General features: G+C 39.6%; 1 protein-coding gene and 1 pseudogene across 1 annotated transcript; one reads left to right on the plus strand and one right to left on the minus strand.

Annotated features, from left to right (window-relative positions):
• Positions 1-18117: 18117 nt before the first annotated feature.
• On the plus strand, positions 18118-38121 carry LOC123780189 (olfactory receptor 6N1-like; annotated as a pseudogene).
• Positions 38122-52133: 14012 nt separating this feature from the next.
• LOC123780195 (olfactory receptor 11A1-like) lies at positions 52134-53096 on the minus strand. Its single transcript, XM_045778984.2, has one exon. It carries the CDS (start codon positions 53094-53096, stop codon positions 52134-52136), a length of 963 nt encoding a protein of 320 aa, XP_045634940.2.
• Positions 53097-72089: the final 18993 nt, after the last annotated feature.

Genomic DNA, 72089 nt, shown 5'->3' on the forward strand with positions numbered 1-72089 from the left:
TGTGTAACCTTTTTTTTTCTTAATTTGTCATTTGCCTTTTGATTTGCTTATTTATTTGTGTTTGCCATTTATAAGTGATAATATTTATGTAAATATATTAATCTTTTCCTTTAGAATATCCAGTTTTTGTAGCACACTTAGTTAGAAATGTCTCTTTCATTGCTGGATTATAAAAACAATCACCTTTGCTTTCATCTAGTATCTTATGGTTTTTCCTTTTTTAAATATTTAAGTCAAGTGATCCAGAATTTATTTTGGTGCAAGGGGTCAGGTATAGATCCAGGTATTTTATTTGAATGGCTAGCCAGTTTTGCAATCACTTTGTATTTTTTAATATTCATTTGTCCCTTCCACTAGACTCTGAGCTCTTCCAAGAAAAGAGCCCTACTTTATTAATGGTTGTAACTCAACATCTAACACTGTGCCTGGAACATAATAGCATTTACTGTATACATGTTGAATGAATGCCAGATATGGTTTCAGTTTTCTCTGTTGGTGAACAAAGCCTGCTGGAAGACAATTAGCAGCCTGTATGTGCCATATCTTGTTAACTCTACCACTAACCCAGTGGGATAAGAGTCTCATCAGCTACTGCTTGGTACTTATAAGCTCTTACCCAAGCCAGTTGATTTAAAAGGCCAGATAGATGTGACCTGAGCCTACTTAAATGTTGTAGGCTCATGATAAAAAGAAACATAATAAAACTCCATCTGTCCAAGAAGCCCCCTACTCCATAATTGCTACTGCCTGAAATTCTATCTTTAGGACTTGATGTCCTTTATTAAAATGCAAATATCTCCTTGAGCTGGGTTTCTTCATTCATTCACACCACAGCGTGAATTTTTGTTGCCTAATTCAATGCAGAAAAGAAAAGTTTATGACAACAAGTTTTGAGGGGATGGCTGGAAAGAAGTAAAGGGCAAGAGAGGAATCACTGAGGAATGCTGAAGCAAGAGAGTGCATGGAGGAAAGCACTTAATTCTAACACTCTAACAAGGCATTTTGATGTACCAAGCCACTTAATCACGAAATACATCATCCTACACACCCTTCCCCAAACGTCAGCAATCTAGACTCTCAAGACTCATTGGACATATTTGTAGGGAACTATTTAAATCAGAGAAGATTACATCAGTCTGTTAGAGGCTAATTTCTTTGGAGTGTTTTTGAGAATTTTATCTTGAAAGAACATATGGGTATTATATTTTCACTTAAAGAATCTAATAGTTGATTCCAGTGCCCAAAGTGCCTTCTCATCCTCTGTTGACTCCAAAGGTGACATCTACCTGATTAAAAGTACTTTGGGGAAGGAAATGGCAAAAAGCAGAAGGTCAAGATGTACCACTGCATTCTTCAGATTTGGCGTTTTTAAATGCATATTGTCTAACTCTCTTCCCCCATTTTGTCCGACTGAAAAGAAACCCCAATTTTAAGGATCTTAAATTGGTGTGACTTGCAAGCTTGCTCAGCACCTGGGCCTGTGCTTTGGGGGTTGACATCAATGAGCAATGGTGGTTAAGAAAGTCATTTTCTTGGTTTATTAGAATCTCTCTCCTTGGACCCAGGTCATTCCTCACATGCCCTGGTCATGTTGGTCTAAGCTACTTCCATCACAAGCTGCTTTTCATTTCCTAGTTTGTATGAAAAATTGACCATAAAAGTCTGTACATGAGCCACTTGTTTATTGCTAATCCATCCCCAGAGTTTGAAGAGAATGAAATAAGTAATGGACTTTGAAATTAAGCACTTATTGAAAGTGTATATTCAATGGAAAGTGCAGCTTTTGAGTTAATACTCATTTATATCTTACTTAGCATGAATTAGTGTTGGAGTCTTCCCAACAGAAACTCTGAGGACACAGTTTGGGAAAGAGCAAAGAATAGAAAGGGAAACAGGGCATTGGACCCTTGGGAAGAGAGTACCACCAGACCAAAAAAGACCCTGAAACAAGAAGTAGAATAACACCAGAAAGAATCTTCTGTTTTCTCCAAATTCATCTGAAATCTGGTCCCAGAAATGAAAGCTCTGGAAATTCCTCTAATTTATTAACCTTAGGCAATAATAATTAATAATAATAATAATAATAATAATAATAATAATAAATGTTAGGTAATATTCAGTGTGAACCAGAAGACTCCAGAATTGAATTGAATTTAAATAATATTTATTGAGAAAAATATAAATATTTTAAAGGTCCTGTAAAATAAATATATAACATATATATTAAAAATAATCACTATAATGGAGAGGCTGATGATATTAATGGCAAGTTATATTTACTGAGAACTTACTTTGTGCCAACCACTTTTGCATAATAACTCATTTAAGCCTAACAATAATTTTTAGAAAGGTACTATAATACTCTCAGTCTTACAGAAGAGGAAATTGAGGTTCAATGAGATTAGTAATTTGACCAATATCATACAACTAATAATCAGAATTCTCCTCTACTGGCTAAGAACCAAGGCTAAGCCCAGAAGCCTTATTCTGAACCATTGTGCTGCTTAACAGTAGGCTTGTGCTGCTGCTGCTTGTTATCTCCAGGCCCCAGGTTCACATCAATTCCTACTCTGGATATAATTGAGTCAGAGTTGGCCGTTCTTTGTCTTACTTTCTCCAGCCAGGGCCACTCCTGTAGATACTTGGAAGGCCATTTTCATACCCCACTTTGGCACCTCCCTCCTAAGTTGACTGATCCAAATGAAGCGAGGACACATCTCTTGTGTGTCAGGCATTTTCCTAAGTGCTTTCACATTTGCTTTTTAAATTTAATATATCAATCTTTGAGGTACAGGTTATCGTCCCCATTGGACAAATGGGTAAACTGTGTCCAAAATAAGAATATACCTAAGACAAGTGACAATTTGGATATGGATTTGTCTGATTCCAGAATTTGAGAGGACTGGAGAGATATAAATAATTTATACTTCTCCAGAGTTCTTGCATGTTAAAAGGAGACTTCTTAAAGGGTTGAATGACTAACTAATGCTGGGATCTCTGGTAAAAGGGACTGGAAGTTGAGGCATATATTTTGGGACAAGAGCCTTCTATCCTAGGGTCTTCTTTACATCAACCAAAGCAGGAGCTTGCTCCTTAACTCCTCTCTCCCACCACACACACAGCACTGGCTAGGTTGGCCTTGCCCCTGGTCTGTCCTTTCCCTTGCTAGGATTATCCTGCAAATCATGACAGAAATACAAAAGTCACACTCTAGCCTACCTCCCTTTTACCTGGTTCAGTCTGGTTCTTACACAAAGGCAGAGAGTTCAACATACGTTGGAAAAGTTAGGTGGGAGTAATGGGAGCTTTGCCTAGCCCTTTCGGACTGGGGCAAAAGCATCTGGAAAGAATCTTAGAAAATAGTCTTGTTGGCTCAAGTCTATTTGGAACTCAAAGTGTCCCTCTTAATCCAGTCATGGGAACCACAATAAAATGATGCCCCTTCCTCTGTCTCCCCAACACTGATGAGTTATTAAATAAGTTTTTTATTTATAATTTAAATAAATTAGAATAAGGACTTAGACTTTCTAGCATAGGCAATTATATTTACCCAGTCACAATGAAAAATGCATCATTGAAGCCTTGCAGTACTTAAGCACATGGAACACTATAGATTAATTTTAAGTTGTTTTGCCTTTAGGATACCAAGCACTCACCTTCAGTTTTATTAGATAAGAACCCATTAGGTGTGTATGCTAATTTTGTAGTGAATCTAAAATTTTTGGCTGCAAATCACCTCTCCTTATTCTTTAGTGAAGCCACTTTGATACTGCAAAACATTTGTTATCCAACTCCACCAAACTGCCTGACTGGTACCACTTCCAATATGACCTGACTCCATTTAAAGTTCTTGCCATGGGATGCCTGGGTGGCTCAGCTGGTGTCTGCCTTCACCTCAGGTCATGATCCCAGGGTCCTAGGATTGAGTCCTGCATCAGGCTTCCTGCTCAGCGGGAAGCCTGCTTCCCCCTCTCCCTCTGCCTGCCACTCTCCCTGCTTATGCTCTCTCTCTCTCTCTCTGATAAATAATAAATAAATAAATAAATAAATAAATAAATAAATAAATAAATAAATAAAATTTCTTGCCTTAACACACTAAACACACCAGATTCATGTCTTATCTTCAATTGAATATCTCAGATCTATGGAAACAGTTGAATTTTTAAGATGTAGATGTTTACAAATTTGAATTTTAAAACACCCTTTTCTTCATTCATTTTATTTTTTTCCTTGATCAAATGGATATTTTTTATTTTTTTAATTCAATTAGCTAACATATAGTACATCATTAGTTTCAGATGTAGCATTCAATAATTCATCAATTGCGTGTAACACTCAGTGCTCATCACATCACATGCCCTCCTAATAAAAGCTCTAAAATCTGTAAAGAACTCATCAAACTCAACACCCAAAAAACAAATAACCCAGTAGATAAATGGGCAGAAGACATGAATAGACACTTTTCCAAAGAAGACATCCAGATGGCTAACAGACACATGAAAAGATGCTCAGCATCACTCATCATCAGGGAAATACAAATCAAAACCATGATGAGATACCACCTCACACCTGTCAGAATGGCTAAAATTAACAACACAGGAAACAACAGGTGTTGGCAAGGATGTGGAGAAAGGGGAACCTTCTTGGTGGGAATGCAAACTGGAGAACCGTATGGAGGTTCCTTGAACAATTAAAAATAGAACTACCCTATGACACATATATATGTATATATATGTGCGTGTATGTGTATGTATTTTGGAAATACATATATTTAATATATATAATGGAAATATACATTTAATATATATTATAATATACATTATATATGCATATATATAATTGAATATTACCCAGCCATCAAAAAGGATGAAATCTTGCCATTTGCAACATCTTGGATGGAACTAGAGTATATTATGCTAAGTGAAGTAAGTCAGTCAGAGAAAGACAAATACCATATGATGTCACTCATACGTGGAATTTAAGAAACAAGACAGATGAACATAGGGGAATGAGGAAAAAAATAGAGAGGGAAATAAACCATAAGAGAATCTTAAAGATAGAGAAAAAACTGAGGGTTGAAGGAGGGAGGTGGGCAGGGGGATGGGGTAGATGAGTGAAGGGTATTAAGGAGAGCACTTGTTGTGGTGAGCACTGGGTGTTGTATGTAAGTGATGAATTACTGAGTTCTACTCCAGAAACCAATATTGCACTGTACATTAACTAAGTAAAATTTAAATTTAAAAAATCTGAAAAAATATCTGAATAAGCAAAAGTAACTGACTGTTTAACAATTATGCCACAGAAATAGGCAGAAATTATATGCAGGCATTAGAAATGATGATTTATGTGTACTAACCTAGAAAAAAAGAATGATTTATTAGGTATTAAAGCAAGTTAAAAACCTAAATAAATAAATAAATAGAAATTCTAAATGACAGGTCTCTTAAGTCAATGTTCTATGAGCACAATCAACCTATAAAGTTGTCTAAGAATTTGGCAGATTCTGCACTGTATCTGGACTCAACAAATTTAAAAGTGAGTGCAGGTCATTTTCTGTAGCCTATGAGAATTACTCCCTTTGACCTCAGGACATTCCTCACAAATCATCATCTATGGATTGTTCAACTTTGCTCATAATTTCAAAGCTTGCATGAAGCACTTCCTAAAAAATTGTTTCTGTATTGGAGGTGGGATGTAGTTGGAAAGTAACTGAAGGTGGACGGGGCTCACATGTCAGGGTTGCCCTCAAGCCCTAAATCCTCATAAATGGAAGAAAATATATATTTGAAGTTAATATCTCCTCAGCAGAAATTAAAAGTAAGAAGTATAATTTGCCTAACATAAATTTTGAGGAATCCTTTTCAGTGTTAAGGTGGAGAGAATAAGATTAATAGAGAAAACAACCGCCTAAAAATGTACATTGTAGAGGATGGCTGAATAAGGTGGGTATGACTCCAGATGATTTCCAAGCCCAGAGATAAGAGAAACAGGTAGTATATGGAAGCCACAGGAAAATCATTATTTGTTAGAGTACCCCATCTTGAGCAGCTAAGTGGTTTAATCCCTGAATTCTTCTCTGTCCAGCTGTGTCAAGTAATGGGTGGCATAAGTGTCTGTCCCAAGCTAGAATAATTATTATGGATGCTTGGGCTGAAAAAAACAAGACAGGGACCTAAGTGATTGACCACACCCAGGAGAAACGGAAGCATCCATGACCAGAAGATGAGTTACTTACACATTCCACTCAGAAGTATGCCCTGTTCTTTCTTAAACTCTTGTTAAGTGTGCAGGCTGTGAGAAAAAGAAACATCATCTGGAGGCAAACAGGGGTTCTCAAAAACCAAGATGAGCACTAACCAAAAATCCACGAACATTTGGGGGAAAAAAGCATAACAAAAAGTTGCCAAACTCAAGAATCAGAACTCATGCCCCAGGAAACAGAGTAAATAGGAGTTAAAGTATAACAAAGAAAATTGAAGGGAAAGTTGATCTAACAAACAAGAAAAGTAAAAAACTCAAAGTTGAGGAAAGACAAAAAAGTTTCAAATAAAAAGCACACACCAATTACCAGGAGAGGTATCCAATCTGAAGACACATCATAGTGAAATTTCAGAACTCCAAGGAGAGAGAAAACAAAATCTGTAAATGTTTCCAAAGCAGTAAATAGGTGACCTACACAGGAATGAGAATCAAGATAGCATCAGATTGCTCATCAGCAATACTCAATGTTTAAAAATAGTAATGGATTAGCCTCAACTTAATGAGAAAAAAACTATTTGGAATTAAAGATTTTATACTCAGAAAAACAAGTATTTGAGTTGGAGGGTTGGGGTCTGAGTGAAATGAAGATATTTTTCATTGGGCATGCAAAGATCCAGATATTTTCCCACCTGGGATTTATCTTTGAATGAATAGAGTACGTACTCTAGCAAAACAAAAAATGAACATAAGGAAATGGTGTGCAGTAAAGGAAGCAATGACATCCAAAAATCTGTAGAAATTATAATGAAGCCTAAATAACCATTGATTGAAAAAAAAATAACAATATGGAACTAAATCCCAGATGATCACTGCATAGGAAATTAAGGGGTGTAGGAGATAAGAGAAAAAGGAGGTAAACTATAGCTATGGTTGTTGTCTTTTTCAAGATCAGGATATAGATAATTATACTTTCTAGAAATGTATGGAAAATAAATGTTTAAGTACTTTTTAAAAAATTAAGGGTAACAACTGGAATATGTAGTATAATATAAAACTTAAAAAAAACCTACTAGAGAACACAAAATAAAACACAGAAAATGCTATCTTCCAAAAAGTTGCTGGAGAGGAAAAAAAAATAAGTCATGATAATTAGAAAAGGTAAACCAAGAAAGCAATGATAATCATAAATATCAAGAATCATATCAGTCTACAGAGATAAATGTTGTTAAAAGACAGATAATCTCAGGTTGGACAAATAAACAAAATCTAGCCATATCCAGTTTAAAAGAAACACATTTTAATCAAAATGACACATGAAACTGAAAACAAATTTGAGAAAGGCACATGAAGAAAATGCTAACAAAACTGAAGTCAGGTGTAACAATAGTAACCAAGCAAAAGAAAGAAAAGACAAAAATTAAAAGGGACAAGAGGGATATTTCATATTGGTGTAACCCACCAGGAGGATATACAAATTATTGGACTATTGTACCAATTAGTCGATTAATTATACCAATTATTAGATTAGTCATAAAAACGTAACTCTGAAGAAAATGAAATAAATATGGGTAAGAAAACAAGAAGAGACTGGAAATCCACAACATTAATGGAAAACTTTGACACACCTGTCACTCAGAAACCCAGCGATAGATCAAGTAGAAACATGAATACAAAGGAAGAGAATTGGTAGAACCCGTGAGTTTGATACAACAGACATGTACACGCATGTATCCAACAAGGAGAGAATTGGTATTTCTTAAGCATATATGGGACATGCATAAAATTTGTGTAAGGTTACAAAAATCTCAACGAATTAGGAAAAACAGATAACATTAAGGCTATATACTCTGAACATATCAATACAATTGGAAATTAGTAATACTGTTGAATAAAAAGAAGTTTTGAGAATTTCTCCAAAAAATCTTTTAAAGTTTCTTCTCAATGACTCCAGGTTAAAGAAAAACATCAAAATTAAAATTGCCAACTATTTAGAAATAACAAGAATAAAAGCACTATTTAGAGGGGTGCCTGCCTGGCTCAGTAGGAAGAGCATGCTACTCGATCTCGGGGTTAAAAGTTTGAACCCCATGTTAGGTGAGGAGATTACTAAACAAAGTAATAATAAACTTTTAAGAAAGCACTATATAGCAAAACCTATGGAACATGGCCAAAATGGCATTGAAAGGAAACATCATAGTCCAAGTAAGTATATTAGAATACTCGAGATGTTAGAGAAAGAACAAGGTTAACTCAGAGAAACTAAAAGTGAATATAAAGGTAAAAGCATAATTTAAAGAAATTTTGATAAGAACAAAAAAGGAATAAAGTCATTATGTTGTTAAAAATTAATTTAATTAATAAATAATAAAATCTTGGAAAAAGATAACCGAAACAAATAAACAAAAGGGTAATGTGGATCCATAAAACCCAACACAATTTATTTGAAAAGGCTAAAAACTTAGGGGTAGTCTGAGCAAGAAAAACAGATGGGCGGTATAAACAATGTTTGAAACGATAGCTGTAATGAATACATACATAGAGAATAGTTAATATTGTATTAAATGTAGTTATGCATAATTTTCTGACAGTAAAATTTTGAAAATCAATACTTAATGAACTATTTTCTAGGGAAACATGTTTTGCTAAAACAGACCAATAATCTGGAAGATAATCATAAATGTACCCTGTAAAAAAGGAACAGGACCCAAAAGTTAAATAGACAGGTTCTATTAAGTCCTCACTGGACAAGTCACTCTCGTGCACTACAAAATGTTTCGGAGCATAGAGAAAAAAGGAAATATTCTTCATTCATTTTTGCAAGTCTAGCATAACTTCAATGCCAAAAATTGGGCAAAGATTCCAGAAAACAGAAAACTATGGAGCCAAGCTTGCTTCTGAGCCTAGATGCAGAATACTAAACAGAACATGAGCACTTCAAGTCCAGGAACGTGTTCAAAGAAAAGTACAGCATGAGTGATGACCAATAAGACTTTTCCAGTGAAATGAATATGGCTTAATATTATGTAATTTATTAATGCAATTCACTACATTAACAGATTGTTATATAAAAATTATATGACCACCAATAATTTGATGCCCCAAATTATTTCATGAAATGAACTATTCCCAACCTGACACAAACCATTGTAGCAGATCATCTTTTAACACCCACAAAACATTACTGTTTTTTATTCAGTGCACTGAGCTCCCAATTGTAACACATACTTCCAAGGTCTGCTCTTCTATGTTGATTACACCTCATTGACCATTTGATTGTGGTCCTTTGGGTTAATTCGTCTTAAGACTTCACTCTTCATTTCCCTTTCTCCAAGGTTCTGTTTTTGTTGATTTGGAGTTGAGTTTCTATCTTATTATTTATTTGATCTCTCCAATAAAGTTTTATTGGCTTATCTTCCATGGTTCCTCAGAGTTCTTATATATAATTCAACCATGTTCACACTCCAAATTTTTAAAAATTTTTATTAACACCTAACTGCATAAAATAATAAGTAGAGTTGTGTTTTAAAAAGTCCCTATCTGTGTCAACAGAATTACTGAATGATTAGAATAAATGAAATGAAAAAGTTTTGATAAAGTTGCAACGAAACTGCTAGCATATGTATAAATTGGCTTCAAGAGCAATTTGACAGTGTTTAGTAAAACTGAAATATTCAGACCCAGCAATTCCACATCAGAGAAATATACCCTAAGGAAATACTTGCACATGTGTAAAGAGATGTCTAAGGTTGTTCATTGCAGAATCGTAACTGTGATCATTTGTAAACAACCTATATATATTTATCAGTGGGAAAAATAGCTAAGACAATGATAGTATATGCATACTATGGAACAGTTATTAAAAATGAGACAGTTTTATAAGTACTGACATGAAAATATCTCCAAGACATGCTGTTGAATGAAAAAATCAATTTGTAGAACAACAAATACAGTTTGATACTATTTATTTTAAAAGTAACCCCCACAAAACTATATACATCTATATGTCTATAGATACATAATTATTTGGAATATTGCACTACAAATACAATTTATATCTTGGAAGAGATATGAAGTAGAGAGCTGAAGGGAGACTTTGGTATTGTTTAACATTTTACAATGAGAAAAGACCCACATATTACTTGTGAAATTTTAAAAATACATTTAAAAAATAAACACAAAAAAGGTGGAAAGGAGGGCAGTCAGGGGCTTTCCTGCAACACCCACATTTTATAAGTGAAAAAACCAACCTTGAAAGAAACCGAGTTACTGTCTCAAAGTCACACAGTTCGTTAGTGGCAGAACTGGAATTGGAATCCAGACCCCTAGTCTCCCAGGCCAGGGAGCATCACATAGGTAGTCATCCCCATTATTACCTAGAATTCTTCTTGTTCCACCAACAATAGAAGTCATTTTGTGATGTTATCAGGATTGTCATTTGGGGATTATTAGACTAGTACCTTCTTTGTAAATGCTATATAAGCCAAACAGAACCTTTTGGCCCCTGTAGAACGGAACACAACAAAACATCATTTTCTGCTACCACCTATTAACCCTAGGACAAATTACCTTGGTAATCACAATACTGGATTTTTTTTCCTGTGATGAGCAAAGGGAAAATAATTCACAATAGACCTCATCTAATGCTCATGGTGCTGAATGATTATTTTTATTAAATATGTTTCTGTTCAGTCTTTAGTGTTTGATCTATCTGCAAAGTCCTCTGTACAATTCTGAAAATATTTTCATTTATACTTTCTGAAAACTTCTTTAGCTTCTGAAACTGGATCTTTAATAACTGAAGTACAAAGAATACATTCTTTGGATAAATATTTTGGACCCTTCACAAAATGGCTCCACAACCATTACAGGAATTCCCTCTACTACCCTACAATAATTCTTGCCTCTAGTCACACTGGACTGGGATTCTTAGTGTCTGTGGGGCACCCTTTGGCCATTCTTACCCCTAGAACATTGTTCAGACTTGTATCTCCCTCCAGTTTGGAATAGTCAACATCATCCATCTACCAACACCCATGGAAAGGCAGTACAGTATAGTGGTCAAAAGCATACACTCTGGATCAAGACTGAAGTTCATATCCTGTCTCTTACACTTACTGTGTGATCATAAGAAATTTATTTATTTATTTTTTAATAATGATTTTTTATTATATTATGTTAGTCACCATACAGTACATCCCCGGTTTCCAATGTAAGGCTCGATGATTCATTAGTTGTGTATAAGACCCAGTGCACCATGCAATATGTGCCCTCCTTACTACCCATCACCGGCCTATCCCATTCCCCCACCCCCCTCCCCTCTGTAGCCCTCAGTTTGTTTCTCATAGTCCATAGTCTCTCATGTTTCATTCCCCCTTCTGATTACCCCCCCTTTCTTTATCCCTTTCTTCCCCTACTGATCATTCTAGTTCTTATGTTCCATAGATGAGAGAAATCATATGATAGTTGTCTTTCTCTGCTTGACTTATTTCACTTAGCATTATATCCTCCAGTACCGTCCATGTTGTAGCAAATGTTGAGAACTCGTTCTTCCTGAAAGCTGAGTAATATTCCATTGTATATATGGACCACAACTTCTTAATCCAGTCATCTGTTGAAGGGCATCTCGGCTCCTTCCACGATTTAGCTATTGTGGACATTGCTGTTACGAACATTGGGGTGCATATGGCCCTTGCCTTCACTACGTCTGTATCTTTGGGGTAAACACCCAGTAGTGCAATGGCTGGATCATAGGGTAGCTCAATTTTTAACTTTTTAAGGGACCTCCACACTGTTTTCCAGAGTGGCTGTACCAACTTGCATTCCCACCAACAATGTAGGAGGGATCCCCTTTCTCCACATCCTCTCCAACAATTGTTGTTTCTTGCCTTGTCTATTTTTGCCATTCTAACTGGCATAAGGTGGTATCTCAGTGTGGTTTTGATTTGAATTTCCTTGATGGCTAATGATTTTGAACATTTTTTCATGTGTCTGTTAGCCATTTGTATGTCTTCATTGGAAAAGTGTCTGTTCATATCTTCTGCCCATTTTTTGATTTGTTTATTTGTTTCTCGTGTATTGAGTTTGAGAAGTTCTTTGTAGATCTTGGATACCAGTCCTTTATCTGTAGTGTCATTTGCAAATATCTTCTCCCATTCCGTGGGCTGCCTCTTAGTTTTTCTGACTGTTTCCTTGGCTGTGCAGAAACTTTTAATCTTGATGAAGTCCCATAAATTCATTTTATCTTTTGTTTCTCTTGCCTTTGGGGATGTGTCATGAAAAAGGTTGCTTTGGCCGATGTCGTAGAGGTTGCTGCCTATGTTCTCCTCTAGAATTTTGATGGATTCCTGTCTCACATCGAGGTCTTTCATCCATTTGGAGTTTATTTTTGTGTATGGTGTGAGATAGTGGTCAAGTTTCATTCTTTTGCATGTAGCTGTCCAATTTTCCCAGCACCATTTGTTGAAGAGACTGTCTTTTTCCCACCGGATGTTTTTTCCTGCTTTATCAAATATTAGTTGCCCAAAGAGCTGAGGGTCCATTTCTGGGCTCTCTATTCTGTTCCATTGGTCTATGTGTCTGTTTTTGTGCCAGTACCATGCTGTCTTTGTGATCACAGCTTTGTAGTACAGCTCGAAATCCGGCATTGTGATGCCCCCAGCTTTGTTTTTCCTTTTCAACAGTTCCTTGGAGATTCGGGGTCTTTTCTGTTTCCATACAAATTTAAGGACTATTTGTTCCAGTTCTTTGAAAAATGTCCTCGGTATTTTGATCGGGATAGCATTGAAAGTGTAGATTGCTCTGGGTAGCAGGGACATTTTAACTATGTTAATTCTTCCGATCCATGAGCATGGAATATCTTTCCATCTTTTTATGTCTTCCTCAATGTCTTTTAAGAGTGATTTATAGTTTCTAGAATAAAGGTCCTTTACGTCTCTGGTTAAGTTAATTCCAAGGTAACGTATGGTTTTTGGTGCTATTGTAAATGGGATGGATTCCCTAATTTCTCTTTCTTCGGTCTCGTTATTCGTGTACAGAAATGCAACTGATTTCTGAGCATTGATTTTGTATCCCGCCACGTTACTGAATTGCTCTATAACTTCTAATAGTTTGGGAGTGGCTTCTTTTGGGTTTTCCATATAGAGTATCAGATCATAAGAAATTTATAAAGTATTTGATTCTCAGTCTCTTCGTTTCTAAAATGGCAATGACATAGGCACCTGGCTGGCTCACTCTGTAGAGCGTGTGACTCTTGATGTCAGGGTCATGAGATCGAGCCCCACGTTGGGCAGAGAGATTACTTAATAAATGGTAATAATGATCCTACCTTATGTGGATGTTCCGAGGATATATAACTCCCTTAGCACAGGATCTACAGCATAGTAAGTCATTGTTATCATTATCCATCATTTAGCTATACCCCCAAACCCTTTTATCTTCAGATATGTGTAAGACCACATGTGCTTACATGCATATATGAACTGACATATGAGCTTACCTGCACAGAGCTCATGCATAAGAGGCTGATTCTCGCCCTAACAACCAATCAGAATCAGGTCAATTGTCCAACAGCATTGTAATATCTTCCTTATTGTCATGCCTCAAGAAAGACTCAGTGGATGACTGTGAAGACATAAGAAATCCACTGAGCCAAAAGTACTTCTGGAAAGGGGTAGAAATTACAGATGTCACCTCATGCTACCATGCCAGAGTTGGAACTTGATAGGGAAGAGAAAGAGCCACCTCTACTCCAACATATTTCCCCATGAGTCAAATTTACAGGTACCTGAAATTTTCCCATTAGAATTTTAGGTCTGAAAAACCTGGAATTTGGAGCCTTGTGCATGAGTTTCTAAAAAATAAATGGATTGTGGGCATGAAAACTTTCAAACAAAGACTTATTGTCTCCAAATTAACTGACTGGTCTTTATTAAAATGCAAATATGAAAAGTACAGCATTAAGTTGTTTTCATCCATTCATACCACAGGATAAATTTCTATATCAGGTCTGTTCCCGAAAAACAACCAGAGAAAACAAACTTTCAAAGAAGGAGATTAGAGAGGAGAAAAGGTCACTGCTGTACACATGGGCACCCACCCCTAGGGAGAAAGACGGGAAAATGGTTGCATAGAGGACAGCACTTAAAGATCATGTTCTAATGCAGGAACATTTATTTACAAAGCAGGTAAATAAAAAAATGCATTCCACTTACTTCTTTACAAACCTAGGCAATCCATATTCTCTAGACCGATTGGATATGTTTGTACAGGACAATTTCTCTTAGAGGGGATTGCGTTAGTCAGTTGTGGGCTAATTTCCTGGCATATTTCCCAGAATTTCAATGGGAAAGAGCATCTGGGCATTATATTTTTCTGTTTCTTTAAAGACACTGATTGATGATTCATATGATGAACATACCCTCCCCCCCACAAAAAAATAACCATATTTTAAAAATAAAGTATTGACTTCGAGTATTTGCTACTCTTAGGAACCTGGGGAAGAGAGGGGGAGGGGGTAACTGGGAACCAGGTTGTTTCCTACAAAGATAACAAAGAGGCCTTACAACTGGCCTCTCTCCCCACTCTGGTCAAAGTTTCCATTCTACAAATCAGTCTGTAGTTATATCACTGTTCTTGCCATATCACATTGCCATTATCTACCAAAGTCTCTAATCTTCCAGAAAACCACAAGCTATAGAAAAGCAGAGACTATGGATTTATCATCAATGGACCCTCAACTCTTTGCATAGTATCTGGGACCCAAAAGGTACTCAATGGAGTTGAATGAATGAATGTGCAAATGAAGGAACAAAGGACTCAATGGAAATCAAGAAGCCAGAGTGGTGAGAACTCCTGACTCAGGTCATCTAAGGCCTATGGTGGGAACAGGATATTCTTCTGTGGGAGAATGAGAATGAATTACTTGCTGTCACTCTGAGTGAAAACAGATTAGAGGCCTCAAGGTCAGGCATGACTGCAAGGCCCCTGGAGTTGTAACAGTCAAAGAGAATGAGTCTTTGAAGGTCCCCCTCCCACGCTCCAGTGGTCTTCAGGAACCAACAACAACATCTCCTGGGAACAAGTCGCCCTCAAGGCTCCACACTCTCCTCAGGGAGTGGGAGAAGAACCAGATTTGGAACTAGAAGACTGGGATGTAAATCCTGTTTATGTACTTACAAACTCTAATTTCTTGGGAAAGTCACTTGCCATTTTGAGAGTCTCAGTTTCATCATCTGCAGAATGGGAATGATTAATAAAGTCTACTCTGCTGGGCTGCTCTGCAGATACACTGAATCAGCATATATGAAGGCACGTAGTAGGAATTTAGAAAATGTTACACTCTATCACCTATCCTTGCTTTTCAGTGATACTGCTGGCCAAGATCAGGAATCCCTTAAACCCCTGAGATACTGGGCGGCAGACAAACAGACATTTTTGTCAACTCTGACATCTCAGATGTAGGCAAAGGCCTTGGGAGTATGTGTGGGAGGAAGAAGGGAATGGGTAAGAGCAGGGGGTGGAACCATGGAGAAATGAAAGCAACTAGGGTAAGAAAAGAACAGAAGACCTTGTAATATTTACATGAAAGAAGGGAGGAGAATGGCAGGAGAGAGAGGTTGATAGGGCAGAAGTTGTAGTTTAGGAGTGATCAGGGGAAACTAGAGAAGTCTCCAGAGTAAGATGAGCAATGCCCCGTGGGTCTATACTCCCCACCCCTGGTAGCTACCATGAAATAAGACCTTAACCAACTAAAAGGGAACAAGAAGGGAGCTCTCAGCCTGCTTCACAAAAAGAAGTGTCATGTCCTACCACACCTCCCTCAGCACAAGCACTGCCACCCCAAAGATGCTTCTAATACCATTCTGGGCTAGAATGGCTGGTTATGAGTTCAAGGAGGAGAGGGCAGATCTCTGGGAGAAAGGAGGGGTCTGAGCATGATGAATTCACCTGATACACCCACCACGGCCCTAAGCAGGCTTGCAGTACTGTTCAGAAACACTGATTCCCCTCAAGGAAGTTCGAGTGAGAGCAATAACCGTATGAAGGAGTGATTCTCTGGCATCAAGAGACTGGAACAGTAAAATCTTTCCCTAGCACTCACAGAACTCTAGAGGTACCTCCACATCACCTTAATTCCCTAACCACACGCCTAAAAGACAAAAGTCTACTATCTTCTCCCTTTGAAAATCCGTGTTCTTTCTCAAAGCTTCCTCTTCAGAGACCTTCTTTGGGTCTGAGATAGCCAAATGGTTGCCATGGGAACCTGCCCCTCATTTGCCTCTAATCACCTGTTCTGGAGGGATAAAGCTTCAACTCCCATTTCTATTAGAGGAGATCACATCAATCAGTTATAATAATTTCCTATAGTGTTTCTGAGAATTTCAGCTGGAAATAGCTTTTATGTTTTGTTCATCTATGTATTGCATACTGCCATCACCCCTGCCTGTTCCCTGTGAAAATTTCTGTTTTTAATACACTTGAGTCCAGTCAGATGGGGATTATAAAATTTCAGCCCGCTAGAGTGGGTTTAATCCATCAGATGTCAAAGTTGAAACTTTATATTGTCAAACTTCCAGTGGCGTTTTAAAATAGAGCTAGAGAAATAAACATCTTGAATTGGTATCACAGGTGAACTATTACCACACAAAGTTGTCAGAGTCCCACTCATGTGGAACTGGCCTCAGGTCCCTGTGTGTAACAACACAGCATTGTGTCTGATGAAAAGTACATTCTCCAGATTCTTGGATTTGGTCTGGAAGAAAGATGGGAAACCCATAACCTTTCTCCTTTGCCACTGTCTGCTGTGCTTTTCTCCCATTACTGAGAGCTGAAGTTCTTGTGACAGTAGAATTGTGAATAGTTTCGTGCCTAGAGACAGAGTAAGATGGAAATTGCAGCTTCTTCTACCTGAGATGGCTTTCAAATTTCCAGTTCAACTCCCTCTGGTTTCATGATGGAGCCCAGAGTACCTCTCCCTGCTTCTGTCCCCATCCACTCCCTCTGCTCTTCTCACCCCAATCAATGCCTGAATAGTTCAAAGCACTCCAGCTGCTGACCCACAGCGGTTCAGAGGCCACTCTGCTCCCTCCACCTCCACCTTCCTGTACTGTCCCATATGGAGCATTGTGCTTAGCACAAAGCCTTTTGTAGAAGCTTAACACATACAGACAATAAAGCAGGCATTTTGCATTTTCAATTTGGGAAGAAATTGGGTTAAGGGGAACTTCAATGCCTGAATCTTGGATAGGAAGCAGGAATAGAGTAAAGGACAGGGTCTTCAGGGAGATACCAGAACCAGTGGCCCAAGGAGGCTGGACTCAGGAGACCAAGAGAAGCAAACAGGGAAGCCAGGGATAGGAGACGGGGACTGTAAGGAGGTGGTGAAGTTTGCATTAAGCTGGCTCTCATTGTGGCTTATTTGTGATTCAGGTGAAGTCCAATTTCCAGGCACTGAAAGAGCTATGCCCCCTCCCCATCTTCTAAGGACATAAGAAAGATGAATACAGGAGGCAGACCCACAAGAGCTTTGGAACACTTTTTAGGAAAGAAACTTAGAGCTACCCACAGTGCGGTGAATTTTATTAGTGAGCATTATCTCTCTTGCTTTTCAGAAAATAACAAATGGCCTTAATAGCTTAAGGCATCGTTACCAACAAAATATATACTGCAACTTCCTTATAACATTTTTCACTGTAGAACAAAACAATGCAGGTCCATCACGGACCCCATTAAAGGAGCTTTAGTTACTGAAGTACCAAAACCATATTGCCATTAGGTGTTCCCAAGGCAAGAAACCTGAGGAAAGTGTTATTGTGATGCCACGGGTAATAAAAGCATCTAACAAAATGAGGTACTTTCTTCCTTTGCAGCAGTGACTTACCCGTTGCTAACAGCACATACACTAGCTCAGACCCCCTCATGGCCGATAGCAACAAATCTGCAGAACAAAGGTGAGCATAGGCTGAGTCAAAGTCAATATCCCTACCACATTAAATCCAAAGAAGAGCATACAAGGAATTTGATGAGCCCACAAAGAAAATATCATATATTTTTTTGCTTATTTATTCTCCATCTACTTTAAAAAAGAAACTTAAAAAAAACAGTTGGTAAATTCTTTGTACAATTAGACAAAAATCTGTTAACAAAGAATAAAAGCAGTGTAAAGGGAAGAAGATGGAGACAAAGTATATTAAACGCCCCCTCATATTTCTGAAATGTTGAAACAATCGAGCATACAATCTAGAACTGAGTTTCCTGGCAACCAAGGTGAAAATCAAAATACTATGTTAACACTTGGATTATGACAGTACCATTTATGCTAGTCTCCACATGGATTTTTGCAATATGCAACCCATTTGTCTCATGGTCAATTAACAAGGGTAGTAAGAAAGTATAATTGAATTGGTCTAGGGAGGTAGTAGGATTCAGAAAATCAAATATTTCTTATACCCCATCATGGCTGGCTCAGTGTACTTCTATAAAGCTATCAGATCAGCAGATCTTCCTATACTTCCCATGGACAATTAGGCCTTTTCTTTTGTCTCTCTGAGCATTACTAATTTCCAGAGCTTTTTGGTCCTTTAAATCAGTGATACTCAAAAGGAAGACTCGCCTGCAATCTGTTTCCTACATATTCCTGCTTCTTCCTAACTCTAGAGACCAGGCCCAGCTCCTAATTTTCTGCTAGAGAATCCCCAACATGATTCAGCTTAGAATTTGACGGTGCCTTCATTGTTGCCAGGGGACTTCTCTGGATTCCCTGTTAGGTTTGTTTGTTTGTTTGTTTGTTTTTCTTCCAAATTTTTATTTAAATTCTAGTTAGTTAACATATAGTGTAATATTAGTTACAGGAGTAGAATTTAGTGATTCATCACTTACATATAACACTTAGTGTTCATCATAACAACCTGCTAGGTTTTTGGATATGGCTGGTCAGTTCTTTTCACAAGTTGTGACTTACTCTGTTTCTCTAATTTTGAGAGAGCTCTATGAGCTGTCCTTGGCTTCTTCCTCACCTCTCACACTCCTCCTTTCAGCAGACCCAAAGTTTTTCACACAGCTGGAGAGTTTTTGTCAATCCTCTGGCTAGGGTGTGGAGTAGGGGTACTTCCATATGATGGGTTCCATTGCTTTCATGTCTGGCAGAGGAAAACAGACACATTCACTAGGAGAAACAAACTTTTTTTTCCTGGCCCTGAGTTTGGATAAGAATTTGCCATGAGGTTTTACATAAGGAGGAGCATTGAACAATATAATATGTGATATCCTGGAACAGAAACGAAATATGGGAAGGCAGCTGTGAACTCTACAAAAAAACCACAATTCACAACTCTGCATCTGGTGCTCATAAATCAAAACCTCACTGAGATTGTGATGCTATTACTGACACTCCAAGACCATGAAAATTTAGTCTGGGGCCAGGCACACCCTCCACATTCCCATCCCAACCAGTCTTCTCATGGTTTTCAGAATCTGAACACCCCAAATTCCTACTTTCCACTCTCTTCACTAGGCTTTAGTTCAGACCTGCCAGATGTGATTGAAGCTCTTCCTTGTGATAAGCATCAGGCAGAGAACCTTGTGGAAAGGGGTTTTTGAAGGTCTCCACATCCTAGATAGCAATACTCAATGTTAAGGAAAAGAATTTAATTGTTATCAAAGAATAACCCTGTAACTCCTGCTTACTCTGCTTGGCATCCATCCCCAATTCCTCTCCTCCCTCAGACTGCTTGATGGAGGAGGTTTCTCTGTCCTGGGGTGGGATGCTATGAGGGCTTTTCTTACAGAAGCCTCCTTTTCTCCATTCTCTATTACCCTGGACTTCACTTTGTTTTAGCCTCACTTACCAACAAACAGGAGGTGCCCAACTGGCCACAAAGATAGGGAAGAGAAGATTGAATATGGAGATGAAGAGGGAGAATAGAGCTCAAATAGAGAGGGGTTCTAGCTGCCCCCCTTTGCCTCACTCTTTCCTCCAACTTTCTCTGCCAGGAAAGCACCCACATAGCAGAAGAACAATAAGGCAACCATTTTGGAAAAGAGAATGAGAGAAACCTTCACCTCTAAGTCCTACCTTCCATTCTACCTTTCTCTGCAGGGGTAGTATGCAAATAAAGAGACCTTTCCTCAGAGAGCAGGAGTCACCTGCTCTGTCTTTCACTTCAACTTAAAACAATTCAAGTTTACATAACTCTCCTAACTTCGTACATGCTTATGCCTTCTACTCTGTCTCTAATTCTTGAGGTCCCAGTTCATCTACTTGAGATGAAGGACAACCACTTCCCGCTATAAGGATACAATTGTTTGTCATGGATGCTGTGGTCAGTTGATTAATGCCCCCCAAAGATATTCAGCTTCTAATTCCTGTAAACTCTGAATGTTACCTTATATAGAGTAAAGAATATTTTGCAGGTGCTATTAGATTAATAATCTGGAGATGGGGAGATTACCTTGGGTTATTCAGGTGGGCCTAATTGTCTCTTCTCTCGGCCAGTTCTAGGCCCTGGACATCTCTCACACAGAGATTTGAAGATGCTAGGCTGCTGGCTTTGATGAAGGAAGAAGTGGACATGAGCCAAGGAGTACAAAGAATGCATCTCTTGAAGCTGGAAAAGACGTGGAAACAGATTCTCCTCTGGAACCTCTAGGAGGAGCGTAGCCCTACTGACACCTTGATTTTAGCCCAGTGAATAAATTTGTACTGCTTTAAGCCACTAAATTTTATGGTAATTTGTTATAGCAATAGGAAACTAACACAAGTGCCCTCTGTCCTGTTTGTGTCAGGAAAATCAGCCCATCCCACTCTCCTTCCCATGCCACAGAAGAAGCACCATGTCAGGGATCTTCCTGAGAATGTGAGAAAAGTGACCAGAAATTGTAGACAGCCTCAGGAAGGTAGAAAGAGGTTAATGAAGAGGGGGGAAATGAGCTATGAAAGAGAAGGTGATATCTGAAGAAGAGCCACATTTGAAGGAGGGGGGCCTATTCCCAGGGAAAGGCTGTGAAAGATTCATAGGCACATGGATTGAGGAAAGATTTCTCTGCAGCTCTTACTTTCCTTCCAAAAAATGAAGAACCACAAACCAGTGTCATCCAATGAGACTGTGTTTTAGAAACTCAGATAAAGTCTAAGTTGAAATCACAGCTGTGCAATGTTAGGCAAGTCACTTTGCCTCTCTGTTTCCTCATCCCTGCAGTGTATCAGGATAGTGATTCTTACTTCATAGAGTTGTTTGAGAGAATTAAATGAAAGAAGGGACAGGACATTACCATGAATGACAGGTAGTAAGCCCTTAATTAACTTAAATTTGTGGCCCTCATCTTCTTGTCCCCAGAAAGCAACTTTTAAGCACTTTCCTATTACTCTGTTTCTTCTTTCTTGTTTGTCTTACCTTGGATGCAAGTGAGGGCCTCTCCATCACCTACACACAGACACTGTAGAACTTGGCATATGGTATTAGGTTTAGTTTGGGGAATATTAGAAGTGAACTGAGAACAGATTTCCAGGGCCTAGAACTGGCTGAGAGAAGAGACTATCAGGCACAGCCACAGGTTGCCATGGCAATGAATTCACATCTTCCACTCAGCAGAGGGAGGGTGAGAGAAGGGACAGAAAGAGCAATTGAGCTTCTTCTGCAAGATTCTGGTTTGGGAGTAAGGGAAGACCTGGCAGAGGTCAGAGCCTCTCTGTGCCCAACCTGGTGTCCTCAAAACTTGCTTTGTCCTCTGGGGCTCAGTCCACCTTGGTTAGAATCTCCCATCCCCGGGGCGCCTGGGTGGCTCAGTGGTTAAGCGTCTGCCTTCGGCTCAGGGTGTGATCCCAGAGTCCTGGGATTGAACCCCACATCAGGCTCCTCCACTGGGAGCCCGCTTCTTCCTCTCCCACTCCCCCTGCTTGTGTTCCCTCTCTCGCTGGCTGTCTCTCTCTCTCTGTCAAATAAATAAATAAAATCTTAAAAAAAAAAAGAGAATCTCCCCTCCCAGAACTGCTTCTATTAAAGCAATGATTTAAGGTCAAGGAGGGGCCTTTTTAGGGAAAAGATATTAGGATGTGGGGAATCAGGGTTACAGTTGGAGTGTTCTGGTGCTCTTGGCACGGGGAAGAACTACAGTCTGAGATACTTACCACAAAACTCTAAACAACCCCTCTGAGAAGGGAGTTCAAATTGGATTATAGGTGAGTAGAGATAGTTCTTGATCTGTATCCCTAAACTGGATGGCTAAAGCCACTAAGTCACCTCGGGCCTGAACACTTCTTTGAGTATTTAACAAATCCTCTGCAGTGAAGAGTTGATTGGTAAGGAGACAGTTTTAGAGAACTGTGCTTGTGTGTGTGTGTGTGTGTGTATGTGTGTGTGTGTGAAATATATGAGAGGGTTGCATACAGTAAGTGAAAGGATTGAAAAAGGAGGTAAGTGGTTACTGCTAAAACAGTAGTTGTCCACTTGATCAGTATACCTAGAGCCATCATTGGCTCTCAGGCACTTAAAATAAAGTGAGTAGATCACAGAAAGATGGAAGAGGAGATTACTTTGGTCTTTGCCTTTTGGGCAGTGAAGAGGGTTAGCCAGGATTCTTTCACTGAACCATTCCTATGTTTTCAACTACATCAGTCCACCATACTTCTGCTTAAAACTTCTCAAAACTTGAGAAAAGCCTCCATCTCTTGATGGAAGAGAAAAGATCATGGATTTTGGAGCGTGGCAAATCTGAGTTCACACTTTAGCTCTTGAGTGGGAAAAATTTACCCACCATTTACTAGCTGTGTGAATTTGTGCAAGCAGATTCTGGCCCTCAGTTTATTAATCTGTAAAATGTAGGTAATACTATACATATTGTGAGATTGTAAGTATTAGCAACAATTCATGTAAAGTGATGGGCATAATAAATGACATCCAGTAGCAGTGTGGTGCCTAAGCTTTATAAGGGGGAAAGCCCTGAGTTCAAATCTCAGTTCTTCCACTTATGACCTAAGCAACTTCAGCCAGCTCGTCTAACCTTTATGAGTGTATGAGTTTTCTATGTCTCGTTATGGGTATTCTTGTTCATGTCTTTAGGTGAAGTAATGTGCTCATTTATCTTGGGTATATACCTGAAAGTAGAATTGCTGGATCATGGGGCATGCATATGTTCAGCTTCAAATGTTTTCAAAATGGTTCTATCAGTTTACACTTCCTCCAACAGCGTGTGGACAATCCAGTTCTTCCATGTCCTCACCAACTCTGGTGTCATTTATCTTTCTCATCTTCTCCATTCTGGTGGCTGTTGTTCTGCAATACTTTTATTCACTTACTATGACATCATGACTCATGTTTCTTAGCGGTTGTTCTAAATCCTGTCCACTTATTCACTTATTTATTCAAAAAACTACTTATGGAGTACTTTTGTGCCAGGCGCTGTGCCAGTTGCTGGGGACACACTCCTGAAGCTGTCAGCCCTATGCCCACTCTCATTCCCTTCTGCAGATAATCTACTGGCAACACCAAGACCAGTCAGCACATGGCATACAAACTTCCTTGAAAATTCAGAATATTTCCAGTTTAAAGTTATCTCTCCTTCTCTAAACATTTATGTAACTTCAGTTGGCCTCTTTTCTTTTTTTTTCATTTTCCAAAGAAGATACCATCCCCATATTTGCCAAAGCAAATATTCTGCCTAGCTCTTGATCCTACCCTTTTGTACATTCATCAGGATCTTATTCCAACCACTATTACTCCTGACCTGACCCCAAGTCTTTAATCTCTACATGTGTACTAGCAAATGTTAATTAACATTTTCCTTCAGCTAACAAATGTGCTAGGATCATGCTTACCCTAAGAAGGTCTTTCAATAATCCTAATACCCCTTAAGTATCTATTTTGTTCCTTTAATTTCACCACAAAAATTCTTCTGAGCATTCTCTGTAGCCACGGTCTCTAATGTGTGACCCCTACTCTCTCTCTCTTCAGCATCCCCTTGAAATCTGGCTCTATTATGGAACTGCTCCTTATCAATCACTTCTTACCACCCAAATCAATAATATTTTCTTATCCTCCTTTTTTTCTGACCTCTCTACCATATCTATAATGTTGATCACTTCACCTTCCCCAAATCCCTATTCCATTATTTCCTCCCTTCCCCCATAGCATTTCTTGCCAATCTCCATTATAGCTGTCCATCTTGGCTACATCAACTCAATGGAGGCATCCCCCAAGCTTTTGCCCTTGGCTCTTGTCTCTCCTCACATTCATCTCAGTCATTTCTATAGTTACAGGATCACTTTTTAGAGATTTCTCCCAGCTTCAATCTCAAGCCCAAACTAGGAGTCCCACAACTCTGTGATGGCATTACCATTCTAGTTAGAAAGCCTCCACACCTCAGTGTCACCTATTTAATTCCTACCTCTCTGTCTCCCTCAACCCCCATACCCAGTTAGTCACAATTTCTTTACTTCTTTTTCTTTTCCCCTCACAATGTCTCTCCTTCGTCCATTCTCCTCTTTGGCTTTCTTAGCTCAAGTACTTAATACACGACCTTACACCCAGACTATTATATTGCAATAGCCTCTTAACTGTCTCCAGTGTCTCCCCTTTCCCATCCATCCTCTGTACTGCTGACAGACTAATCTTCTTAAAGCACCACCTTGACTCTCACTCCACTACTTTAAAACTTCCCATGGTTTCCTGTTGTTTACAAGATCCTGCCCCCACTCCTTACACTGCCAATAAGATGCTCCACAGTTCGGCTGCAGGTGCCATTCCTCCTTCCACATGCTGTATGCTCCAGCCACGCTATGCCTTTGTTGCTTTCCATACCCTGACTTGAAAATAGTTTATTGGTTAATTTCTGCATCATCCCTGGACTCAGATAAGCCCAAGTTCTGCCACTTCATAGTTGTGTGATACTGGACAATTTATATTGTCTCTCTGGTCTCAGTTTTCTAATCCATACAATAAGGACAAGAAAGGAATCCTGCCCCATAGGATTATTATAAGGATTAAATGAGGCAATGCACCCAGAGTGCTCAGCACAGTACTTGATGCATTGAAAACAACAACAAAAGGGGCAAGAGTTTGCTATAATTGTACCTGTATTATACCCATCTCCTCTCTTTGCTCAGTCCATTTCATCTTCCCCGAATGTTCTATCCCAATCTCACCTACTGAAGCCCTTCATAACCTTCAAGAAACACCTCAAATTCTACCCCCTTCAGGTACTTTTCTCTGCTTCCTCCAACCCGAGCACTTTGCTTGAATCCCTCTCTTGGCATTTTTCATCCCACCTTGGAATAAAGCTATCAGCCTTCTGTGCCAGACAAAGCAAAACTCTCCCCCCTCCACCATATTCTAATTATATCTGTAACACTCACATCACCTACCACAGTAGGTGGTACAGAACAGGCACTGAGTAACTATCTGTTGCCTGACTGTGGCATGAGAACACAGTCTTAAATGGTGAAAAGAGACAATGGAGAAGGCTCAGAGATTGGTAAACCATGACTATGGAGTGATTAAAGTTGCTAGTGGTGGCAATAGCACCCTCCCTCCTTTTCTGTCTCTCTTCCCCTGTCTCTTACTCCTATTTATTTTCTTTTCCATCTTGTTCTTCTCCAGACTCTGTGGTCCTTATTATTGCAGTGGGCACCATGGCCATTATTTAATCCTGCTGATGGCCCTTGAGAGGAAAGAGGTTCCTATAACAACCTCAGATCTTGTCCCTTTGTCCTTACCACTTAAGCTTTGATGAAAACCACCCTCCTATCTACTACAGATTCTTACAAGAGGAGTTCATTAAACTTATGATCCAATTCTCCATCTCGAACTTCTGATAAAAATACAGAGCAGGAAATTAGACTCCTTTATGTAACAGCACTTACTAGCCTGTCCAGATACCAATCACCATTCCATATCAATAACGTTCTTCAGCTCTTGAAGATTGCCTAGCTCAAACTTTGCTTTTAGTCTACAACTAAACTTTGAAAACTAGTCATCCAATTTCCAGACTTTCCTTCCTTGCCATCTCCTAAGTAAGTCCTGCTAAGTACAAAGTTGTGACCATGTGGAATCACCTATAAGTCTGATTGGTGTCCTTTGAATTTTCAACCATTCACCAAGCTATGTGATTAGAAAGACAAATAAGATATGATCAGCTTTTGCCCCCAAGGAATTTACAGTCTTATAAATTAAGCTTTTATGAACTTTGCATTTTACATGCTGCCTGCTGAGAAACATTGGCTCTCTCAGCTCCTGACTCCTAATCACAGCATTACTCTGTTCTTCCAGCTGCCTTTCTTTCTTTTTTTTTAAAGATTTATTTATTTATTCTAGAGAGAGAGAGAGAGCATGAGCGGGGGGAAGGGCAGAAGGAGAGGGAGAGAGAATCTCAAGCAGCCTCCACACTGAGCAGGGACTCTGACATGGGGTTTCATCCCAAGACCCTGAGATCACGACCTGAGCCGAAACCAAGAGTTGGACGCTTAACTGACTGAGCCACCCAGGTGACCCAAAAGATATACACTTCTTAAAGGAGCACATCTATTATATAATTTGAGATATACCAAAAGTGGGATTCTGCATGTAATAGGCATTCAGTAAATATTTTCTGACTGAAGAATAGAATGGAAATCTAAAATGCAGCCATTTTCCTCTTGAGTATATACAATAACTTGAATTAACAGCTTTCAAAGGTTGTCAGATGTCTGAGATATCTGCTTTAATGAATAAACATAAATCATTTGTAATCAGCCATATTGATTTATACTAGGTGTGCTCAGTTCTCTTGAGGAGGTTAAGCATGACCCCTGCAACCTTGTTTACAATATTAATTTTCTCAATAAACTCTTCCTTCATAGCTAGTGCAGTAGTGAGATTCTGTAGCTTGTCATTCGTAGAATCCCAGATACATAATGAGTTCAAGAAATGGAACTGCAGATCAGAGCCTAAAAAGGACTGATATTTTCAGTCTTCTAGCAGTATTGAATGAAGGGTTGTTGGGGGGTGTGAACGTTTGAAAATAATTTTGGTTAGCTGTTTATTCCTTACTGAACATACTCAAGAGGAAATAATTGTATTTCCACTTCTTTAGTCAGCAAAATATTAAATGCCTACTGTGTGCAAAGATTTCAAGCAGAGAAAGATAATTATCATATGGTTTCACTCATTTATGGAACATAAGAAATAGGAAGATCGGTAGGAGAAGGAAGGGAAGAATGAAGGGGGGGTAAACAGAAGGGGGAATGAAGCATGAGAGACTATGGACTCTGGGAAACAAACTGAGGGCTTCAGAGGGGAGTGGGGTAGGGGAATGGGATAGGCTGGTGATGGGTATTAAGGAGGGCACGTATTGCATGGTGCATGGGGTGTTATACACAAGTAATGAATCATGGAACTTTACATCAAAAACTTGGGATGTACTGTATGGTGAGTAACATAACATAATAAAAAATTATTATAAAAAAAGATTTCCACCACATGTCTATTTTCAGTTTTATATTAGATGACCTCCTCAAAAATCAATGTGTATTTAACTACAAATTAAAGAGAAAATAATTTGAAAGGAACTTCTAGAAGTACTGAGCTAGAGGTGAGGAGAGAGGAAAAAGGTTCAGAGACAAGATGAAAATGGAGTCAACCAAGGTGAATGAATGAGAGAGAGAAAGAGAAAATGTAGTAGCTACAGATCAACCTTTTCCAATATCCCAGTGTTGCTGAGGGTTGGCCCTGTTCATCACAACAGGAAAATTTGGCTTTCAGAGTAGTAATAGGCTCCTCTGAACCCACAAACTTCAAAGCTCAGGTTTTGCTGAGAAATTTGTAGGCACAAGACATTCTGGATGTTCTTTGTATACTTTACCATTTTATTTAACTTTCCCCGTAGAGGGGAAAAACCTTACCCTTGGGAAACAGCTTTACGGATAAATGATTTTCACGAGAACAACACACTGAACAATCAGGCAGGACCTGATTTCCTAATGGGAGGAAGTTAAGGTAGAATATTAAGTTGGGCAGTTAGAGCAGCACCTCGACTGAGAATGTTCTTGAATGTGGATCCTGATTCTCTTTCAGGATAAACAAAATATCCAGAACCATGGGGTTATGGTGGCTAGTCCTTCTATGGAGGACAAGGGCAATGAGAGGTAAGAAAAATCTGTTTAGGTTTCTGTCAGCAGTGACCAAAATAGAGCTAGCAGATTTGAGCTGGGATGGGGAAAAAGTTATACCAATAAATATTTACTAAGATCTTACTGGGCACTCATTTCTTGTGCTAGATTTGTGAAGGAGATAAGAGGACAGCAATTGAAAAACTCAAGATTTCACCTAATTTTCAGACACTTATAATTGTGTGAGGGAGATGACGCATGAAACAATATATATATGTATAATCATAACTATATATATATATATGTATACAATGTAAAATGTTAATGAGATTGAACACTTATAGAATTCTGGGTACCTCACCAACACTTCACATGGATAATCTAATTCAACCCTAACAAAAACACTATGAGGTAGTTTTATTATTATAATTATTGTTTATTTTCCAGCTGAAAAAATTAAAGCACCAAGAGGTTAAGTTACTTGCCCAGAGACACAGTATGTGGTGGAGCCAGAACTCAAACTCAGGTCTGTCGGACACAAAAGACCATGCTCTTCTCTACTCCAAAATACTACTTCCCTGTGACATGATAAATCCTCTAGTACGGACCAAAGATACCATGTGACTGTGACTATTGCAACTTCCTCACTGCTATAAATTTGTCGTGATCCACAAAGAAGAGGAGACTGGAAGCAGAAAGCTTCAAAAAGAAAATGTGAGTGGTGACAGATACAGCTCTTGAATGCTACAGGGTGGAGATTAGAGAGCAGCAAGTGGGAGGGGTACTAAGATTTTTCCCGTTGTCACAGTCAAACATCAGGAGGATGAGTGAAAGATGCAAGAAAATAAATGTCACTGCTATTCAGATGCCTCACATTGTGAGCATATGAGGAGAGAAGTATTAAAATAATGGATCAGGATATTTCAGTTCTCCTGGATAGAAGGGAATGGAGCAGGATAGAAAATGTGGCAAATTCTCTTTTGTGACTCTGAGGACAAGGTAAACATAAGAAGCCAATTAGAAAAATATAACTTGTTCAAAGGTAAATTCCTCATTCAAACTGGTTATTTAGCATTGTGGAGACCTATTATTTTTTTCTGGAATGCTTTATTGATGAAATGTTTTCTGAATTCCATCAATTTCAGATTGTGGCTATAAAGTAAAAGCCGTTATTAGAGTCTATATTGGTAGGGTAATTAAGAAACTACATTTAAACAGATTATTTATACCCTCAAATTTTTATATGAAGTATCTTGACAGTTGAGACTAAAAGTATGAGGTCATTATTCTTTGCACAATTTACCAGGATAATTGTTGCTGTTCTTCACATTTAGTCTAGGTATGTCACATAATGGCACATCACATATCATTTGGCCCAAGATATCTCTTGGCCCATTTCATTGTCTGTCGTGTTGACAAATGGAACAGAACAGGGGGAAAAAAAAGTATTTGGCACCGAAGAATATAGTTGAATTAGAAATATCTGTCACCAGATAATAATGTCTATCTCCAGTCTGTTTCTAGGTCTCAACAATGTTTGTTTCAGGCTTTTCAGTAATGCTTGTGTCTAGGTCTCAAGGTACACAAACACAAATAACAAAATCATTTCTCACATTAATGTGCAGTTCCTTTAAGAGTGAGCTGTCGTTGAATTTAAATAAATTTTAAATTAAAAAAAGTGAGCTGTCTATAATGTTCTACAAGTTGTAGTCAAAGGAAAAAGAAACTTTTTTTTAATGATTTTTTTTATTATATTATGTTAGTCACCATACAGTACATCCCTGGTTTCCGATGTAAGGCTCGATGGTTCGTTAGTTGTGTATAACACCCAGTGCACCATGCAATACGTGCCCTTCTTACTACCCATCACCGGCCTATCCCATTCCCCCACCCCCCTCCCCTCTGAGGTCCTCAGTTTGTTTCTCATAGTCCATAGTCTCTCATGTTTCATTCCCCCTTCTGATTACCCCCCCTTTCTTTATCCCTTTCTTCCCCTATTGATCATCCTAGTTCTTATGTTCCATAGATGAGAGAAATCATATGATAGTTGTCTTTCTCTGCTTGACTTATTTCACTTAGCATTATCTCCTCCACTGCCGTCCACGTTGTAGCAAATGTTGAGAACTTGTTCTTTCTGATAGCTGAGTAATATTCCATTGTATATATGGACCACAACTTCTTAATCCAGTCATCTGTTGAAGGGCATCTCGGCTCCTTCCACGATTTAGCTATTGTGGACATTGCTGTTACGAACATTGGGGTGCATATGGCCCTTCTCTTCACTATGTCTGTATCTTTGGGGTAAACACCCAGTAGTGCAATGGCTGGATCATAGGGTAGCTCAATTTTTAACTTTTTAAGGGACCTCCACACTGTTTTCCAGCGTGGCTGTACCAACTTGCATTCCCACCAACAATGTAGGAGGGATCCCCTTTCTCCACATCCTCTCCAACAATTGTTGTTTCTTGCCTTGTCTATTTTTGCCATTCTAACTGGCGTAAGGTGGTATCTCAGTGTGCTTTTGATTTGAATTTCCTTGATGGCTAATGATTTTGAACATTTTTTCATGTGTCTGTTAGCCATTTGTATGTCTTCATTGGAAAAGTGTCTGTTCATATCTTCTGCCCATTTTTTGATTTGTTTATTTGTTTCTCGTGTATTGAGTTTGAGAAGTTCTTTGTAGATCTTGGATACCAGTCCTTTATCTGTAGTGTCATTTGCAAATATCTTCTCCCATTCCGTGGGCTGCCTCTTAGTTTTTCTGACTGTTTCCTTGGCTGTGCAGAAACTTTTAATCTTGATGAAGTCCCATAAATTCATTTTATCTTTTGTTTCTTTTGCCTTTGGGGATGTATCATGAAAAAGGTTGCTTTGGCTGATGTCGTAGAGGTTTCTGCCTATGTTCTCCTCTAGAATTTTGACGGATTCCTGTCTCACATCGATGTCTTTCATCCATTTGGAGTTTATTTTTGTGTATGGTGTGAGATAGTGGTCAAGTTTCATTCTCTTGCATGTAGCTGTCCAATTTTCCCAGCACCATTTATTGAAGAGACTGTCTTAGGAAAAAGAAACTTTTAACCAAAATTTCCTGCTGCATGGCACAAATAGGAATTATTCAAGAAAGACACCACCTACATAAGAGTTGACCCAAAAAATCAACTTCTTCTACTGGTAGAAGAGCTCATAGTGTACCAGGTAAGGATTTCTTCTCTGCCCTTTCAGAGTCTGTCTCTGGGTAGTTTTCCTGCTCACCAGCTTTTTCTTTCTCAAACATCAGCTTCAGGAACAGGTTTATATGTATTTGGACTAAGGGGTGACTTAAAGAGTGAGGCTTGGGTTATCCAGATGATCTTCTGTACTACCAATTAACCCTGACATCTATCATTAGACAATTGTCCCAGGTATCAGCCAGGAATAACTTTAGGGAGAATTAAGATCTAAGAGAACATTTGAATGTTATGTGTTTGTTGCTTAACTTTTTGTTTTATGGATAGAGTTAGGAGTTTGGAGGGAGGGAGAACACTGGAAATCTGATGTTTTTAGGATGTACAACATAATGTTTTAATATACATGTATTATGAGGTGATTACCACAATCAAGTTAATTAACACATTCTTCACTCACAAGTAACTCTTTTTGTGGTGAGACCGCTTAAAATCTACTTTCTTAGCAAATTTCAAGTATACAATGCAGCATTAGTAACTATTGTCATCATGCTGGGCATTAGATCCCAGGATTTATTCATCTTATTACTAAAGTTTGTACCCTTTGACCAATATCTCCCCATTCCCCCCACCCCCAGCCTCTGATAACCATGGTTCCACTCTGGTTCTATGAACTCATCTTTTTTAGATTACACATATGAGATCGTACAGCATTTGTGTTTCACTGTTTAACTTATTTCACTTAGTACAATGCCCTCTAGGTTCATCCATGTTGTCACAAATGGCAGGATTTTCTTCTTTTTTAAGGCTGAATAATATTCCACTGCATATACACACATTTTCTTTATCCATTCATCTATCAGTGGACATTTAGGTTGTTTCCATATCTTGGCTATTATGAATAATGCTGTGATGACCATAGGGAGGGTGGATACCTCTCTGAGATAGTGATTTCCTTTCCTTTGAATATATTCCCAGAAGTAGGATTGCTGGAGCATATGGTATCTGATTGGGATAGCCCGAACATTGCTCCCCTTATCAAACTATATACTTTTCCTTCCAGAAGTTGTAATCTTCACCTGTTTTTTGGCTTCCTCTGCACCATCCCCTTTTTCTAAGAGGTTTCCCTAGATTGACTCTAGAAAAGGTAATGAGTTTGGGCTTCCATAGTTAGTCTCTTACTTCTTAACTATGCTGCTACACTTGTAATTTTATGATTATATGTTTGAAACTATTAACATCTCAGTGGTGATGGGAGGAGGCAAATTTGGGGTTTTATTTTATATTGGGCACCAAACAATTTTTCATGCTAATGAATACCTTTTGGTGTTTATATGGACATAGGAGAATTAATACCAGGGCAAAGTCTGATTAAGGGTATCCCAGGAGAAAGGGTATATGTCTAATTCGATTTTCTGGGTAAAGGAAAGTTAAGAACAGGCTATTTTCCACCATGTTTGCAAAAAAAAAAATCCACTAAGATATCTGAGTGCACTGTCCCAGCCTAGTAAATCAAGTATAATGATATACTTGAACCATTCTTTGCTGACTGAAGATCTTTCAGAGCCTCCGACCATTATTTTGAGCATTAATTCTGACTGGCCAGAACTACAAAAGGAGATGGAGAGGAGCGAAAGAGTAGGACTGAATGTATTCTGACCCTAGGACATCTCCTGAAAATTGTTTTCTTGACTAAGCTCATTTCATTATCTGTCTCTCTATCACATAAAAGCAAATGACACAAAACAGAATTTTTAAAAAATCTCAGATAATTGAAAGCTCTAGGTAGTTGGATTGCCATTAATAAAGGTTTTGTGGAGACTCGCGATGAAGGGAGTCTAATAGTCCCCATGGAATTATGCTTTCCTGTGCTTCATTTGCAGAGGATGCTCCTGATATGCTGTTGCTAACCCTGAGCTTTGAGCAATTTCTACAGAGCGAGTAAAGAGTTACGCTGACCCATTCATTGTCTTCCCTGGCCCATTTTGAAACCAAAGGCAGGAATTTGTCAGGCTTTAGCTTAAGAGCTTGCTGTGTGACCACAGTGAGAGCTCTGTCTCTTGGGGCTGAGGATTGGTCTGTTAGCAGATTGTTGGCCCATATGAGGATTGAAACTATCATCCCAGCCAAGGATCATACCCCACTAGATCTTTTGAAAAGGCAGGAAGAAAGAAAGGAAGGAATGAAGGAAGAAAGACAAAAGAAAATCCCCCCCAAACTAAATTACCTACTTGGTCTTCCCATCTCAGGAAAAGACATGATCATTCATGTAGTTGCTTAATCCATGTCATTTTGTTAAACTTCTTTATTAAAGTATAATTTGAATACATAAAAGTACAAAAAATGTATCAGTTATCCTATGTAAAAAACCCTAAATTTTAAAAAATGTATTACTGAAGTATAGTTGACATACAATGTTATATTAGTTTCAGGTGTACAACACAGTTATTTGACAATTCTATACATTATGCTGTGCCCACCATAAGTGTGGTCACCATCTGTCACCATAGAATGTGATGACAATATTATTGACTATGTTCCCTATGTTATGCTTTTCATCTCCATGACTTATTTCTTCTATAACTAGGAGTTTGTAACTCTTAATTCCCTTTACCTATTTCACCCATCCCTTCACCCACCTCCCACCAGTTCATTTTCTGTGTTTAAGAATCTGTTTGGGTTTTTTGTTTGTTTTATTCTTTTGATTCCACATATAAGTCAAATCATACGGTATTTTTCTTTCTCTCTCTGACTTATTTCACTTAGCATGATACCCTCTAGGTCCATCCATGTTGTCATAAATGACAAGCTTTTATTCTTTTTTATTAAAAAGCTCCCAAATTAATCCACCTTGCTCCATCCCAGCCTGGTCTTAGCTACCATCTCTTACCTGGATTACTGTATTAGCTTCTCCACCAGTATTCCTACTGTCCTTGTAAGCCTCTAAGAGTCTGTTCTTCACATAGAAGCCTAAGGGATCTTTTCAAAATGTAAATCAGACTACACCTTCCACAAACTCATCTCCTATCACTCTTCCCTCAGAGCCTGCCTCACCTGTCGTTCTCCAGCCACAGTAGTTGGTTTTGTTGTTTGCTTGGTTGTTTTACTTCTTCCAGCATTCAGGTGCTTGTCTCACTCAGGGCCTTTGCACATGCTACCTTTCTACCTCTAGTACCTCCCCTCTGATTGTTCTCATAGCTGGTTACATAGCTATCATATTTCAGCTGAAATACAGCCTTCTTCTCACAGCAATCTTCCCTGACCATCTTATCTCCAGGCATATTATTCCTTGTATTAAGACCCCATATTCCTCCCTCGTTACACTTATCACAGTAGTAATTTTACAGTTACTTTCTTTTTTATTATATTCAGTTAGCCAGCATATAGTACACCATTAGTTTTTGACATAGTGTTCAACGATTCATTAGTTGCTTATAACACCCGGTGCTCATCACTACATGTGCCTTCCTTAATGCCCATCACCCGGTGACCCCATCCACCCACCCCCCTCCCTTCTGTAACCCTCAGTTTGGTTCCCAGAGTCCAGAGTCTCTCATGGTTTCTCTCTCTCTCTCTGATTTCTTCCCATTCAGCTTTCCCTCCTTTCCCCTGTGGTCCTCTGTGCTATTCCTTATGTTCCACATATGAGTGAAACCATATGATAATTATCTTTCTCTGCTTGACTTATTTCACTTGGCATAATCCCCTCCAGTTCCATCCATGTCGATGCAAATGATGAGGATTCATTCTTTCTGATGGCTGAGTAATATTCCATTGTATATACAGACCACATCTTCTCATCTTCTTTATCCATTCATCTGTTGAAGGGCATCTTGGCTCCTTCCACAGTTTGGCTATTGTGGACATTGCTGCTATGAACATAGGAGTGCATGTGCTCCTTCTTTTCACTATGTCTGTATCTTTGGGGTAAATACCTCGTAGTGCAATTGCTGGGTCATAGGGTAGCTCTACTTTTAACATCTTGAGGAAACTTCATACTGTTTTCCAGAGTGGCTGTACCAGCTTGCATTCCCACCAACAGTGTAAGAGGGTTCCCCTTTCTCGACATCCTCACCAATACTTGTTGTTTCCTGTCTTTTAATTTTTGCCATTCTAACTGGTGTAAGGTGGTATCTCACTGTGGTTTTGATTTGTATTTCCCTGATGGCTAGTCATGTTACATCCCAGTTGTGGAGGTGATCTTAAGACCATGACTTACTTGCTCCTGATTTTATCCCCAATGCCTATCTCCCCCAATATACAGCACATAGCAAGTCTCCAAAAATATCTGGTAATCGAAGAAAATACTGAATGAAAGAATGAATAGAATTCTCAGCTGAAGCCTCTTTTTTTCATCAGCATGAACCTGTCTTCACTGCAAGAAAAGAGAGGATGGGAAAGGATTTAGGGATGCTGGTGTGCCTTTGAATTTGGAGGCACTAAGGAACACACTTGTAAGCTAAAAGGGGAAATCAAGTTTTTTTCATTATTAATTAATGAGACTTGGGATGGAATGATAAAAATCTGATGATGTTAATGTCAGTTCTGAATGCTGGCTGACAGTCTCTGAAGACAAGGTAAAATGGTAATAGGACACTGCAGTTTAATCCCCCAATTAGGAAGCAGCTGTCACCACCAGGGACAACTCTAGTTGCTGATTGATTTTCCTTATACACTGTAATTATATTCAGTACCACCTTAGGCACCCTAAATGTCCTAGATACCCCATTATAGGTGGACCTTCCTTTACACAAGCCCAGTGCATTAACAATCCAGATTAGTACAAAAGGTAAATTATGGAGAAATTTTTTCATGTCACAGAAGCATTCTTAATAAGATTCCTTTGAATAACCAGTTCCCTGAGTGGATTTAAAATAGGATTTCATCTACTCTACAGAAAATATGACTTAACTGTAACCTGTTAGGGACAGATTGTCATTACCAAAGCAAAGCAGCAAAGATGGCTTTGCTTTATTCCCTGGCCAGACTGAGGCTTCAGTTTAGAACACCACCTAAACCAAGGCCTTAACCCTGGCCTCACACTTATCCCCAATTTAGGCCACAACGCAGCCTAATTTTCCATTTTATCACAGCCCAGGCACTAAGAACAGACAGCCATTTCACAAATATGAGTCTTTGAGCTCTGGTGGGGGGAGGGAGGCTTGTGGGGAAGGGAGAGCTGCAGCCATGACTCACTGCAAACCCATCGCCACTGCTGGAAAAAAAAAACTCTAAATGCACATCCTACTTGTTTTTGAGTCAGGAATGTCATTTTCATTTATGAAGGATAGAACATTATTTTTCTCTAACGTTTCAAGTGAATAACTTTACATACATTTCCCCCGATTTCCATAGGAATTTGATGCCATGGAAGCAATCAGCTACGTGTCCCCAGAGCCTGGCAGAGAGTCTTATTTTTCTTATAGGTACATTAAGATCAATATTTCTGAATTCCCCTCCTCCCTCTAATTATGTTCCTGGTGAAAGCTACCCTGATTTAGGGGTTCAGTGGGAGATGTGGTCTGAAATTCCTGATGTTACTTTAGGATCTTGGACTCACGCTTTTATTGAGTCTCAAAAGCTGAGTTTCAGAAGTTCAGAGAAACTTCTACATGATGTCCCTATTAAGAAGTGTTTGCCTGCCACTTTGAGACTCCCAAAGGTAGACTTGTCACATGTTATGTCAAGGAAAAAAGCCAAAAAGAGCAGAGGACATGCCCTCTGTGTTCACTTTCCAGGGCATAGTTTCTGATTCTGCTACAAGTATTAGATAAATATACCTAGCAGAACAAAACAAAAAATTCGTTTTGGAGGAGAAAAGACAAAACCTTTGAGTTCTATAGTATATGGCTTTCTGGTGCTATTGCTTCTGGAGCTCTTTCTCCAATTGCTGATATTTCTCTTTTTTTCAGGTCTGATGTTTGAATCTTAGAGACACAGATAATCTGACCACGATCAAAGAATTTCTCCCCCTGGGATCTGGGAATCTCCATGGGCTATGGTCTTTTAGTGTGGGGGTATTTCTGGGCATCTATGTAGTGACCATTCTGGGTAACATTTTCATTTTCACAGTCACTTGCTTTGAGCTCAGCCTCCAAATCCCCATGTACTTCTTTTGGCCCAATCTTTCCTTCCTTGAGATCTGGTACACTACTTCCATTGCCCCTAAGATGCCGCAGACCCTCTCTTAGATCCTGGGGCAATTTCCTTTGCAGGTTGTGTGGTCCAGTTTTACTTCTTCAGTTCATTACAGTAGTTGAATGTTTTGTGCTGCCAGTCATTTCTTCTGACCACCACCTTGCTATCTACAGCTCCCTCCAGCACCCATCCCTCATGAACCTCCACACATGCATCCTGTTTGCAGATGGGCTTTGTCTGGATGAGTTCCTAACCTCTGTGGTGACTGTGGCCATGACTTTCCAGCTGCCATTCCGTGCAGCCTATGAGATTGACCACTTCTTCAGTGACCTGGCTCCTGTATTGAATCTGGCCTGTTCTGATCCTGAGATGGTGGAGAAGACCACTTTCCTCCTGGCCTCCTTTGTCATGGTGCCAGACACTAGACTAAGTACTTGGGGATTCAAGCCACTGCTGTTCCAGGACAGTTCCAGGGAACTGGCCAGCATAGCAAGGACCCTCCCTTGGGCCCTAAAACACAAGTCTTTGGGACCTCCAGGTTAATCTTTGTGTGATAAAATTGAGTTTGCCAGACTAATGCAACTCCATCAGGCTAGGGGAAAATGTGAAAGACCCAATCTGCATGCCACAAAAATCTCTCTCCCTCTCTGATTCTTTCTCTCTCTCCCTCTCTGTCTCGCTCTTTCTCTTTTATAGAAACATCTGTTGGTACTAAGGTTTTTGGCTGCCTTATGTACATGTACCCATATGTGTGTACACACATACATACACACGTGCACATTTTTATACACACATAGTCAGTATACCCTTCCCATCCAAACTTATTGTCTAATACTTACTATTATACCCTCTTAGCTTCTGCCTAGCAATGCCCTTTACTGTGTCCCTCCTCAGGCTTCATGCACATTCACCTCCCCCTCTGTTATTTCTTACATTATTTGCCCCTCCACTGAGCAGAACTGGCTCTAAAATCCTAGAACAGCTATTGACTGTTCCACTCACTTGAACAGTTAGTTATGCAACCCCCTTGAAGACTGGAATAACATCATTCTTATTCCTCTTAATGTCCCCTAGCATGGTGTTCTGATGCAAAATAATTATTTGTCGATTGAATGAATCAAAGCAATCAATGTTTGGTATGAAGAAAGTGAAGTAAGTCACTTTTTTCTTTTTTTTTTTTAAGATTTTATTTATTTATTTGACAGAGATAGAGACAGCCAGCGAGAGAGGGAACACAAGCAGGGGGAGTGGAAGAGGAAGAGGCAGGCTCCTAGCGGAGGAGCCTGATGTGGGGCTCGATCCCAGAACCCTGGGATCACGCCCTGAGCCGAAGGCAGGCGCTTAACCGCTGTGCCACCCAGGCGCCCCAGTAAGTCACTTTTTTCTGCCTATACTGGCTTCTCTTCAGCTTCCACCTTATGGTCATAGATACCCCAAGCTTTTTCCACAGGCAGCTCTGACTGAGCCCGCCCCCCCCCCCACCTTGCTCCTTGCCATACCCTCTCCTCCACTTTCTCTAAAGTGGCCAGGTGTATCTTTCTAAAATCCAAACCTGGCCCTGTCCTTTCCCTGTTTTCACAAACTCTCCGTGGTCCCCCCTGTGCCCCTGGGATGGAATCAGAGCTCCTCAGCCTGGCTTCTGGACACCTCTTGAGCTCACCATTCACCAGTCTCCTTTTCCCCTTTTTGTTCCAGCCGCACCAAATCTCTCAAATAGACTTGGAAGCTCCTTAAAGACAAGATCATATACTTGCCATATATCTCCCACTGTATCTAGATCCAGAGTGGGGCAAAAAAGTAGTTGCTCAAACAAGACGTCTTCAGTCAAATTGTAATGAACCTTCACTTTCCTTTCCTCTTTGTTTCCATTTATTGGCTTATGAAGCACTTTGGCTTGAGAAGAAGGTAATCTTGATTGGCTGTTCGTAATGTGTGTGTGCGTATGTGTGTGTGTGTGTGTGTGTGTGTGTGTGTGTGTGTGTGTGTGTGTACCTCATTTCAACTGCCCACCCTCCTGGTGGGCACCACCAGGAGCACAGATAAACTCTCCAAGTACTTCTACCTACAATATGAGTCTAGGAATGCCAAACAGTTTGGGAAACACTTTCCCAGCTGGTTCTTCCTACTCCCTTCCCTACCACCCACAGAGCTCCCTCTTGTATAGGGTCTAATTGTTGCTAATCTAGTTTTAACTTCTTGTAATTACCCTCAACTAGGAAATAGAGCCTGCAGAACACACTCCTTGTGGTTAAGACATGGATCCAGAGTAGGAGTGTAATTACTTTTCAGCCTCTCAGGGGTTCTGCCTAGCCTTCTATGTAGATGTCATGTGGAAATGCTTCATCCGCTCCATGCATACATGTCTTTCTTTTTCTTTTTTCAGGAGTTTATTTAATGTGTTGGCCATTGGGAAATTTTTTTTAAAATCTACTAGTCTGAGATTAACTAAACTTAGAAACTTTCAACGACTTCCCATTGTCCTTAGATGAAGCCCAAATGCCCCGTGGAAGTGACCGACATTACCTGTCATGACATCCAAGGACATGGAGCCCACCTGGAGCCCCTTTAATTGCCAAAAAAAAAAAAAACCATGTAACTCTTGCCCCAGTCTCCAGTCTCATTTTCTGCTTTCTTTTTTTTTTTTTTAAGATTTTTTATTTATTTATTCGGCAGGATAGAGACAGCCAGCTAGAGAGGGAACACAAGCAGGGGGAGTGGGAGAGGAAGAAGCAGGCTCATAGCGGAGGAGCCTGACGTGGGGCTCGATCCCATAATGCCGGGATCACGCCCTGAGCCAAAGGCAGACGCTTAACCGCTGAGCCACCCAGGCGCCCCATCATTTTCTGCTTTCTTGCTCTCAGAGCTTCTTTCCTCTCAGAATTTCTTTAAGTTCCCCAAACATGCCTCCTCAAAACTTTCACACATGCTGTGCTTTCTCCCCTTCCTCACTCCACTTATCATCTGGCTCATTCTTTGGGTGCCACCCAGTCTCTTTATGATCTGTTCTTAAGGCACCACAACTTTTTCATTACTTCATTATAAATTTCTCTGTAACTGAATTATCTGAGTGATCATAGATATAGATGTACAGTCACATAAATATATATCCTTTACCTGGATGATAAACTTCACAAAGGCAGTATCTGTGTCTGTCTTGTTTGAACATTACATCCCCAGCACCCAGCACGTGCTTAACACAGAATCATTGTTCAATAGATATTTGTTAATAAAAGAATACAAAAGAGCCATCTAAATCCATTTCATTTATTTGATAAAGCATTATCTTGCTTTCACTCAAGATGTGGTTATTTAATCTTGTTGGCCAATTAATTTCACTTTGTTCCCAAAACCACAGTGTATCTCTGTATTCCCCATCTTTCACAAATGTATGTAATTCCCTGAGGGAGCTGGAGGAGAGTGTACAACTCAGGATAGCCGATCCCTACTGGTGAGAAATGTGTCAAAGTGCGTGTCTTACTCATGTTGGTCAGAAGCTTCCCTGAAGAACATAAAAAGCAACACTTTTCTATTATTGTGCTTTGGTTGACACACTGCCTCTGCAACATGAATAGATTTCCTCTATTTAGTGAAACATTATGTTAATGATTGGACAGAGTAATTAATAGCAAATCAGATTAAATTTTCGTGTCTCTATACAAGCCAAAGAAAAATTATCCTCATTAACCTGATCAGCACAAACTGTCATACTAGATTAGAAGAGCTCCAGCTTCAATTTATACTTCAACCTCCACTGTTTTGGCCAGATGGCTTGCTGGTACCTCAGTGGCTGCTCAGGAGAGAGGGAGAGGAAACTGGAAATGGGTAAGTCAGGGGCAAGAAGAAGCAAAATGGGTTTCAGCCTTGGCCTGAAGGAAGCTTGCCTACAGTACCTGTCTCCACATGGGAACCCCATCCACATTAGCATTTCTATACAAAGGAGCCAGGCTAGGAAGTGGGAGAAGGCAGGATGGTTCTCAGGGCAGTGATACTAATTAAGAAAAGTTAAAAATTGTGTTCCAGAGCAGTATACCTAAAAGTAGAACTCCCAAGAGAGGGCCTAGAGACAGATTTCTGGACCTTAGGAGCAGAGGACTGCCAAGGATTAGACAGGTATCAGGAACCCAGTCAAATGAATTGGAGTTCTGAGGGCATTCTGGCAGAGGCTCCAAGATTTCTAAACTTTAACGTCTTCTTTCTTCATCTTCTCAAGCTCTACAGGCTCCTCAAGTTTACCTTCTATGTCCAGCTTCACCTGTAGTGCAAGATCATTGCTGGCATAAAAATGAATGAAGACACAAAGTGTGGGGACACGGTGTCAGGTCTCACTACTCTTCCAGCTGATCAAGATTGGAGTTTAATAAAGCTGATATCAAACTGTGTTTCACACTACTAGTAAAGTAACAGGAGGGATTGTGTAACAAACACATCAGAACTTATACATCTAAATGAGACTTATCTCCTTCACAGAAATCCACTGGGAAACTAAATAGGTATTCCACTGATGCTAAAAACAAAATCACTGGAACTTCCTTTTCGAGTATTTACTTTATATTCTTAGATACATTTTTTTAAATTCCCTCAACTGAGGTTAACTTTTTCATCTTTTGAGGATGCATTTGCATTCTACAAATGGTCAAAAGTCTTTCCCACAGGAGTTTTTGAATGCCTTCAGCACAATTAAAATTGCAAAAGTGATTTACCAACTATGGTCCTGTTGTGGCGAAAATGCCAATCACAGGGATGCTTGGGTGGCTCAGTTGGTTGAGCATCTGCCTTCAGCTCAGGTCATGATCCTGCGGTCCTGGGATTGAGTCCCACATCAGGCTCCTGGCTCAGCGGGGAGCCTGCTTCTGCCTCTGCCTGCTGCTCCCCCTGCTTGTGCTCTCTCTCTGACAAATAAATATAAAATTTTTAAAAAAGAAAAAGAAAAAGCCAATCACAGAATTCCTCCAGTGCTTTAGTATTTTTATCTTATTAGCCTGATTGACTTCCTTTGAGAAGTGAATTCTACATGGATAGTATCATTGCTAGCAGAACAATACGAGTCCATTATCCTCATCCATAGTCGGATTCTGCACCCATCTTAGGGTCTATGGCATGCTACAGTTTGCCTCTGAAGATTCTATCATTTGTTTCTCGGTCATATTAGAAAACCCATTTTCCACCCTGGTTACTATTCTGCTTGAGAACACCTTGTTTTGTCAAGTTTCCCTTGAAAGTTCAAAACAAATGTCAAGTCCTTCCTATTTTCATTCATCACTCAAAATGCATTGACTTCTTTTCAGAAACTTTGCTTGTGTTTAGGGTTTCTTCCAGAACAAGTTAGCTTCTTCCTCCAAATTGGATTCTTCAGCCATCATTCTCACAGTTGCAAGGTATTAAGCCATTTAATGAAGCAAACTCTGACCTTTTCAATATTTCCATCAATCCTGTGAATGATGAGATGACCAATTCATGCATCATCAAGGACACTGTTCCTAAACCTTTCCTGGTACTCCCAATTCTTGCTCTCTATATTATTCGGCTCCTCATAAGTATCTCTTAACACATAAAGTATCTCACTTGCAAAATTCATTTCACATAATATTTGACATTGATCCTTTGCTCTTAACAATAACCACTCATTTTTTTCAGTGACATGAAAGTGGCATGCACTGCACTGCTGATGCTAGCTAGTTCAAGACTGATTGGTTGATGTTGCCGATTTTGCTCCTGAAAGTTAAAACATGTTGCCAGTCAGACCTTGGTCACAGTTCCAAATGTTGAGTAACAACTTCTCTTTGGGTTGTATAGACATGGCCTCAAGAACAATTGTTTAAGAAATTAGGACACTTATATTGTCCTTTCTCTTTCATGCATTCTGTAATCATCATCCTAACCAGGACTAAATGAAGGTCATTGCCTTGTGGGTTTGGAGGAAGATAAGTAGGGTTTGGAAGGGCCCCTTGACATGAGTCTCAGCCTAGTTACTGACATATACCTGTTACAGTACCCTACAGTATTTGTCTGATCCCATCTCTTAAGGATCTACAGCATGTGGTAGTGGTTAAGATAGCAGGCAGTGGTGTTAGAACTGGGTTTGAAACCGAATTTGACCGCTCACTAACTTGGTCCCGTGAATCACTTTCACAAAACTGCTGTTTCCTTATTTACACAATGGAACTGACATCCACCTGCAAAGTTCATGAGGCCTAGATGAAATAACACATGCAAAAAAACTTAACATGATACCGGCACATAGCTACCTGCTATTAATTGGTGGGAAGGCTAGTCTGACTTAGTAAAAACCCAGAATATCTTTCAAACCTATAAAGTAATAGCTCCACTAATATTGACTCTTCTTGTTTAGACATTTCCTTCACAGGGGCACCTGGCTGGCTCAATCATTTAAGTGGCTGACTCTTGATTTCAGCTCAGGTCATGATCTCAGGGCTGTGAGATCGAGCCCCCTGTTGGGCTCTGCACTGAGCATGGAGCCTGCTTAAGATTCTCTCTCTCCCTCTCCCTCTGCCCTTCCACCCCTGCTCTCTCTCTTCCTCTCTCTTAAAAAAAAAAGAAATTTCCTTCACAGACTAATTTCAGAAACATATCCCATTCCAGTCATGGTACAAGAAAAGGCTGTGACTCAGGCTTGTGGACATATTTCTGTCTTTCTGAGATAAGACCCCCAGCAGTTATTCTTAAGCTAAAGACACCCTGGACCTTTAACTTTCCCTGCTATCATGGCCTTGGTTCTGTCTTTTTTTCAGCTGCTACTATGACTACCCAAGGACTGAGAGCTTCCATGAATTCTCTATGTGTCTATGTACCAGGCTGACTTTATGCAAATGAACTTTCTTGTCACCGGATTGATTGAGGTATTATTCTTTGCTATTGTTCCTTCCAAATATGTACAGTGAATTGTATTATGGAATAGATCACTTAATGGGATCCAGAGAAGTATAGTCAAGTTTCACATGTAAATGAAACTTGCATTAATTGCCCTTATGATTCTGCTTAAGGTATTAATTTACCAAACACATCCTTTCTTTTTGTGAGGTTTACTTTTTGGGTATTAATCCCAACTGTGATGATACATCACTTATCTGAAAGTTCCCTTCCTGGAAACCATAATTTTCTAGTACTCTCAGAGCTAAAAAACTAAGGCTTAACCTTTAAAAATCTTAGAGCAGGCAGAAGAGATGATATAAAATCTATACACCAAAACTCATGCAGAGTACTTATAGAAAAACTCTTAAGGCTCTCAATCTTACTTTATACACAATTGTAACTTTGCTTGGTTTCTGACTCCAGAGTAGAATAGAAAATGTCAAAGGGCTACTGAAGGCATAAACAACATTATCAGAAAGCAAAGACTTTGGAAAGGAGACGGGATAGTTCTAAAAAACTGGACAGCCTGGGGCCATTTATTGGATGATTAAACAGTCTGATCCACCTCAACATAGCTCCTAAGGACACCCCTTACATCCCAGCCCAACTCAACGATTAGTGTCTATAAAGATGGCTGTAATCAACCTGAAAAGGGCAAATTATGTCAGGTTCACTTGGCATGAAAAGACAGAGACCTATCTATTTGAAACAATTACAATGAAAAGGACTTGGCTCGTGCAAAGATGTTTCTATTATTTGGGACATGCGCTTGCAAACATTTCCTTCCTGGCCAATGCCAAACGGATCAGATGTTAAGGTATCTGCCAACCAAGGCATGTCACACTAGGTTCTGCCAGGCTGGTTTCAATAAACAGATAGGGTTTGTGGTGAGCACATTGTTTGTATGTAAGTAAAACAGATGCTGGTGAAACAGTCTGAAACTGTTTCTCTCCCCTCCCTGAAGTGGCACACTTGTGATTACCACCAGCCTAGGCGGGGTCTGAGTTATTTGAGTTATTTACAACGTTGAGCTAATGAGGTGGCTGTTTTGCTGCAGGTATGTGGGGGGTGAGGGGTGGGGAGGACGGGATTGTTCTCCAGGGATGAGTCCTGAAGCTCCAGAGAGTTTATTAACACTGCCCTTTAGACAAAAATGATACTTGGGGTTGGCCGTTTTGCCACACCACATTCCAGACAAAATGTGCCCTAGCAAGAAAGGAAGATATTGATAAAGAAAATTATTTTTCCAGGTTTCTAATGAAGTCAGGGCATTTTCTCTCACCTTGTTACCAGTAATAAACATGTGGGGGTGGGGGCAGGGGGAAATGCAAAATAATGGCCTTCCAAGGAGCTGTTTTGCACTTGCTTTTAATAACTCCCCCTGAGCCTATCTCCCAGTGAAATTCTTTATAGTTAAAATGCCTTCTTCAACTAAGACAGGTGCGACCAATTAAAACCATCAACTCTGCAGTGAATGAGGCGCTAACTCCTTAATCCCAACAATTAGCGTGCAAAAAAGGAAGGAAAGTGAGGAAAGAAGCAAGTTATTGGCTATAAGAACAGGAGCCACTTACAAACCTTGCTGCAAGTAGGTAATAGGTTGATTACAAGTAACTATACTGTATCTGTATAATATGACTTATGTATGTATCTTATATAGACACTTATATGAAATATGGTGTGTGTATATATTCATACCTAAGTATATGGGTAATATGAGTGTCTGTGTAAATAGGGACCTTAATGCTGGGGCCGTTTAGTGGAGGGATAGAGACCAATACGCTTCAGCATTGCTCCTGATAACACCCTATGTCTCAGCCCAGCCCCCAGTAATGAGTGTCCATAAAGATGGCTTGGAGTCATCCAGAAAAAGTTAAATTGTATCAGATTCAATTGGTATAAGAAGAAAGAAAGCTATCTGTTTGAAACGATTACAATGAAAAAGACCTTGTTCCCTTCAAGGGATATTTCTATTATTTGGGACGTGCACTTGTGAAGAGTACCTCTTTCCCTGCCAACTGCAAACACATCAGGTGTTACAGTATTTGCCAACCAAACCAGGTCACACCAAGTTCTTCCAGTGTGGGCATCGGTCCCTGTGTCAGCATTTTGTGTCTGTGGGGTGTGTGTGTGTGTGTGTGTGTGTGTGTGCGCGCACACACGCGCATGCACATGCTACCTCAAGTTGGGGTGTATTTGTGCATGTAGGAATGGGGGTATGTACTTTTTAAATGAGTTCAATCTAGTGCACATAGTTTCTGCTCAGCATCTTGCCTTGACTATCATTCTTTCTAATTTCCTGTTCTGGTGCCCTAGTTTGCCTTTTTCAGTGGGGATCCCATGGGTCAAGTTTGGCCTAGTTGGAGATTGCTCAGATTATCTGACCCTGCCCACCTGTTGAGCCAGCAATGCCATTGCATCCTGTAGCCTCAACTGCATCCTCTTGCCAAAGTTGCCACCTGTTCTTTGGTCCATTCTGGCCAGAACTACTTCCTTGAAACCAACCTAATGACCCTGCTTAGGCTAAGTTAAGCACTAGGGCTGGCAGAACCAGGGGCAAGAAGCTAGGTGACAAGGTTGGACTGCAGGATTTTGCACAGTATAAACCAGGATCCCTTGGAGACAGTGGGAACCTAAAGGCATGAGAGGCTGCCCGATGTGGGGACTGCCAATTTTGGGTGGGAGGAAGCATACTGGGAGCTCCCAGAGTCCTTGATCAAAAAGAAACCCAAGTGGAGAAGTGAAATGAGAGCCAAGGGTGGAAGTGGCTGGGTCATCAGTGACAGGAAGGAGGAAGAGAGGAGGAAAGGCAAAATATGGAGTGTGCTGAATATCACTCCAAAGAGAACAAGGAAGTCCCAATGCTTCCTAGGAACACACCAGATAGCCATTTATTGAGAGACTACTATATACCAAGCACTTGCCCGGCACTGTGCATGTATCTTGGTAAACAGGACATAGCCCCTTCTCTCAAGGAGCTCAACTGCATATTTGAAGACATAAGAAGGAAGTTCTTTTTCATATTTGTGTGTGAAAAGTTCCACAGTAGTTGTAAGAGAAGGCTTCCTGGAAAAAATGGCATTAGGCCGGTGAATAGTAGGGAGGGGAATGAGTATTTAAAGGCCAATCACTTGGCTTCAGGATAAAATCCAAATTCCATGGCCAGGAATAGAGGCCCTCCATGAACTGGCTCCAGCTTCTCAGGTCTCAGTTGTTGCCACCATGCCCACACAGTCTATATGCAGCCACACTGGATTACTTGCAATCGTTTGGACATGTATACTCTCTTTCACTTCCAAACCACTGCAGGTGATGACTGCTTTGCCTAAAATGGTCTCCCCAGGCACCACCCATGCAATCCTGTTATTTGTCTTGACTTGGCTGAAATAACACCTCCACTTGGCAGTCTTCCCTTAAACTGACCAAACCCCCTCCCTCAGACTGGTTTGGATGAGTTTGCTAGGGCTGCCATAACAAAGTACCACAAACTGAGTGGTCTAAACAACAAAAGTTTACTTCCTTAAAATTCTGGAGGCCAGAAGTCCAGGATCAAGTCAGCATTGATTTCTTCTGAGGGCAGCAAGGGAGAATCTGTCCCATGTCTCTCTCCTAGCTTCTGGTGGTTTGCTGGCAATCTTTGGTGTGTCTTGGTTTGCAGACATAGCATTCCAATCTCTGCCTCCATCTTCACATGGCATTGTTCCCGTGTGTGTCTTTGTGTCTGAATTTCCCCTTTTTATAAGGACGCCAGTCATATTAAATTGGAACCTACCTTAATGACCTCATTTTAACTTGGTTACCCCTGTAAAGACCCTATCCAAATAAGGTCACATGCTGAGGTACTGGGCATTAGGACTCCAAAATATATCTTTTTTTTGGCGACAAAATTCAGCCCATAACAATGACTCTTCCCAGGACTAACATATGACCCTGTAATTATCAGAGTATTAATCAACCTGATTATAATTGTCTGTTTACTTGTATGTCTTTTTCATCGAACTGCAAGCTCTGTGAAGACAGAAATGATGCTTTCTTCATTGTTGTAACTCTAGTACTTGAAACAAAATCAAGCACACAGTAGGTATTCCATACGTATTTGTCAGAGTATAAGTGTCATTTCTTTGATCAGAGGTCACTCCCTTCACATGGGCTGTGGACCTTGGACCTTCCAACCTTTGCAGGGGCCATAAAATGCTGTATCCCCCTGGTCTCCTGCATCTTCAACTTCTCTCTTTCTAATCAATTCTTCTTCTTAATGGTATTCAAATATTTTATATTCTTTCACATTGTAAGAACAAACATCTCCCCTTAAGCTCTGTTCCAACTCTCACCAAATCTATTTCTTTTCAGAGACAGGCTTCTCCAAAAAATTATCTGTACATAGTGTTATCTACACTTTTTATTCACTCCTGTATCTCACTCCAGTGTGGCTTCTGCACCCATCGCTCTACCAAAAGTTCTGTTAGTAAGGTCATCAGTATCCTCCATGTTATCAGATACAATGGACTCTTCTCTGTCCTCAGCTTGCTCTTCCTCTCAGCAGCCTTTAGTACAGTTTACCAGCCTTTCCTCCCTAAACAATTCTTTCCTCAAAAAAAGAATTTCTCTTCCCTCTACTTGGATGTATGGATTTCCTCCTATCTCTCTATCGCTCCTCAGTCTTATTTACTGGTTATTCTTCCTCTACATGGTGGAATTCCCAGAGCTCCATTCTGAGTTCTCTTCTTCTAAACTGCTTCTCTACAAGATTTCACCCATTTCCAGGCTTTTAAATGCCATCTACATGCTGATGGATTCTAAATTCATATTTCTAGCCCAGATATCTCTTCTGAGTTTCAGACCAATATATTTAACTCCTAGTTAACACCCACTGCTATATCAGAATACTCTCATACAAAACGGATCTCATCATTTCTCTTCTTCCCCAAATGTGGAGCTATTTCAGGGCTTTCCCATCCCAGTGAGTGACCCAACCACATATTCAACTCACAAACAAGTAACCTGAGAGTTATTACTGATGCCTTCCTCTATACTTCATCACCAAACCCTATCATTTCTACCTTTGAATATATAGAGCTCAATTCATTTCTCCCCATCTCTGCAACTACTCCACACTACCATCATTTCTCACCGTGTAATATTGTAATAGTGCCGTAATTGGCTTCTTAATGTTGATTAGCCCCTAGAATTAAAAGTCATTCTGTACATATCAGCCAGAGTGATTTTAAAGCATAAAATGGATCACGTCACTTTCCTAAAAAGCCTTCAAAGAGTTCCAATCTTACTTACGATGAAATCCAGTGAAACCTTGTATTATCTGGTCTGCCTACCTCCCAGCCCCACCTACCACATTCTTCCCCTTGGTCACCACACTTTAACCACACTAGCCTTTTCTCTGATCCCAAACACTTCAAGGTCTTTACCACTGCAGGACCCTGCTGTGGGCTAATCTCTCTTTTGAAATCCTCCCCTCTCCTACCCCACCACATAACTGATCTTTGCCTGTCTTATTCTTACTCATCTTTCTGGTCTCTGTTCAAATGCCATATTTTCAGAGAAGTCTTTTCTGATACTTCCAACCCAATCCAAATTCGTTATCCTTGTTATATTCCTTCCCAGCAGACTGATTTTCCTTCACAGCATTTGTCATAGCATCAAATTATGGAGGAATCATCAATACATATGTGGTACTTGAAATAATAATAATCTACTAGGGAAGGAAGACATATAACATTCAGCTAGTCACCCAGCAAGTATTCCTTGGGTGTCTCCTATTCCAAGCATTCTTCTAGGCACTGAAGATGTGGTGGCAAACCACCAGATAATGTGATTACTGCTTTAACATAGGTCCACTATGAGTCCTTGGAGACACAGGGCAGTATCCCTTCACTCAATGTGTTGGATGGGAGAAAATGATCGGGGAAGTCTTACTATTGAGGATGATAATGCATGAAAAAGATGAAGGGGCATTACCTACGTGAAAAACAAATATGGGCAGGATCTTCCAGGCAAAGGGAATGAGTAATGATGCACAGGTGTGATATGGTAAACTGAGATGGAGTCTGGTGGGAGAAGAGACTAGGGAAGGAGGCAGAAACAGGGTCATGGAAGACCTTGATTTCTATGCTGAAGAGCTCAGATTTTATCCTCTGAAGATGGGTCTGCTGCGTGTAGTGCACTATGCTGGGTACTTGAGTGTACAGCTAGAAAGGACTTTCTTTCTCTGTCCTTGAAGGATTTATAACCTCACTAGAAAGATAGGGCATATACATAAAACATAGAGAGCAGTGAATGCTACTTGTCAAATGAAGGGAAATAATTTTTCAGGGGAAGAAATGACATGAACAGGACAGTCAGGGAGAGAGAAGGTAGAACTTGAGTTGGGTCTTAAAGGAAAAAATGGGGCAAATTTATCTAACTAAGCAAGGGACATTTTGAGCATTTTTGTTTGTTCCTATGTCCTACTAAATGCTTTGTTAGGTCTTTACATTAGGTTGTTTTCTATTAATTATATAATTACTCTTAAAATTAGGGTAAATAAGAATATTGGGATTTTATATACAGAGATTCTCTTTATAGACAGTGCTCTCAAGAACTACATAGTCTATAATGTGAAAAACATAAATGCTGAGCCATTTGAACACCAAAGTCGCCAAGGCTGTAATATCGTTGAGGTCAGAAGCTGTATCTATATTGTTCACTATTCTATTCCTAACACCTACCATAATCGATGCCTGGATAATATCAGGCTCTCAATAAATATTTTTCAACAAATATTTTTCATTCAATAAATATTCAATAAATATTTTTTATTCAATAAACAAATACGTGTATTCTCTCCCTTATCACAGCAGAATCTTTTTGATCTCCCTCTCTCTTAAAGTGTCACTTGAATATACCAGTTGATAATGTTAAGTAGCTGGCAAAAGATACAAAAAAAAGAAACAAAAGCACAAGTGAGGCCAGCAAGGCAAACTCAGGTACATAGCAGAAGGAGGACCTGGGAGGAGAACAGAAAGAACAAAATGAAAACACAGTGGGTAGCCGTAAATGGTAGAGAAAATTCAACTTAGAAAAGAGTGCCTTGAGGCAATCCACATGCCTAACAAATTGTGTATAATGCACATATCTCTAAAACTAGTCTTCTAGTGGGTTCCCATATATTTTATTAGATCCCACCTTTATCTTTTTTTAATCTTATGGGGATAGCACAGTTATCACTCCTCCTTCAACCCCAAATCTTCCAGTCTCATTTATAAAACACACACACACACACACACACACACACACACACACACACACACACGAAATTGAAGACAACTAAAACACACTTGCCAATACCTACTTTCATGATTGAGCTTTTGGGGGGATTATATGCAGCAACTATTTATTTTTTATCCCAGAATAGTTCCCCTCTTAGGAGGTGCTCCTCCCCTCTAAGTACAAATATGTTCAAGGAAAACTAGATAATTTCAAGGACACCAAGACAAATCTACTAACTCTTTCCCCAAAGCAGCTAAATAGATTATTTGGGGGATTAACCAATATTTTACCTCATAAATATTATAATCTATCCTATGCTTTCCTAATCAGGCTGAGAGTTCCCTGAGGATGAGGACAGACAGTGCCTTGACCTTCAGACTGCCACCATTTTTGTCAATTGAATGGAACTCGTCATTGTAGGATCAAATCCTCAGCTTCCACAGTGCCTCCTTGACATCTTTGTTTTTGAGGCTGTAGATAAGGGGGTTACACATGGGAGTGACAACCGTATAGAGCAAGGAGAAGGTTTTGTTGAGAGCTGGCACTTGACCAGCCAAGGGCACAGCATAGACCAGGATCAAGGTCCCATAGAACAAGGTCACAACTACTAGATGAGAAGAACTCGTAGAGAATGCCTTCTGCCTACCAGTCATGGAAGGTATATGCAAGACCATGGCAAGAATCTTCCAGTAGGAGGCTAGGGTTAGTCCAAAGGGGGCCAAAGTCACCAGCACTGTCAGACTCATGCAGACTAAGTTGACCAGTTGTGGATCTGAGCAGGAGAGTTTCTGCAGAGGTTTTAAGTCACAGAAGAAATGGTCAATCTCATTGCTACCACAGAAGGTCAAACTGGTTACCATAGCAGCTTGGAATGCAGCTGCCACTGTGAAGCCACTAAACCACGAACCAATTACTAGCCCCACACATATGGTTCCATGCATCAGTGTTGGATAGTGCAAGGGCCGGCAGACAGCCAGATAGCGGTCATATGACATCACTGCCAGAAGATAGCATTCAGTGCTGCCCAGAGCCCCAAAGAAGTAAAGCTGCATAACACAGCCTGCCATGGAGATCACTCTGTTCTTTCTCAACAAGTCCACCAGCATCCTGGGCACAATGTTGGATGTATAACAGACCTCTAGGCATGAGAGGTTTGCCAGAAAGTACATTGGTGTCTGGAGTCCCCGCTGAGTGCTCACCAGAACCATGAGGAGGAGATTCCCAGATATGGTGGCTAGGTAGACAATGCCAAACACCAGGAAGAGCAAGGGACCCAATCCCTTGAGGTCTCCAAACCCTAGGATGATGAACTCAGTCACCGTCATAGTGGTATTTCCTGGCTCCACAGAAGTCAGAAGTTCCCAAGGAAGTGTCAGTTTCTCCATCCTGTTATATCAGATCCCTCAGCCACTAAGATTCCCTACATGGTCCATTTCTATCAGTTGTTAGAGCTCTGCACTGATGAGGGCATTTCCTGGGGATTGTTCTCATGGTAGCCAGTTAAATTTGCCTGCAGAAAAGCTATTTTATAGAAATCAACTGAACCTGTCATTTCATAAGGGGTGGAATAGATGAGACTAAATGGTAGAAGGAATGGCTCAGTGGAAATCTACCCCATCCTTTAGGGAACAATCCAGAACACAACTGTACTGGTAGCAGGTCAAGACCCCCAAATTCACATTTAAAGGAGGTGTGTAGAGCCCATGATTGGCACCCTTGGTGCCATTTTGGACAGAAGAAATTCCCAAGGAAAATCTTTACTCAATGTTGACAATTCAAAGAAATGACAGGCCAGATAACAAGTAATATTTATGACCCTCTTTACCAGAGCATGAAATGGGAGCTGAAATGCCAGGACTGAGGCAAAGAATCATTCCATTGATGGTATTGGGCCATCCATGCTTGTTTGATAGTAACATCCATGAAATTGCAGAATGGTAGTTTCTGGAGAGAGCAGATTCTGAAAAAACAGGTTTACATTTTAAAACAGAATAAAGATTTCTCACTTTTTAATCTTGCCACATAAAAGACTGGATTTTAGGCTACTGGGAAGAAAGCCCAGTAGCTGCCATTTGAAACTGTTGGTTAGACTCATGTGCACGTATCTGAATGGACACACACACACACACACACACACACACACACCCATCTGGAGCTACACAGTCAGGTATAGATAGCTGCACATGCTATCATCTTTGTCATCACTTTTAAAATTTGGTTTTCCCAGAGCAGTCTTCTAGAAGTGAAATATTTGCTCCATGGGTCTTTGCTTGCAATTCAGATATGCTGGCATTAGGGACATAGCAGTGGCCATGGGTTAGATCACAAGGCCCAAATAACCAGGCTTCCCATATACATCATGGGCAGTGGAAGATAAATTAGCACTTTTTCTCATTCAGTTGTTTCATTGGTCTGTTTTGTGAGGCAGTATAGTATAATGATTAAACATGAGAATGCCAGCACCAAACTGCCCAGGATCATCTCCCAGCCTCTCCATCTACTGGCTGTATGACCTTGGGCAAGTTACTTAGGCTCCGTGGGCCTAAGATGCTCAACCAAAAAACGAGGATAATAGTAACTCCTTGCAGTATCGTTTTGAAAAGTAAATACGTGTAATTAAAACACTGCCTGACACATAGTAAGCACTAAATAAACATTAAAATTTTTCTTTACAAAATTAAATTCTTTGTGAAAACAGCCCCACAGAAGCATTAACCAACATTACTAATCACTATACTTAAATAAGATAAAGTAATATAAATGCATGGGAGGAAATTGTACAGCTCTCATTGCTTCTCAACTGTTACCTATCACCACTTAATTTCACCACTTAATTTAACTTAAAGATAATTGAAGATAACACTCATATCTATTTATAGAGTTATGTAAGGATTAGGTGAGATTATGAATATAAAGTGCCTGCCACATAGAAAATGGTCACTAAATCATGGCTAATAATAGCACAAATAACAATTTGCTTGAAGTCGTCAAGCATGAGCTGACATTCATGGTTCCATGTGCCTCCAACATTTATAGTTTTTCTGCCATACAAACCGACTCACTGCCTGCTTTTATTTACATATACATGTGTACGTGCTCATTTTTGTCTCTATGTGAAAAGTTTTTGGAATTCTGTCTAAAAGGATTAAAGGCAAATGCTCCACCATAATTGAATACCCTTAAACCAGACTTTTTCTGATACATCTACTCTGCACCGGCTACCCATCACACCTAAGCCTTGGACGCCCATACTTTCTTGGTTCCTTTAGCTCCAGTTCCTGACCAGCTTCCTTTGAGGGAAAACTCAGGGCTTTTCCAGGGTGTTCTCAGCCCAGCTTCCCACCTCTTCCTTAAGAACTATGGCCCAAACTCATTCTTCTTAGTTTCCCCAATATTGCAGCCATCTTTAACCATTTTTTAAAAATGAATCCTTACCCAACTCTATCACTACCTTCCCTTCTTTCCTGATTTACTTTTTATTTATAGTCCCTATTGCCTCTAACATAGAATATATTTTGTTTAACTCCTTCCTAATAGTCTGTCTCATTTAATGGAGGCTTCGCAAGAGTATCGATTTCCTCTCTTTTATTCACCACAGAATCCCAAACACCTAGAACATTTCCTGATGCCGAGTAGACACAATAAATATTTGCTGAATGAATTCATAAGGCAGTATGATACAATAAATAGTGCTTTTGCCTTTGGAGTCAAACAGAGCCACATTCGGATCTTAGCTCTACCACTTCTCAGTGTGTCACCTTGGGCCATTCACTTAATTCTGTGTGCTTCTATCTCCTCATCTGTTAGGTAAGAATAGTGGCAAAGCCTACTGGAAGACCCCAAATATCCATTTCCTCCTTCTTCTATAACAGGAATTGACAAACTTTTTTCTTAAAGGCCAGAGTTTTTAGGCTTTGCAGGCCATCTGGTCTTTGCCACAACTGTGGAAAAATGTCATTGTCGTGAAGAGTAGCATAGATAATATATAAATGAATGGGAGGCACTGTATGCAATAAAACTTTATTTACCAAGAAAAAAGCCGTTGGACCTCAAGCTATAGTTCTCCAACACCTGTAGCTGGATACATGGCTGCCCAGCTAAAACCCACATTTTCTTTGCAGCTTAGTCAAGTCAACAGGGTGTGAATTAAATGATGTGTATAATTTTTAGATTGTGCCCTTAAAAGAAAAGTACATTTCCTCACCTCTTCCTTTTTACCCTTCGCACTGGCTGGTATACAGACCTGATACAAGAATCGGCAGCTGCCATCCAGGGCCACGAGATGGAAGCTGGATGTTGAAAAAACAGAGCAACAGCATAGAAGCAGCCTGGATCCTCAATGTGGTGTACTAGTGTAACCCTGAACAGCCTCCCTGGTCTTTTCATGGAGATACATATATTTCTATTTTGTCTAAGTCACTGGAGTTTTTTTAGTCTCTTTGTTACAACAGCTTAACCTGTACCCTAACTAACACATGATTATAGCTATTTCCTAGGTTATTATGATTATTCCACAAGATAATCCATATGAAGTACTTAGCACAATGGCTGGCAAAACATAAATGGCATGATTTCTATTGTTAGTGACTTCATTCCTCATCTCCATTCTTTCCCTTCTCTGGCATCTTTAAATATCTTCTCCTAACCAAATCTTGCTTCCCTCAAGACCCAATGCTCCCTTAAGCCCAACAACTTTTTTTTTTACTGTTCTGTTTTTTTTAACTTTTTATTTAAATTTAATTTAGTTAACATATAGTGTATTATTAGTTTCAGGGGCAGAATTTAGTGATTCATCAGTTACGTATAACACCCAGTGCTCATCACATCACGTGCTCTCCTTAATGCCCATCACCCAGCTATCCCATCCTTCAACCCTCCCCTCCAGCAACACTCAGTTTGCTTCCTAGAGTTAAGAGTCTCTTATAGTTTGCCTCCCTCTCTGTTGTAAACTTATTTTATTTCTCCCTCCCTTCCCCCATATTCATCTGCTGTTTCTTAAATTCCACATGAGTGAAATCATACGGTATTTGTCTTTCTCTGACTGACTTACTTCGCTTAGCATAATACCTTCTAGTTCCATCCACATCATTGCAAATGGCAAGATTTCATTCTTTTCGATGGCCAAGTAATATTCCAGTGTGTGTGTGTGTGTGTGTGTGTGTGTGTGTGTGTGTGTGTGTGTATACCACATCTTCTTTATCCATTCATCTGTCGAGGGACATCTAAGCCCAACTTTGATATGGACTCAACAACTTTCTATCTCCATGGGTTCAAAAACTCCCTACTCATTGAGGAAGGGAATTTAAATGCAAACAACCAGATTTTGCCCTTTTCCTGAATAAAAGCACAAATAACACATTTGGCTGATTTAGGCCTTGTTCACATTCCTAACAAGCTAGATAAGCAATCTTTAACCTGGAGTATGCATAGCACAAGGCCAGTGGTGTTCAATTAGGGGTGATTTTTACCCCCTCCCAGCATTTGGCAGTATCTGCAGACATTTCTAGTTGTCACAACTGGAGAGGGGGTATACTACTGGCAGCCAGTGAGCAGAGGACAGGGATATTGCTAAATACCCTATAATGCACAGAACAGACCCCTATAATAAAGCACAGATGTTAATGATGCTGCCCTTGAGAAACCCTGCTCTAGAAGTCCACAATGGCTTCCCAAGGAGGTATGCAGACAGGGAGAGTTTTAAGATAATTAATTTCTTTTTTTTTAAGACAATAACACAAAGAAATTTAATGTGTCTATAATAATATCAGGCAAAGAAGATGACTGCAAGAAATATTGAAAGATATAAAAAGGTATTTCATGATGAAAAAGGGTCAATTAAACACAAAGCCCAAATAATCCTAAACCTGTATGTATTTAATAACTTAGTTGCAAAATATATATAAACATTGACAGAATTAATTGTGATTGTGCTTTTATCTATTTCTCATTTTAATCTTGTCATTTATATTCTAGATCTTGATCTTGGTAGTGATTGCATTTAACATTTGTGTACTGTAAGATCAGTAGGAGAAGAAAGGGAAGAAGAAAGGGGGGGTAAACAGAAGGGGGAATGAACCATGACAGACTATGAACTCTGGGAAACAAACTGAGGGCTTCAGAGGGGAGGAGGTGGGGGAATGGATTAGGCTGGTGATGGGTATTAAGGAGGGCATGTATTGCATGGTGCACTGGGTATTATACGCAAATAATGAATCATGGAACTTTACATCAAAAACTAGGGATGTACTGTATGGTGACTAACATAATATAATTAAAAATATTATTATTAAAAACAAATAAATAAATAAAAATAAAAACCAAAGGGAAAAAAAAACTTGCTTATCTAAAGGTTCTTCAAAGTTTAGTCACTATTTACTGGTTTTCCTAGGTCTAGTAACATTTATGGTAATATGCATTTCCATAATCTTTATGAAGAAGGAATATCTTATTTTTTATTATAATAATATTTTTTATTACATTATGTTAGTCCCCATACAGTACATCCCTGGTTTTTGATGTAAAGTTCAATGATTCATTAGTTGAGTATAACACCCAGTGCACCATGCAATACATGCCCTCCTTACTACCCATCACCAGCCTATCCCATTCCCCCACCCCCTCCCCTCTGAAGCCCGCAATTTGTTTCTCAGAGTCCATAGTCTCTCATGCTTCATTCCCCCTTCTGATTACCCCCCTTTTCTTTATCCTTTTCTTCTCCTACTGATCTTCCTACTTCTTATGTTCCACAGATGAGAGAAGCCATATGATAATTGTCTTTCTCTGCTTGACTTATTTCACTTAGCATTATCTCCTCCAGTGCCGTCCATGTTGCAGCAAATGTTGAGAACTCGTTCTTTTTGATAGCTGAGTAATATTCCATTGTATGTATGGACCACATCTTCTTAATCCAGTCATCTGTTGAAGGGCATCTCGGCTCCTTCCACAATTTAGCTATTGTGGACAACGCTGCTATGAACATTGGGGTGCATATGGCCCAAGAAGGAATATCTTAAAACACAGTTTGAACTCTTATTTTTTGTTATGTTTTTAGGATAATGGAATCTTTATATATACTGGGTGTCAAATATCTTTATTATGATGATAAGTTTTATGACCTTTTCTCTCTATTAAACATCATTTAAACATGCTAGCAACCTCTAGTATAGGATTATTCATTATTCAGTCTCAAGGATTTGGTAAAATGGGAAAGAAATATACTATATTAAAATTTTACCTGGATAATTGGCCCATAACATATTTTTATAAGCTTTTTTAAGATAATTAATTTCTAAGTTGTATATGGCGTGTTCTCTAAAACTGATGGGCCATGAATGTGCCTGAGGTTGAAGAATCCTACTGGTTCCCCTTTCTCACCTCTACTTTTACAATTACCCTTCTCCTAATTTACAAGAGAAAGGTCTACCTATTAGGCATCTTGAATCTTACCTTGACTGTAGGCACTTTCTTCTCTAAGGTCCCAGGGTACAGCAGAGCAGAGTGAATAAGATCTTGAAGTTGGAGCATAGTCCTTGGTTCTAATTAATTCTCTATCATTACCCACTGTGTAATATTTATTTACTTACTTTGCTTATTTATTTTAACTGGTGGGAGGCTTGTGGTCACAGGGATTTTTTTCAGTTTAAAATTTCATTTTATATACATCTTTCCATAGAGATATATGATACGATGATTGAGAGAAGAGTTTCAAGTATAAAAATATTTATGACATTAGGATAAAATTTGGTGGGCAAAGTGAGTGGAAGTGTGGGTTCAAAAAGAAAAGGTAATGGTGTGAGATGCCTGACTGTTAGAAAACTTACGCATTTCCATTTTAATGGGTGACAGTGGATATAAAAATACTCCATGATTTAGAATTTGCCCAGGAACTAGAGGGTATTATGCTAAGCAAAATAAGTCAGCCAGAGAAAGACAAATACCATATGATTTCACTCATATGTGGAATTTAAGAAACAAAACAGATGAACATAGGGGAAGGGAAGAAAAAATAAAATAAGATTGAAGAAGTGAAAAGACTGAGCCATGGGTTTAATTGTGTTGTAATTTTAACCTGTCAATATTTACAAGGTGTGTTTGCATCTATTAGAACTTGCAATGAAAAACTTCTGGATGTCAGTTTGAAAACATTCAAGGGGGCAGAGTACATTGCAAAGTTTAAAGAGCTAGGTTTCTGCTGAATTCCCTCTGTGTTCTTTCTTGCTTGATGAAAAAAACAGAAAGAGGGGAAAATATCCCAGTCACACAGAGATGTCATTAAAATGCAGCAGCAAGTCCTACTGCACAAGACTGGTTTTCTCCGGTCCCCACTCATCCTGCCAGCTAGCTTCCAAGTGTCCCCCCCCCCCCCCCCCGTTCAAGAAGTTCTTCATGCTCCCTCAGCTTTCCTTTCAAGCCAATACCTAGTTTTTCCCTTTTTATCAAATAATGACTCTCTTAGTCATCGCTGCAGGTCTCCTGGACTCTTACAGCCCACCTATGACTCAATGTGCTTTTAGCAAGTGGGCCTCCAGATACAATACACAATTATCAGGCATAACTTTGAAAAACATAATAAAAGAAAAGAGGAAGTTTTAAAACAGCGCTATAGGGTGGTCCTTACACATACAGACACACACACTCACACACACATACAGGTTGTGCTCACAGAGAACTTCTCCCTATGCCAAGAAAACTACTGGGAAAATGGGCACGTTGATCAAATGAATTAACTCAGCTGTTTGTTTTCATGCAGGAAATGGCAAAACCTGGCTCTTTTTTCTTTTTTTTTTATTGTAACCTTTATTGTTTCAGGCAAATTGTGAAACTGCTGTGTGTCCACAGGCTCAGAAAAGTAATTTTCATATGCGCACACAAACATGCATCTGTGCACACAAAACACAGTGTGATTGTAGCTGTAATGAGCAAGGAGGGGTGTACTTTATGCTATCCACCAGCCCAGACCTACATTTTCACACTGAAATCAGAGAACACAACATTAAAATAAAAATAGCAATAAACAAAATAGTTCACTTTCATCCACATTGGTTTGCAGACCATAGTTCTACACTGGACTCTCACTTGGTAAATGTCTCTTGCCTCACTGGAAGTCAGAGCTGTTTTTTGATTCCTCCCTGTTTAAAGACAGCTTCTTTACACTCTGGAAAAAGCCAAGGATGAAGGAAGAGAATCCTTCCTTACGCACTCCCTCAAGACCAATAAATAGGTACTGATTTGATTCACAGCTTATACCATTAGCTATGTGGCCTTTAGTAATAATCTTAACTTTTCTGAGCCTCAGTTTCTTCATCTGTAAAATACAGGTAATGCTATATACCCTAACTGATACACACAACTAGTAACGAGGATTAAATGAGACATACCCATTTTAAAAATTATTTAAGTATTATATACAAAATAAATTAAAATAACAAGTGTTAATACTACAGTTATTATTAGCTTCCAAGACCATATATTCCACAGTTGATAAGCTCTATAAGAAATAAACCAAAATCAGAGTCCCTTTAAATTCTGTCCATTAGTTCCTGGTCTCCTCACTGATTCGATACAACATTTTAATGTTGTAGATATCATTTTAATCTGTATTATCTTCAGATAACTGAAGAGAGATTGTGATCCCATTCTCCCCCCACACCGAGATTTTCTCTTTTCTGGGCTAAAAGAAAACTAATCAATTCAAAATCCCTTAAAGAAAAGAAGTACAATATTAGCACACTCACACTTCTGTTCTCAACATTATTGTTTACTTGACTGATGGATACTGTCCCCTTTGGAGGTTGTTAACACATGGAAATGTTTGTTGAGTCTGGAAAAGTGAAAGAAGATGTTTCAGTTTGCTCTTTTATTCCCAATACTAGTCAGTGCTTAATACCTTTTTGATGTACTCATGAATAAGTGGATGAAAATCTGTCATAGGTTTTATTTTTCCTCAGCATAATGGCTGAAACTCCCAAGTCCTACCCCATGGCTCCAGCATGATGAGCCCCAGAATCCTGAGCCCTGATTTCCAACCCACATTCACAGAACACCTGGCTTTGCCCCTCTATTCTTTCAAGAGGGTATTTCACAAACTTTTGGGAGACTGATGGTACCCTGGGGCCATCTAGGTCAGTGTCAGTAACTGATGCCAAGATGAATAATTTTTTTCTTTTGCAAGGAAGAAGGTTTTTGGTGGGAATCAGTAGCTTGACCCTAATTTCTCTTTTAGACAAAGCAAGTGGATTGACTATCTTACTTGTTTACTAGGTGTTAATGCTGCAACCTCAACCCCAGATCAAATGACTAAGGAAAAATGACTGAGCCCTTCAAAGCCAAAGGAAGACACCTTTTATGGGGCTAACTAGAAAGAAGAGTTTTGTGTTTTATTTTCTTTTTGTTTGGTGTTTTGTTCTTCTATGTGATCTGTTTCTTTGCTTAGTTTGTTTTAATTATACACATCTCACCTCCTTTATAATTTGAAGGAGCATAGCAAGAAGGAGATGCCGTGAGCTGGTTAATAGGCTATGTCAGAGGCAAGAAGTCAGTACCTCTGGTCCTACCCTAGTCCTACTTCTCTGCCACCTCAACCTGATCAGCTTTAGTAAAAAAATCATCCTTTTGTCTAAGGTCTTATATCCTACAAATTGAAGAAAAGAGAGAAAACTCACACATAAGGAGTTGTATATAACACAGAACTTAAAACATAAATAAGGAGCTATACTTCTCCAAACATCAGATCAAGTGCCTCCTAGAACATCATAAATTGTCAACTCCATGAAAATAGGAGCAGCTTCTGTCTTGATTATGTTACACCCCAGTTCCGAAAATAGTGCCTGGGCTTTTAGTATACACTCGGTAAATATTTCAGGGAGGAAGGATATAAAAGGAAGAAGGAAGGAAGATTCTAAGAAATATATCTAAAGAAGAAATAGTGCTGCAATAAGGTATTCTAGAACTCTAAAGCCCTGGAGGTAAAAGGGACCATAAGAGACCACAGGTGTCCAGCCCTCCGCATTCGCACAAGAGATTTTCTGAACCACTCATCATTTCATTTTTGAGAGTTCATCAGACAAAAGTCTTTATGGCTCTCTTTGCTTCACGTTTTTATTGCTGCAAAGTCTTGCTCACACACTGGTTTGTAACTTATTGAAAATTTCCAGATTACACATCCAGGTTCACTATTCCCACCTGAGCTATCAATGTGCTACTTAGGAAATTTACCTGTATTAATTTAGTCTCCAGAACAGCCATACAACTGGTCAATTTTCAAAAGACAAAGAATTCAATCAACCTAGTTCTATTCTCTTCTCCCTACTTGTTTGAATATGCATGGCACCTAGATAAATCTTTCTATATAACAGACATTCTGGTTTATTTAGAGACAAGGAAAGGTTCTTGTAAAATTCTGATTAGTCAAGACAAACTGAGAAAGTTTAATATACTCTGCTTTTAGGGGAGAAAAGAAAAATTAGAATAAAAGCCACCAAAATTAAAATTACAAAGATTGGGGCGCCTGGGTGGCACAGTGGTTAAGCGCCTGCCTTCGGCTCAGGGCGTGATCCCGGCGTTATGGGATCGAGCCCCACATCAGGCTCCTCTGCTGTGAGCCTGCTTCTTCCTCTCCCACTCCCCCTGCTTGTGTTCCCTCTCTCGCTGGCTATCTCTGTTAAATAAATAAATAAAATCTTTAAAAAAAATAAAATAAAATTACAAAGATTTTCAAAGGCTCTTTTGCATTCGAATGACACTCAGTCCAGTTTCCTATATCTTGTACAGCTTTGTTACCATTTGGATAATGGTTAAAAAAAAGGGGGGGGTAATGAATGATCCTTGTATGGACTTTACAAAGCCTCCATGCATCAGGATTCAAGATAATCCTAGATTTTCCATAGTAATTCAAGCAATGTGGACACAGACACCTCAGAAAGATTTTTAAAATGAGGTTTGAAATCAAGAAAGTTCTCAGCCCACCCTTCAGAGATCTGGAATACTTTATGAAACAGGATACTAAATTCTTTAACCATTCTGCAATGGTTTTGTCACATCATTATTATTGTAGAGGTAAGGGTGGTGGCAGTAGTGGCTGTGGCAGTGACAGCTGTTAACACTGAGCCCTCACTACATGGTGAACTCTGTGCTAAAGCTTGTAGATGGATTAATTTATTCATAAATTATCTTATTTAATCCTCAAAACAACCAAATCAGTAAGTACTAATATATTTACTTTGCAGATGATGAAACTAAGGAAAAAATACATTAATTAACTTGTCCATGGTTACTAACAGGGTGATTTGGAGTAAATTAAGCTGGCCTGTGACCACAGATCAGATTTCATTTTGGCATGAAGCTCTCTACCCCCGTCACAATTATAGCCCACTCTTTGGCCCTCTCCAAATCATATGCTAACACACAAATTAGTAGAGATTAGATGGTACATTGGGAAACCAGGTAAGAGGCCGGGTTAAAGTTGGAGGAACTCAACCCCAACCAATCCCCATTTCTACAAACATAGATCAAATACTTTCTCCTCATGGTGAGTAAAGAACAACATATTTAGATGCTAAGGAAAGCATGATACTAACATGTAAAGCTATAATTGATAGGAAAACACTTTTCCAATGATTGTTACATTTTGAAATATCAAATTAATCTATTCATAACTTGCTATAATAAGGAAGAATTAAGCAAGCACTTTATTATTTCAATTCTGTGATCTTTTGTCATCTTATTAAAATCAACATAATTCTGATTTTGGTCCAGGTGTCCAGGCTGCCTTCTAAATTGATAATAATATAAGATTAGCACCTCAGTCTTTAAAATATTCACATAGTTCATGCAAAAGCACGATTGTTGGCAGGATAATAATTGGCTTAATTAAGGGAAAAGGAGCGGAAGGAAACAAACATTTATTGACCACCTGCATCATATTGTACTAGGTGCCTCCACATACATTATCTCATTATGATGATAATACATATCTCACATGGTTATTCTGAGAATTAAGCAAGCCCACATCCTTGGAGGGATGGCAGAGGAAGGGACCTGGTGTTATATAGATCATGTACCATGTTCTAGGTCCTGTGCAGTGTCCCATCACATACGTTATTTCCTTTAATCTTCACAGTAGCCCTGCACACCTGGCTTTGCCATCCAGATTTTATGTATAAGGATACTAAGTCTCAAACAAATTTTTAATTACTAAGATCACACAGCTAGTAGATGGTTAAGAGTACAGACCCTGAGCTGACTGAATTGTACCTTCACGTTCTTACCATTTAATTAAAAGATAGCATAAGATAGCCTCTTTAACAGCACTTCATCACGGGGTGGGGGGAGACACCAATATCTACTCATTTATTCATTCATTCATTCATTCATTCAACAAATATGCCTTCAGCACATACTCTGTACCCGGTGCTGAACTAAATTCTTTTCATAAATTATCTCAGTAAATCTTTACTACACGCTTAGGAGACAGGTACCAGGATTATCCTAATTCTAGAGATAAGAAAAATGGGCTTGAGGAAGTTAAATTGACTTGTTCAGCATTATAGATAGAGCTAAAACACGGCCTATTCTGAATCCAAAATTAAGTTGCTTATCTTCAAAGCCTGTACTCTTTCCGGTATATCATACTATTTCTAGAAGGCAAATCATGGCCCCCTGTATGCAAAGCAAAATATTTTTAATCATTTTGGACACAATTAGGAAGCTCAGATTGCTGGTCTCTGGTACTAGGGCTCTATTACATGGACTGACCTCTGGAGCCTAGAAGAAAAAGAGACAGAGACAAAGAATAAAACACACACACACACACACACACACAGAAGGAGAGATTGAGAGAGAAGTGCTCGATCATGCTAGTCACCCTGGAGGTGGAAGAAAAAACCATTAAGGCTAGCCATCTGCTTTGTGAAACATCACATCTGAACACCTGCCTATTCTCATATTAAAGATATATTGAGCCAACCTAAACCCAGGTTTGTTCTATGCACACTGTGGGTACCAGACCAAAGAGTGACCAGAGTGTGCCCATGTAAAACCGTTTCCACCACTATGATCCTTCCTGCTAAATAAAGAGCAACACAGGAAGGGCTGCTATCAAATGAATGGACTTGATGGGTTTTACAGGAAGACTATTTTCAAGTCATCAAGTTGCCTCCAAGTTCAGTCTTCTGTCATTCATCTCAGCAACTTCCTGTTTAACCCCACTAATACATGGGCCAATGACCATACCTCTGGGTAGGCAAGCCCCAGCCTACCTTCTTCCTTCCCTAGGGTCAGTGGTCATTCTCATCCCTAGTTGTAACTACTCCCATATCCTCCACTCTTGTAATGGTTCTCAATATTCTGCCAGTCGAGGATATGATTTTCTGGAATAAATCCTGAGCAAACAAACTTGCCTTTCCTTTTTACTTAAAAGTGGCCCCCTTGGCTCTTCCCCACAAGACCATCTTCCTATACCTGCATCAGGGGAATAGAACCAGGAGTCAGAGGTTCCAGGGAATCCTTGCCTAGGTGACCCGAGGGGTGCCCTAAGGGACGGTTGGCCCAGAATGAGAGTCTGATGTTAATGAGGTTTAGATGGAGGGTTCAAACTCTGTGGGACCAGTTATAATCCTGCTTAGGGAAATTTTGCTCTGCCTGAAACCTCTGGGCAGCCACCCCCCAAATGCATGCCCTGGATCGCAATGAGGAACTGGGCCATAAAGTAGGAAGCTTCCCAGCAAACTCTTCAAACTGCACATGCTAATGGAGCAGGTCCACAGGGGAAATAACTGCAGACTTCATACTCCAGAGGCAGTGTAGTATAACAGGATACACAAAACCTTTGGAGTTGAAAACCTGGGTGACTTGGGGAAGTCACTTAATCTCTCTGAGTTTCTGTTTCTTCATCTTTTTAAATGGCAGTGAGCAAGGTAGAGAGGGGCTGAAGCATGAGCCAAGACATCACATTTATTGAGTGCATACTTTATACCAGGCATTGTACCCAGTACTTCACATACACAATCACTTCACCTGCCCCAAATTTCTTCAAGTTATGAATTATTATTGAAATAATAATATAGAATATAAGAGAGTGCCTGGCTCATAGCACACTTAACAAATGTCAGCTCCCTTCTTTTTCAAATCTGTAGGGAAATGACGAGGATTCCAGTTCTCAGAGAAGACTGAATAGTGTTCGCCCTAGTGCTTTTGAAGTTTTCTGTTTGCGGTCTGAAGAGGCATGGAAACAGTCATTTTCAGAAATAATCACAAAATGTCAGATTGGGAGGGACCTTAGAGATTGTTACTGTCCTACTCCTCAATGGATAGCACAGGGAGATACTTACTTGTCATTGGTTCTGCCACAAAGACCATACCAGAACCAAGGTGTTCTCTCTCTCTAAGTGTGTGTGCTCTGGTGGCTCAGAAAAAGCCACTTTGGGGCACCTGGGTGGCTCAGTCTATTAAGTGTCTGACTCTTGATTTCAGCTCAGGTCTTGATCTCAGGGTTGTGAGTTCAAACTCCACATTGGGCTCCAGGCTGGGTGTGGAGCCTACTCAGAAAAAAGGGGGGGGTGAAAAAAAAAGCCATTCTCAACCCCGCATTACAGAAGAAAAGGGCAACTTCAGACTCAGGGTGGCTGCAGGTCATAGAAGCTCCTTGGGCTTCAAGTGCTACTGCTCTCTAGGAGTGCCAGGAAATGGCTTTGGGGCATAAGAGGGAATGACTGGGGGAGAGAAGAGAAGCTGCAGTCCACAGGATTCACTATGATTTCATAGCCAATTTGGAAACAAAGACAGAAACAAAAGCAGAACAATGACCACTGGTCAGCCCCACCTTTGAAGACTACGGAACTGCACAGGGTTCCACTTTCTCTGTGGGGTCTTGAAATCCACTGCTCTCTCCCATAGGCTGGTTTCCAATTCCCACCACAAGTCATTCCCAGCTGTTGTCTCCTACAGACTCCTATCAAAAGGAACATGGTGGCAAAAAGAATTCTGCTTCTGGAGCTGAGGCTATGTATAGCAAGTACCCCAGAAATTAATCAATGCCTGCCTAGAGAGATCCTTCTGCTGTCTCTCTGAAACACAGGAGTCGGACTGAGCTTCTAAAGCAGCCCATAGGCATTGTTGGTTAGTTCTGTTTCTCACCTCTTAGCCTAGAGCTGGAGAACAGAACTTCTCTGGAGGAGGCAAAGGCTTTCTCCAAAAGTGAAAAAGTCTAGTCCCTGTGTCTCACCCAGAAATTTTTCAAAAAGAATGATAAACAGACCTCCAGCCAGGCGAACAAAAGAGCTGTGCCCAGAACTGTAATTCCTTAATAATATAAGGGGAGTAGAGATGGGATAACAAAGCCTCCTGTTCTGGTGACGTCTCATCTACCACTCACTCAAAAAAAAGGTGTGGAATGGCTCCAAGCATCCTTCATCAGAACCCCATGTCTTGTACAGAAATGGTCTGAGTGAGAGTGGGAGCGGTCAGAGAGCCACATGTGTTGTGGGAGTGGGAATAAGAAGGAGACATGAATCAAAGGAATTGTCTTGAAGTATTAGAGCAAATTCCAGTCTAGTCTGTAACTTTCTCAGAATGATAAAACACCCTTTATTGCCTGCAACCTTACTTACCCTGTAAAAAAGTGTCAGTCCATAGATTACCAAAGCCTTAAAAGAATCTCAGAACCCTGATATGTACATACATACATATAAAAACTTAAATGTTCACAGGACACATATGCAGATTCAAACATATACAGATGGTAACAAAACCAACCAGGCTGGCACATACTATCACACAGATACAAATTCATAAACACGCACCTGTGAAAACATACAAATGACACCATACACACACACACGTGCATTCAAACATGGAGTTTCAGATACAGACTAGTCACAGTTCCTGGGCTAGGTGGAAGAACTGAATGCTCCCCCAAATGGTAGGGTGACTACTACTTCCAAACCTTTCTCTATCTGTCCCAACACTTAAGGTTTTCCCTAAGTTGCTCAATTAAAAAAAAAGTCACAACTTCCAATAGAATTTATCACCTATCCTTGACAGCTGGTGTTTGAAAACTTACAGAGTGTTTACTTGGAGAACACCCCTCTCTGGAATAAAGTAAAACTCAGAGTTAGAAATAGAAAAATACTTCCACAAACCAGATTTTTCTCTTTCATTATATTATTAATTGGCTAACCATCCTCTCTACACCGTACCTCATTGTCCACAGAATGTCTTGATAGACCCCAATTTTTCTAAACCATGTTTCATTTTTGAATAGACATTTTCCAAATCCTTGCCCCATTCCTGCCCCTATTGAGGCAACTTTGCATCCAGTTTCCCTGAAGCAGCACTAGATCTAAGAGAGATATTAAAGGAAAGAACAGAAAATTGAGATCCTAAATCGTATGTCTGTGATCACTGTCCCAAGGCTCATTCTAGACAGGAATTGAGTTGGTAACTACTTGACTCATTATGACTTTGCCAAGAGTTGGGGGTGGGTAGGAAACGTACTTGCTTCACCATCTGGACCACTAGAATTACAAACCCCACCCCTTTTTGCAGAGTTCTTTACAGTTTACAACATACTCCTGTTTCTTTGTTCCCATTGTTTCTGTTGTTCCTTTTTTGGGCCTTGAAACAGCTCTCTGAAGTTGTTTAAGCAACTTTAACGACTGTCTCCATTTTACTGATGAAGAAACTGAAGTTCAAGAGGAGTGGTGACGTGCCATTGGGCTGCAATGCTTATGCTCCTCTTGCATCATTACACAGACTTTCAGAACTAATTTGTTTAACTAATCTGTTAATAAGCTAATAGCATACCAACACTAATCGAATGGAAGTTGGAATAGCTGTATTTGTTTTATTATTGCCGTCGATGTGATACAAGAACAATTTAATACATTTTTTTCTGACTAAATTCTAGTGTCAGGACATTGGACATGTACTATATACCTGGCTAGACCCTGTGACACAATTAGGGAATATGACACAATGTAATAAAACACTAAATGGTACGTATTTAAATGTCCACTTGTAAGTTGGAGGCAATAATATATTAAAGAATAGGTTATAAGGGAGGTCAACAAGGAAGAAATTAAAATTGGCTGGAATTATCAAGGATGAAATAAAAGTTGAGCCTGGCAATGAAGGGTTTGGAAACTTATACAGAAGAAAAGAGGGCTTTCCATACAAGAGGAACAGTATGAGCAAAACCATAAAGATAAAAGCAGTTTTAAATAATCCATGTGTGGGAACAATGAAAAGGCAAGCTTCATTTCAATATAAGATACAGGCTGAGGAGTTCAAAATAGTATGTTAGTTTGGAATAGCTGATTGTCCCCAACACAAAGGAAGTTTGCATTCACACACATGCTGTTTTCCATACACCTACATTGGGTGGTCATAAAAAAGAAGGGAAGGACTTCCCTGCAAGTTTCCTCAGACTCTTTTCTGAAGCAAAAGCCTAAAGATGCATGGGGTGGGGCAGAAAAATCTCTCACTTCCGTGGCACAGGCAAAGATCTATTGCTTCTAGGGGGAAGAGGAGAAGCAAAACTTATCTGACTCTAAGGAAAAGATATGGAATCCTTTACCCGGAACTCAGGAAAATTCCTTTGGTTCTCAGAGAAGAATATAAACAAAATCCTTTACCTCTAGAGCAGGGGCAGGGAATTTAAGCCCAGGATCCTACACACATACCAAGCGTAGGTCTCCTACTACTGGGGGGGGGGGGACAGGAAACTCCTGCTCAAGACCAAAGTCAGATATAAGGCAGAGTTTCAATCTCTGAGGATGGCTAGGAATATGAGGAAGCTCCATTCCTGAAGTCCATGTGTACAGGTACTGCCTGAGAGTAATACCAGACTAAGACAAGAGAGAACATGCTATGCCCCCATGAGGAGCCTAGCACCAAATAACCAGCAACATCAGTTTTCTGCTGGAGGAGGGGCAGGAGCATAGAAAGAACTCCCCTCTGTGGCCTAGACATGCAAGGGCAACTGAAAGCTGAGGCGGAAGCAGGAAAACTGAGAAAAACCCTCTGGCACCACAACTCACATTCTAAGAACTTGATAACAGTGGCTTACTACTGCAGGAATCCAAAGCCTATGGTGCAGTGATGGTAATGATAGCACATATTACAAAGCCTGCTCAACTACTGCATGAACTGACTCAATTTCACAATTAAACAGCCTTATAGAAGAAGAGACAAGGTCGTTTCCTGGCATAGCAATTTATCTTAGTTTCTACTATTCTTCTAAATACGTTGCCTGGCATTAAATAAAAAATTAAGACACAAACATAAAAGCAAGAAAAAATAATCCCTTGTTGAGAAATAAAGCAATCAACCAAACCTGATTTAGAGATGTTGCAAATATTAGAATGGTTAGACAGAGACTATTAACTACAATTAATATGGATATACATACATGAACAGATGGAGAATTTTAGCACATCAATGAAAACTATATGAAAGAGTAAAATAGAAATACTATAATATAAAAAAAAAAAACCCCACAGTAACAGGGGTGCCTGGCTGGCTCAGTCGGTTAAGCATCTGACTCTTGATTTCACCTCAGGTCATGATCTCAGGGTTGTGAGATCGAGCCCTGCATTGGCTCTGTGCTGGGCATGGAGCCTGCTTAAGATTCTTTCTCTCCCTCTCCCTCTGCCTCTCACCCTATCCCTCTCTAAAAAACAAACAAAAAACACAGTAACAAATTAGTATAGTAATCAGGTGACACAAAAGAAGAATGCCTTTGATGGGTTTATTAATAGATGGATACAGCCAAAGAAGTAATTAGTGAACTCAAGGATAGATCATTGTAAATTATCCAAACTATAGTGCAAAGAGTAAAAAGTGGGAAAAAAAGAACAAAGCATCCAAAAGTTGTGGTATAATATATAGTTGATTAACATGCAGTAATTTCAGTCTCAGAAAAGAAGGCAGGAAAAAAATACGGGCAAAAGAATCATTTTTTTGAAGATTTTACTTATTTATTTGAGAGAGAGAGGGAGAACATGCAGAGGGAGAGAGAGAGGGAGAAGCAGATTCCCCACTGAGCAGGGAGCCCAATGAGGGGCTCAATCCCAGGACCCTGAGATCATGACTTGAGCTTAAGGCAGACATTTAACTGATTGAGCCACCCAGGCACCCCCAAAAGAATTATTTAAAAACATAATGACTGAGAAGTTTTCAAAAATAATGAAAGACAACACATATCCCAGAAACTCGGAGAATAAGAATGTGGATAAATATAAATACACACTTCAAGTACATCATAGTCAAACTTCTGAAAACCAACTACAGAACAAAAGTATTGATGGTAAAAAGACACAATACATACAAAGTAACAAAAATTAGAAACACAGTAGACTTGTCATCAGAAACTATGCAAGCCA

Source organism: Ursus americanus, chromosome X, assembly GCF_024610735.1.
Source record: "Ursus americanus isolate L20-20 chromosome X, mUrsAme1.1.p, whole genome shotgun sequence".
Lineage (NCBI taxonomy): Eukaryota > Metazoa > Chordata > Mammalia > Carnivora > Ursidae > Ursus > Ursus americanus.

Excerpts from the sequence above, each read along its gene's own strand:
- LOC123780195 (XM_045778984.2), bottom strand. The coding sequence starts at position 53,096 with ATGGAGAAACTGACACTTCCTTGGGAACTTCTGACTTCTGTGGAGCCA.